General features: G+C 38.3%; 3 protein-coding genes across 3 annotated transcripts in view; all 3 read right to left on the bottom strand.

The window, feature by feature from the left end:
* Positions 1 to 21,685: 21,685 nt before the first annotated feature.
* LOC127104146 (serine carboxypeptidase-like) lies at positions 21,686 to 24,522 on the bottom strand. The gene is made up of 9 exons (XM_051041349.1): positions 24,201 to 24,522; positions 23,843 to 24,014; positions 23,619 to 23,738; positions 23,386 to 23,529; positions 22,931 to 23,081; positions 22,592 to 22,683; positions 22,240 to 22,498; positions 22,006 to 22,139; positions 21,686 to 21,915 (listed from the first exon to the last, which is right to left on the bottom strand). Exons 1-9 carry the CDS (start codon positions 24,494 to 24,496, stop codon positions 21,814 to 21,816), a joined length of 1,470 nt encoding a protein of 489 aa, XP_050897306.1. The 5' UTR covers positions 24,497 to 24,522; the 3' UTR covers positions 21,686 to 21,813.
* A 3,231-nt stretch (positions 24,523 to 27,753) lies between these two features.
* LOC127103620 (uncharacterized) lies at positions 27,754 to 56,570 on the bottom strand. The gene is made up of 2 exons (XM_051040869.1): positions 56,503 to 56,570; positions 27,754 to 28,480 (listed from the first exon to the last, which is right to left on the bottom strand). Exons 1-2 carry the CDS (start codon positions 56,568 to 56,570, stop codon positions 27,754 to 27,756), a joined length of 795 nt encoding a protein of 264 aa, XP_050896826.1.
* Positions 56,571 to 70,444: 13,874 nt separating this feature from the next.
* The window catches only part of LOC127101727 (serine carboxypeptidase-like), a 2,720-nt gene continuing 1,075 nt past the window's right edge, over positions 70,445 to 72,089 (bottom strand). Inside the window, exons 4-9 of the mRNA XM_051039177.1 lie at positions 71,907 to 72,050; positions 71,627 to 71,777; positions 71,315 to 71,403; positions 70,968 to 71,226; positions 70,729 to 70,862; positions 70,445 to 70,645 (exon numbers count right to left, since the gene is read on the bottom strand). Coding sequence (XP_050895134.1) covers positions 70,544 to 70,645; positions 70,729 to 70,862; positions 70,968 to 71,226; positions 71,315 to 71,403; positions 71,627 to 71,777; positions 71,907 to 72,050 — 879 coding nt within the window. The 3' untranslated portion in view covers positions 70,445 to 70,543. The remainder of the gene's footprint in view (positions 70,646 to 70,728; positions 70,863 to 70,967; positions 71,227 to 71,314; positions 71,404 to 71,626; positions 71,778 to 71,906; positions 72,051 to 72,089) is intronic.

Genomic DNA, 72,089 nt, shown 5'->3' with positions numbered 1-72,089 from the left:
TGGCTTCTATGTTGGCAACCAGAGGTGAAAGATGGAGTGCAGTGTTAATGTCCGGACAAGTATTTAGTGAGTGTTGCATGAAGGTCATGAAAGAGGAGAGCATCAAAGCTATGACACACGCTGTAACAGTCTTTGACCGTCATAGACAAAATTTCAGCGTCCAGGAAACAATGGGCAACAACGAGGGGAGACCAAATTTAGCCTACGCTGTTAGACTACACAGAAGTTGGTGCGATTGTGGAAAATTGCAGGCCTTCCGCATACCTTGCTCCCATGTCATTGCAGCATGCGCTTATACTCGTCAAGACGCTTACACCCATTTATCTGATGTGTACAAGGCCAACACCATCATGAATGTATATAGTCAAAGCTTTTCAGTACTACCAATGGAGGATTACTGGCCTCCATATGAAGGAGATATTGTTTGGCACAATGAAGAGATGCGTAGAAAGAAGAAAGAAAGGCCAAACAGCACACGTATCAGAACAGAGATGGATTCCACAGATAAAATGATAAGATTATGTAGTATCTGTCGTCAACCAGGACACAACAAAAACAACTGTCCCGATCAAGGAGCATCATCTAGATCTTAAGCTTTTTGTAAAATTGTATCTAGATCTTAAGCTTTTTGTAACATTGTATTTCTGTAACAATCAATCATTATATATCATTAAGTTCTTGTTACAACGAGTTTCATAACAAACATCAGTACAAAACATCTGAAAACATAAATAATTCTAACTGATTACAACAATCAAATTAATGTCGTCTCGACCGAACATCATTTCCCTAGCATCCTTATCAGTCTTCATTCGCACCCAACCAAAGATACTGTCAAGTCTCTCAATACTTCTGATTTTTTCCCCGTCTGGTATTTTCCCGTCTAACCATCGAACCAGCTCCCTCTTCAGTTGATCTAACGTGGTGATGTTCCAAAACAACATCAGCAATTGAGGTTTGTCTCTCGCATAAATCACCTTACCGTATTGGTGACGAACACCAAACATGATAGCCAAATGATTATATGAGTTGTGAAACAATTGGTCACACAACGCATCTATTTATAAGACAAAAAAAGCATTTTATGAGGGAGTCGCCAATTGAGTTGGCGCCTCCTCTTAAAACCTACACATAGGCGCCAGTTGGATTGGCTAGGGCACCTGCCCTAGCCAATACAATTGGCGCCTCCATTCAAGTTTTAACAATAGTCGCCATATGAACAACTTTCATGTTCATCAAAAATCCATTTGAAACTTGGAAGCTCATCATTCATTTCAAAACATTATAGGTCATTTTGACAGAAACCCTAATTTTGGGTCAAGTTCGCAGGGACCTAACTCACTCATTTTTAATTATTTTGAGGTGGGACAAAGTGCATTGCAAAATTTGAGATGTCTACTTCAAATGTTATGTTGGACAAAATTTCATATTTCTAAAAGAAACACATGCGATAATGCAAGACATTATAGGTCAGATAATAGTTGAAAAACTCAGAAGTCCAACTTCAACTGCCCATAACTTTCTCATAAAAATTCCAAATGATGCAAAATTTATGTCCAAATTAAATTTTCTTGAAAAGATATACAACTTTCATGTTGGAGGTTTTGCCATTTGAGCCTTTTTTAAGGGTGTCGCCAATTGAATTGGCGACTCCTCTTAAAAATTACACATAGGCGCCAATTGGATTGGCTAGGGCACCTGCCCTAGCCAATCCAATTGGCGCCTCCTTGCAATTTTTAAGAGGAGTCGCCAATTCAATTGGCGACACCTCCTAAATGTGGGGTAGATTGGGAATTTTGCTGAAAACTGGGTTATTTTGGGAATTTTTTCGAAAAACTGGGTTATCTCGGTAAAAAAACCCATTTTGGTCGCTATATTTTACATCGAAATTACACAAAAATCTTTTAAATATTTTTTATCGTTGATCCTTTAAGTTTTTCTTTCTTACAAGTTTGTCTTTTATATTTATAGTCTATTTTTTAAAGATTTGATTTCAAAAATGATTATGTGGTATTAATGTAGGTGAGGTTGTATTAAGGGTGGTGACATGAAGTGAAACAGTTAATCCAAAATGGTCTCTCTCTAATAAAATTGTGACACATAATTTTTGAAAAGAGAGAAAAAATAGGTAAATTCTAAATTTCCACTTATGTTTGATTATTCTTTTTTCTCATTGTTCTTCCACAATGACTTTAGAACTTTACAAATCATATGAAACATTTCATTACATCCTTCATCAATCTATAACTTATACACCACCTTAATCGCACTTCAATTCCAATTAGATCTAGGGTTTCGGTTTCAATTCAAATTGATCCACGAAGATGCAAATCAAACCAATGCAGTCCTCATTTCAAGAGATTGAAAAAAATTAGTATCATCAGCCTCTAATGGAACCACCACTAGCACTCTATCTCTAATGAAATCAATACTAGCACTGGTGAGCAAAGAGAGGTTGTCACGACGGATCTGGCGAGTAAGGGGGTTCTGCGTTTGTGATTTTGAATAACTGGTGAAGATATTAACTTATTATAGCTATTGTTAATTACAACGAAGAACTTTGCATTTTTTTAAGTTGCAACGATGAATAGATCAAAACATACTCAAAAAAGATTTGGAGGAACATAAACGCTAAAAAAAACTTAAATTTGTTAGGTGTTAATCACCTCGCAAACGTCAAAATCACTTCGCAAACGTCAAAATCACCCCGCAACGTATGAAATCCATGAGTTTCTCTCACTTCGCTAAAACGTTAGTCGTAACTTTTTTGCTGAGAGAAAATCACATTGCGCATTGCTAGGGGAAAATCATTTCGCAAGTTGCTATGTGAATATCACTTCGCAACTTACTTTCCCAAGCAGACAACGCATGCGTGTAGAGAACAGGGGGACATAATATGTGGGCAAAGCAGTGTGCATAGCGCAGGTTTTGCTATGTGCAATTCACCTCACAAATCATTAGTTTGCTGGATGAAAATCACTTGGCAACGTTTCATGCAATTGCTAGATGAAATCACTTGGCAGATTTTAAATGTATTTAATAAAAAAATATTCTTATATATTTATATTATACAAATTGAATTATATAATAATATAATATAATATAATAGTTTTCATTAAATAATAAAATATTCTTATATATTTATATTTTACAAATTTAATTATAATAAATTTGTAATAATATAGTATAATATAATATTTTTATTAAATAATATTTAAATTCAGAATTTATTAAAAATTAAAATTTGGTAAATACTTAAAAATAATTTAAAATATTACAATTTTTTGTTTGCATGATTTAGCCGAGTGAAAATTACCTCGCAAATCATGCATTTGTCAAATGTAAATCACCTAGCAATAATATTCCTAGTTGTAAAATTCTAAAATTAAAATTCATTCATCCTCATTTTCGTATCACCTAGGAACAATTAAAATTCTTCACCATCTTTTTCTTCTTCCTCATTTTCGTTTACGACTTCAGCATCTTCTTGTTATTCCTCATTCTCATTTACCACTTGGCCACCAACCGATCCAAATCCACCAACCCCTCCATATCCACTGAAATCTTGAGTTTCACTCATAGAACCATAAGTTGGATTCCTTTGTGAGAGCAACATAAATTCTTGCATTTGTTGTTGTGTAGCTCTTATTTGCTCTTGTGAAACTCTCAAGGATTCTTGCAACTTCAATTGTGTTCTTCTCATTTCTTCCATTTCAGTCTTTTATGCAATTTTGAGTGTTATTGCTTCACGTGTTGCTGCTGCTTCACGTGCTGCCTCACCTTGAGCTAATTGTCTTATGGTTTTTGCCATTTCATAGGTTAATGTCGGGGGACATGACGATCATTCACCATTTGTAATTCTTGTGAATAAACTTTTATTTTCGATTGTATAGTTGGCGGCTAAAGATCTAACACCATAAAGTTTCCCATTTCTTCTCTTTCCGCCAACTGTATCTATCCAAACATAAACATCAAGAGCTTGATCAATAGGATGTGGACCCCTAGGAACAACTACTGAGGATGTTGAGATTGAATTGTTTCTACTCGTCTACGATACTCCTTCTACACATAAGTAGAAACTTAAATTAAATAATATAGTTTATACAATTTAGTTAAATGAAAGAATTAAATAAAATATTTAAATATTGATATCAATTTACCTGAGTATTTCTAGCACACTCGTTGTTATACTCCCCATCTCTTCCTGTATAAGCCCTTTCATGAACCTTGCTCAATAATAGGGTTATTCCCTTCTGAATAGCCTAAAAAATATAATTAACTTTAATTAAATAAATACAATAAATAAGAATATAATTAAAAAAAGTAGTTGAAATAAAAATATAATTATCATATTTTGAGCAAGTTAGGTGATACTAATACTTCCAGCTCTATGATCGGGGGCTCCATTTTCCGATACTCTACGTTGTTTTACTTTTGTAGATTTCGCCTTAAACTCATCTGAATTTCAATAAGCAAGCATTTCATTAAAGACATCATGGTCTATCCATGGAGGGCAGATTTCTTTTTATTCCCAACCAACTCTAGCACGCCTAAGCATGTCAGAAAGTCGGGTTGATGTTCTCTCCCTAAAATTACGTTCAATCTTTGGCTCATCAATTATTTCCCATGTGCACTTCTCCTGCAATATTGGGGAAAAAATAACAATTAAAACAACATAGAAAATTAAAAAATAATTACTTAAGATGAACGGTTACTTAAAAAACATACTCGAAATTTATCAAACCAAGTTTTATACAAGTTACTATCCTTCTGATAAAGTTGTCCAAAAGTATTCCAAGCATGTTTATATAACTCATGAATGACCTCTCTTATGCTTACTACATCACGCCTACTCGGCAAGAAACTAAATAACAATAACTTGAATAAGTATTAAATTTAAAAAATGATAACATGTAAATATACTTAAAATATAAGAAAGAAACTTATGAGCTTCCTTTAGGCACAATAAGCCATCTATCATCAATCTTCGTATAATGAACTTCTATCACAGACACATCCACCTCATCAATGTCCTCTAACTCCACCTCTTCCTCTTTCTCCTCCTCCTCAGGCTGATGGAACATTGGTACATGTGAGGGATGAGGGGTGCGGGGGTACGGGTTCCCCCGGGCTGATGGGACGTGGATACATGTGAGGGATGGGGGTGCGAGATCCCCCAAGCTGAAGGGGCATGGGTACATGTGAGGGAAATGGAAAACTAGATCCATCTGGATGCATGTATGATGGGGGTACATGTGACAGAAATGGAAAATTAGATCCATCTAGCTGCATATATGGTGTGGTGCATATGAGGGAAATGGAATACTAGATCCGCCTAGCTGCATGTATGGTGGGGTAGCATGTGATTGTATGTATGGTGGGGGTACTTGATGGAATGATGCAGTTGGTATAAAACTTGGTGGATAATCTTGTGTGGTGAATAATAAAGTTAAAGATGTGGGAGAAGTGCTCGTAGCCGGCTGAGCCCCCTGACTAGACTGAGGGAAAGAACAATACGTAGAAGAAGGAGGCATCTCACGTACAGTAACCCTCGTGTGGCGGGCCTTATCCCTACCTTTATCAGAATGGGATGGGATTATGTCTAATTAAAAGAAAATAATATAAAATATTTGATAAATCAACACAATAATATATATTATAAGTAAAAATATCATTTTATTTGAGCATACTAATGGTATGATATACACAATAAATTTAAAAAATGATCTACTCAGATTTTGTATCCTCGTAATCTGATTCAACATTCTCTTCGATTTAAAACTCTTGGTTATCATAATCCACATTATTTGCTGACAACAAAACAAACGGATCTACTTGTTGACCCTCAACCACGTTATCACACAAACTTGTAACTTGAAAACATGGCAATCATGACTTTTTATTCCGTGCAACTTCCTAGTGTTGGTGTCAGCACACCTTGCCAAGTTAGAAGCATAACCATCAGGTATTCTCAATTCATTAAACCATCGGCGCACCGCTTTAGCTTCTTGGGGAGTTAGACTATAATTAGCCTTGGGTTTAAAAAATTTCCATTTGGTTGAATCTTCAACTCCAAGTCTTTTCGGTTACACAAAATTTCCATATCCATTATAGTATTCTCGTTATCTTTTGTGTTTCCATTTACATCCATCACTGTGTTAAAAATATTATCAAAAAAATTCTTCTCAATGTGCATAACATCAAGATTATGCCGCAACAAATTATCTTTCCAATATGGGAGGTCCCCAAAAATGCTTCTTATTTCTCCAAGTAAGAGAGAGTGATTTTACTTAAATAACAACAAAAAATAAATAATAAAATAACATCAGAAAGAAAAAGAAAAAAAAGGGTTGTAGCAAAAGTTGGAAGTTGATCCAGGACCGCACCGACCAAGAAAGAGAGATCTAAAAGAGATGAGTAAAGCGCACAAGCACGTATTGAAAAAGGGCAATTCCTCTTTGAATTCATCTTCATAAAAAAATTGAGTATGTTCCTCCAATAACATGTCTTTATTTCTAGGGATTTGATGGAGAAGAAAGTGACTTTGTTTAATTACTTACAGTTAAATAAAAAATAATTACATGTCATCAATGATATAGCCAACCCAACAACGTTAATACCACATAATCATTTTTGGAATGGAATCTTTAAAAAAGGGCAACAGTGTAGACCTTACGTAACTTAAAGGACTTACTTGTAGCAAAAAATACTTAAAGGACCAACCTGTTACAATTAAATAACTTAAAGGATCCATGGTGTAATTTTGCCCTATTTTAAATTCAAAGAGTTTTATTCTCCTCTCACATTTTTTCATTGAAAATCTAAGAGATATTCGTTTTTTTACTTATATTTTTATCTATAAATTTCAACAATATTTTTATATACGATGATTTGTCATGTTTCACTAGTAACTTGTCATCTAAAAAATAAAACATCGTTAATTTTAAATGAAAAATTATGAGAGGGGGCTAAAACTGTTTAAATTTAAAATAAGAGGACCAAAACTGTTTAAATTTAAATAGGGGGACCAATTTCGTGAATTAGATAAAATAGAAAATCAAAATTGTAATTAAACCTAATTATAATTAATATATTACATATTGAAACCAAAAAATAATTTATTACAATTTATTTATATAAAAAAAATTATAATTTATAAACTCATATCGAGAAAATAGGTTTGTTTTATCATTTCAACAAAATAATTATTATTTTTTGATAATTTTTTCATCTATTTATAGTTTACTTTTATTAGTTTTATAGTTTTTTTAATAAACTATAATTGTTAAACTGGAAGGTTGTTCAATTCATCAGCTAATAGTTTGATTTTATTTTTATTGTGATTACGTTGAAAAAAGAAATTTGTCTCTCAATCGTGAATTATTTAACTACTATAGAGTGTTAAGGATTAGGAATGGACAATAGGCGGATTCAAGCGGTTTCGGGTTCAAAATACTGAACCGGACGAAACTGTGGTTGACATATAGGAGTCTGATTCCATCCATTTTCTTTATTCAGTTTAGATGGGTTAACGATTTTGCGGACGAAATGTTTCGGGTAACAATCAGTATCATTGAATCTTAAGAATTTCTTCTCAACACAATAATCAAATACTAAAATCAGATTTTCATACAACAAATCATGATAAGGAGGATAGAAAGAAGAAAAGATGACAAAGAAAAAGAAAGCAGCAGAGGAGGAATGTACAGTTTCATCATGCTTCATTATCTTATTTCACTACACAAAAGAAAATAAGAAAAAATCATAGTTTTATTTCCCAACTTCGCAGAAGAAAGAAGGAGAGAGATTAAATATAATGCTAGTGCAACAAGAAATATGCCGAAAGATACGAAGGTGTGAAAAACACAAGAAATTGGGGGGAGGGGGGTTAAATTGGATTTTAAAAACAATAGCTTTTTACCAACTCAAAAACTGCAACAATCAAAAGAACAAAGAGAGAAAGGCACAAGGATTTTTATCCTGGTTCACTTGAGATCAAAGTACTCCAGTCCATCCACCAAAGTAATTTTGCCTTATACACAAGGACTTAATCCATTATAATCAAACAGATTACAAAAATCACAAATAATAACTTTCTTTATCTTCTCAAGGATCTGACTACAACTTAGTCTCCTTAAGGAAATCACAAAGAACATTTTTTTTGTCTTCTCAAGGATCTGACTATAACTTAGTCTCCATAAGGAAATCACAAAGAACAACTTTCTTTGTCTTCTAAAGGATCCGACTACAACTTAGTCTCCTTAAGGAAATCACAAAGAACAACTTTCTTTGTCTTCTCAAGGATCCAACTATAACTTAGTCTCCTTAAGTAAATCAAATAAACAAGTTTGAATACATATTTTGTGTTACAAGTTGCTTCTACACAAGCAGATTTTACACAAATGAAATACAATCACTTAAAGAAAAGTATGCATACCTTTAAGAGCTTTTCACGTAGAAATAATCTTGTAAAATATTGTAGCAGCCACTACGCCAAAAACTGGAATAGACAGCGCCCCTTAGAGGGCGCTTTATTACAAAAGCGCACTCTAAAGTGAAGAGAAAAAATAAGGAGCATACTACTAGAATAGACAGCGCACTTTAGAGGGCGCTTTTGTAACAAAGCGCACTCTAAAGTGAAGCGAAAAAATAATGAGGAAATGAAGGGACACCAATAGAGGACGCTTTATTGAAAGCGCCCTCTAAGGGTAACCTTAGAGGGCGCTTCTAAAAAAGCGCTCTCTATGTCCATGTACATTTCCAGTTTATAAGGCGCTTTTGGAAAGCCTTAGAGAGTGCTTTTATAAGCGCCCTCTTAGACCCCCTTTAGAGGGCGCTTTTGTAACAAAGCGCCCTCTAAAGTGAAGCCAAAAAAAAAATGGAGGGACAACAATAGAGGGCGCTTTTGTGAAAGCGCCCTCTAAGGTTACCCTTAGAGGGCGCTTTTGAAAAAGCGCTCTCTAAGTCCATGTACATTTCCAGTTTAGAAGGCGCTTTTGGAAAGCCTTAGAGAGCGCTTTCAGAAGCGCCCTCTTAGGTCCCCTTTAGTAAACATTAAAATTATAACATATACTGCATGTCTCTTTATTTTCCCTCTCCATAAGCTATTTCGTTTACGTAACTGGGTTTTCTCTCTACTGCGTCCACCGTCTACTGCGATTACTCTCGTCATCCGTTCGTTCTCCCTCCCTCACCGTCATCGTCGCCGTTCGTTCTCCCTCCCTCACCGTTCACGTTCACTGCGTTATCCTCTTCCACCGTCACTGTTCACTTTCTTCTCCATCGTTACCGTCACCTTTAAGGTATTTCTCTTCTCTATCGTTACCGTTCACTTTCTTCATGTGTTTGATTAGGGCATTTTCTAAACTTAGTTTTTCATTTTGTGCATTATGTTGATTAATGTTGTTTAGGGCAAACTGAGTTTTTTATTTCTGATTGAAAACTGATATATTTGAAGTGTGTTTGAGCTTGTGCTTGGAAGAGTTTAGATTGTTGAAGTGTGTTTGAGCTTGTGCTTGGAAGAGTTTAGATTGTTGAAGTGTGTTTGAGCTTGTGCTTGGAAGAGTTTAGATTGTTGAAGTGTGTTTGAGCTTGTGCTTGGAAGAGTTTAGTTTGCATTGGTCTTTTGCATGCAGTAGGTGTGTGTGAGTTTGTATTCAATAATGATAAAAAAAAAGAGTTTAGATTGTTGCATGCATTGGTATATGAATGTGTTCACGTATTGAATCATTGTCTTACTTGGGTCTTATTGAATCATTTCTATATTACAGATAAAATGGCTAACCAAGACGATACCAATGCCGCGAATGAATCACGTAATAATGTTGAAAAAGAAATCAAACGAGGATTGACTGTTATGAAGTCAATCATTCGTGCAAGAGACAAGGGTGTAAAATTTGAAGTACATTGGAGTGCTGAAGACCAACTAATTGAGGCTAACGGTTCAATGTTGGCAAGTTACATTGGTTTCCTTGTTCGCCAACATATTCCGATTACATGTGATAATTGGAGAAGTCCGGACTTGAAGGTTGGCAAGGAAAAAATATGGTCGGAGATAAAGGTACTTACCATATATTGTTATATGTTTTTTTTGTTGACTATTTGTTAACCATATATTGTTATAATATTACTTTATAATAACACACTCCATTTGTATGTTTTTTAGAGATCCTTTCACATCGATGAAAGCCGGCAAAAATATTGTATTCAATTGGCCGGAAAAAGACTCCGAGGATTTCGATCCTTTTTGTGCAACAAATTTCTCAAGGATGAGGAAGGAAAATTTGTTGAAGGAGAACGGCCAATGAAGTATGCCGCGATTATTTCAGCCGATGAATGGGATAACTTTGTCGCCAAACGAAGAAACGAAAAATTCCATGTAATGTCTATTAATTATGCTATTATACAATTGTTAAGTTACTTGGTTCTAATATGCCTTAAACTTTTTTATCCAGGAAGTAAGCGACATAAATAGGAAAAGGGCATCAAACCCGCGTATCCGTACAAAAAAGGGCGTACGGGTTATGCACGGTTACAACAAAGAATTGTGAGTATATTCAAATGCTATGAGCTTATACATTGTCACAATATGTTATAATTGATGATCTTATAATCTAATTCAATGTGTAGCTAGCCGAGGAGAAAAGTGACGCAACATCTCTTCCGGAGCACGTATTATGGAAGGCTGCTCGGGTTGGGAAGGATGGGGCTGTCGTTGAAGCGGTCCAAAATGTTTATGACGAATGTGTAAGTATATGAAACATTATTTCTTTAATTATATCGAAAATTTTGTTAGACATATAATTCATTTTTAATCTCCTCTAATAATATTTCAGGAGACTTTATCCCAAACCGTACCTTCAACCGAGGTCCAGGATTGCAGGAGCGTACTTAGTCGAGTACTAAATGTTCCTGAGTATTCCGGTCGTGTGAGGGGTAAGGGTTTTGGTGTGACTCCGTCGTCATTTTATAAAAAAACAAAAACAAAAAATCCTACCAACAAAGAGGTGATGGAGACCTTGGCGGAGTTAAGGGCACAAGTACTCCAACTGCAAAACGAGAATGCAAGGTATAGAGAGGAAAGATGCGCTTCCGAGGCAAAAGATACTAGTGACCGAGCTAGTATCAATCATCAACCGAAATTTCCCGAGGTAATTATATATGTTATTATGAAATTAAAATAGCACTTTTTTACTTGACACATATACAAGTTAACAATAACATTTATTATTGGTTTAGGGCATTTCACCTTGTCAGCTGTATCTATCGTCACCAACTTATCGCATGGTTGGCAAGGGAAAAGTGCACAATACTTCGGGTGAATTACTTCACCATAATCCCCTCCCGGTGGGATTTATGAAAGTTTCGGTTGACCTCGTATTCGATACGGACGCCCGTCTACCATTACCTGACGTTGTTTCAGAGACAACGTTGATGCAAGATGCAGTCGGATCCTTTATTGGTTGGCCGTCAGATCTAATTTTCCCTGATGCCGAGGTATATATGTTCTAAATGATTATGAATATTTAGTATTCACATTTCAATTCAGCTACAATTATGATATTTAATCAATCCTTATTACATGGTAATGTTAGACTCCTACAAGACCCACCCCTAAAGCTGGTAAAGGGATTTCAAGACGCATCGAGTCGGTTGCATCTCAAAAAGAGGTACAAATATATATACCCATTGAATTATATACACAACGATTTTGTTGCATCACAAAAAGTCATGATTTAATTTATATGAATTTTTAGGTTCCCGGTCGAAAGTTGAAAAAAGCTGGTAAGGATATTCCAACGAAGGATATTCCTACGAAGGATATTCCAACGAAGGATATTCCAACGACGTCCGGGACAAAATCTCAAATTTTGATGCGTCTTGAGAAAATGGTGGAGGAGTCCGATATTATGCATGAGGGGGCCATTCGTACTATAAATTTTGATGAAGGTGTTTTCGGAGCTGCTCATTTCGAAATAATTGGAAAGGAGGACTTCCAACAACTTTTTGAACACACCGAATTGGGCATCGCTGTCATTCATACATACATATGGTACTCCGATCAATCTATAATTTACTTAGTTGAACAATTTATTTACACATTTCAATGAGTAGTCTAATGTTTATTATGTTTCTATTTAAGGTATATGTATGTAACATTGATGCGGGGAACTGAATTGTGTAACCGTTTCAAGTTTATTGCTGCTTCCCGTTTCAATGCAACGTTAATAACGAATAATCCAACATCCGTAAAGAATGATCTAGTCGAGAGATTCATGGCGGCCGATGATAATACACCCAATTTGTATTTTATACCGTTTAATTCTGGCAACGGGTTAGATTTTCTTCCTAATAATTTCATTCTAATCTATGTATATCTTTTACGTAGAAAATTTTCAATTATCTAAATTTTTGTTTTATTTTACAGTGGTCACTGGGTGTTGGTTGCTATGGATCTTTCGAGACTAATAGTGTATTATCTCGATTCTTTATCGGGTGATTGGACGAAATATCCGAATATGAAGAAGACGGTTGACGCGTAAGTGAAATTCCCTTAAATATTCGTGTGTATTTGTATATTTAATTATGTCTGTCAGATTGATCTCAATATACGTTTTTATTTTGTTAGGGCAATACTAAAATTTAGATTGAAAAAGAAATACCGCAATAGGAAGGACATTACCTGGATCAGAGTTCAGGTATATATTAAGTATCTTATTTTTGCTTATAATAGTGTTTGTTTTTTTGCTTATAATAGTGTTTGTAAGAAATTAACTATATATTATATATTGTTTGTTTTTCTGTGTAGTGTCCTCAGCAAAATAATTCGGTCGATTGCAGATTTTTTGTAATGAGATTTATGAGAGACATCATTGCGTTGAATCGTATAGACATCCCAAAAATGGTATGGAATAATAACTTAGGGTTTATTTTAATACTATCGGATATTTCATCTAATTTGTTACTAAATCATGAATTTTTTTATTCTCTTAATTGTAGTACTTTGAGGAATACAAGACATACTCAAGAGCTCATTTGGATGAAATCAAGGATGAATTGTGTCAATTCATTGTTGATCAAAGAATCATATAGCTAGGTTGTATATTGTTGTACATATATGTATGGAATGTTGTTGTTGTATGTTGTTGTTGTATATATGTTGTATATTGTTGTTGTAATTTTACTAAATCATGATGTTGTTGTATATTGTTGATCAAAGAATCATATATTAATGTTGTATATATGGAGGATTAATGTTGTATATAAATGGATTCATGTTGTATATATCAATGGATTAATGGTGTATAACATTGGATTAAAGGATGAAATCAATATGAATTTTACACTTTTGCAGCATGCGCTTTACAGGTTACAGGTTACCAATATGAATTACAACACTTTTGCGCTTTACAGGTTACCAATTAAATATCCACTGTTTTTCAAACAATTTTTTTAAAATAACTAACACTTTAGAGGGCGCTTTGTCCAGAAAGCGCCCTCTAAACACTTTACATTGACAACTTTAGAGGGCGCTTTTCCTGAAAGCGCCCTCTAAACACTTTACATTGTCAACTTTAGATGGCGCTTTGTCCAGAAAGCGCCCTCTAAACACTTTACATTGACAACTTTAGAGGGCGCTTTTTCCTGAAAGCGCCCTCTAAACACTTTACATTGAAAACTTTAGAGGGCGCTTTTTCCTGAAAGCGCCCTCTAAACACTTTACATTGACAACTTTAGAGGGCGCTTTTTCCAGAAAGCGCCCTCTAAGGTGTCCCTTTATGGACCACTCCAGAGGGCGCTTTTTTCTGGAAGCGCACTATAATGTGGCCACTTTAGACAGCGCTTTCTCCAAGAAAACAAAGCGCTGTCTTTACCTATGCCAGCGCCAGATTAGAGGGCGCTTAAAAGCGCTGTTATAGGCCAAAAAAAGCGCCCTCTTTTCCCTTATTTGGCGTAGTGAGCATTAAAATTTTCTTCAAGTCTCTAAGTCCTACTTATATAGCATAATAAAGAGACCATTGGAAGGAAAGTCAGCGATACCGAAAGAGCAGTTGTCCACTAACGGATTAGTGACAGGTGTGATGAATAGTAATGTCCTTCACCCATGTCTTCAGGAGTGGGAGAAATATTTTTTATTTGAATTATATATTATTTGATCACGTATCCACTTTGATCTTATCTTCAAATTCGTTGGCTTTTGATGAAAAGTTGATGAAGCATGAAGAGAAGAAACACAAAACTAAAATCAGAATCTTCAGTCAGAACCTTGACCACGTCAGCGCATGGCTTGAGATCTTCAGAGTCTTCAGCTAAGTAACAAAACTTCAAAATCTTCAGTCAGAACCTTGACAACGTCTGTGTCTGGCTTGAGATCTTCAAAGTCTTCATCTAAGTAACAAAACTTCATAAGCTTGCCATTCTTCAGAAGATTGATAATCAGAGCCACATACAGAAGCAGAAGCAGAGAGATCATTGCAGCAACAACATAACGTCTTTCCAGAACTTCTCAGGAGTGAATCAGCGTATAGAAGTTCACAAGGCCAATAGAAGTTCACAAGGTTAAACAAATTAAAAATGCAATTAAATGAAATAAAAATGCATTAAAGGTATTTTTACAATGGAAAATCCACAAAGTCCTAAAAAACACCAAATAAATGGCCAAGAAAATTATGGAAGGTTGGAAATAAAATGAGAAACATATAATAAAATTTTCAGAATTTTAAAATGAAGAAAAGTATTTTTAAACCAATTAAAACAAAGGAGAAAAGAGAAAATTCATGAAAAATAGAAAATCAATGAAATAAAATGCTAAAAAATAAAATTCAGATGAAGAAAAATGAAAGGGAATTTTAGAAATTATTTTGAGATTTTTTGGATAAAAAATGAAATCACTACGATTTTTTTAAAGAAAAAGAAACTTAAAATAATAAAAGAAAAAGAATTAAAATCAGAAAAAACCAGGAGCGTTGGTTCACACCTCATTAATTGACGTGGCAGATCCAACACTCCAAATGATGAGAGACACGATGGAATGCGCTGCAAGCCAAACACAGGATCTAATTTGCATTTGACCAATCAAAACATTTCAAAATGCCAACGTGTCTAGTTCAAACTCAGACCACCTGAGAAATACTCCAGTCATCTTCTCCGGTGAGCTATCACCGGAGTTTCATTGTTTGGTAACTTCAAGAAACGAGACCACCACCATTGTGATCATCTCCTCATCCCGAATTCAACCTTATGCTTCAAACTCATTTATGTGAACTTAGCAAAGAGAATTTTAAAGAAGTTTCAGAAACAAGCAAAACACGAAAAGTAAAATTAAATGATGAACACAATCAATCAAAACCAGATAAGTTAGGGGAAAGCATTAGAGAGTGAATGACTACATTGTGGTAACTTGTTTGAGTTCAAATGATGCTTAAAACTACATTGTCCAGATGGTGATCAGAAGTTGATGAAGCTCGATTTGGTTGGAGCAATTCAGAAGGTCTTAGGGCTAGGGAATTGTGGCAAAAGCTTTAGAGGATGCCCGATGGAGCCAATAGAATCAAGAAAATGAATTGAAACAAGCTAAAACTCAAAACACGATAGTTGAATTTTCTGGAGAAACTTCAAGTTGTAGCAGGGGTTTCTTAGCTCTCCAAAGTTTGCAAATGAAGGCAAAAGCTTCCTCTATTTATAGGCAATGTAATTGGATCCAAATACATGTGGAATAATGTTAAATTCGTGCAAAAAGAATTTGATCAAAGTGTATGAAAAGTGTGACTTGAAACTCATCAAAACCCAACCAAATGATGCATTTTAATTGTCAATGAACTTCTAGAGGTTTTATTAAACATGTTTAGGACCAAAACACTTGCTAATTTGGCTTGGAATTGAGTTTAGTCATGATCATGTTTCGGGAAATGGTGATTTCTTCAGTTTCAAGTCACCATGTTCAACTCAATGGGGCATCTTACTCAAGAGGCTTTTTGATCCCATTCTTTTTGCAATGTGTTAGCATCATGGTCAAGATTACAATGAGCAAAGAAAGGTTTCATTTGTATGCTTGAGCACAAAGTTATGATATGTTGAAGTTGGCATAAAATACTAGTTCCGTAACTTAGAAAATTTTGAGTGTTTCATGGCTGAAAATGACCTATAATGTCCCAATGGATTCCATGGCTTTCCAAGCATAATTTGAGCTTGGTCCTTGAAGACAACTTGTAGAGGGTATCACCAATGACATTATACAAAAAGAATCAGCTTCATATGTTGAAAATTGAAGAAGTTATAATGTTTTAAAGTTGGCGAAAAGTCACTTGAAAATAGGTCAAATTTCACTAAGTCCACAAATGATCTATAATGTATCCAAACTTTTGATGATCCTCCAAGAATAATTGGATCTTGTCATGTAAAGAGAAGTTATAGAGGATGTTGAGAAGAATAATATGCAAAAAGGGACATTCAAAAATGTGGAAAATTGAAGTAGTTGTGATCCTTGGACCTTTGACTTCAAATATTGACTTTTAGGTCAAACCACTTGGAACAAGCTTGTGCACTTGAACTTTCCTTGCACTTAAAAGCACACGGGTGATCATATGAACTCATGATAATATGTCCTTTATTGACTCTTAATTAAATATCTCAAATCTTGGAGTTGCTTCTTGAAGAAGACATGTAAATAAACACATGAACCTTTGACTTTCTTGAGAAGTAAGCCAATAAACTTTGGGATGATTTTGACTTGAGAAGCCCTATATTGCACAATAAACTTAAGAGAAACAAGACATATTTTTGATATTTTGATTAATAGTTAGATAAGTAATGAATTAAATAAACACAAAGGTAAAACAAAGAGGTGCTTGGTGATTCCTGCAAGAAGCAAACCCAAAGATGAATAGGGGAAAGGCCAAAATGTGACTTTGCTTATATGCAAAAGAGAAAATGAAATGTGGAATCTTAGGGTTAAAAGTTAGGGTATGACAGATGCCCGTATTTAAGTTTCTCCAATTTGGAGATATGAAGGTTGGAATCTTCGTCTTGACAAGATTGGAGAGACTTAAATATTAAAGACCAAATTTTTGTCCCTAAGATACCACAAGATGTTTATGATATGATATGAATGCAAACAAGAATATTTGTGGGGAAAAGACAAAGAACTGTTAGAGAAAAGAGGAGACTGAAATCCCGAAGGGGAAAGACAGATTCCAAAAGGGGGAACTCCGCTGGGAACACACAAAGTTTCGTAGGGGGAAATGGAGAGTTCAAAAATAACTGATGCATAGTTTAGAAAACAAACTAAAGACCCTATGGGGAAGACTTAACAAGGTAAGACTTTGTCGGGAAGATTATCTTAAACATAGGTACAATATCCAGAGGTTGATCTTCTATCTGTGATTGAACCTGCCTAATCAGCATCGATGAAGATAGACATATTTTCTTCACAACTCTTCTTAAAAAATAATCCTTTTCCAGGATTTCCCTTCAAATATCTCAGTATCCTATAGACCGCCTCAAGATGTTCCTCGAAAGGAGAATGCATAAACTGACTCACTACACTAACTGAGAAAGCAATATCAGGTTAGGTGTGTGACAAATAAATAGGTTTCCCAACCAATCTCTAATATATTCCAGTATCAACAGAAACATTACCTTCTCCCCAAAGTTTAGCATTAGGATCCATAAGGGTATCTGTAGGACAACCTCTACTCATTCCTGTTTCTTTCAACAAGTCTAGAATGTATTTCTGCTGTGAAACCACAATACCATTCTTTAACCGAGCAACCTCCATACCTAGAAAATATCTCATGAATCCCAGATCCTTGATTTCAAATCCTACTCTTTTACTCTTTCCATTTCCACTGTATCGTCTCTAGTAAGGATAATATCATCAATATAAACAATAAGGACAACAACTTTCCCATTGTGGGGGAACTTTGTGAACAAGGTGTGGTCATCCTGTCCTTGGATGTACCCTTGTTTCTTCATGGACTGAGTGAATTTTTCAAACCAAGCTCTAGGGGATTGCTTTAATCCACACAAAGACTTATTTAGTTTGCACACATTTGATCCAAATTTATTTTCAAAGCCAGGAGGAATGTCCATATATACTTCTTCTTTTAGATCTCCATTAAGAAAGGCATTCTTAACATCTAACTGATGCAAAGACCAATCCATGTTAGTAGTAAGAACAAAAGAATTATGATAGCGTTCAATTTTGCAACAGGAGCAAATGTCTATGAGTAATCTATATCATAAGTCTGAGTAAAACTTTTAGCTCCCAAGCGAGCCTTGTACCTTTTAGTCGACCCATCTGAATTATACTTCATAGTAAACACTCATTTTCATCCAACTGTCTTCTTGCCATCTGGTAGTGACGTAACACTCCAAGTTTTGTTCTTTTCAAGAGCTTTCATCTCCTCAAGTACAACTTCCCTCCACTTTGTAATTTCTAGAGCAACCTGTACACTTTTTGGAATTTCTACACTAGAAAGTTTTGAGGTGAAGGCAGACATAAATGAAGACAAATTTGAATATGATATAACATTGGACATGGGATGTTTAGTGAAAGATCTGACAGGTTTTCTAATGGAAATATGATCATCTATATAAGGATACAAAATACGACTCTCAGAAACATAGATATACTTACCTTTCCTTTTGTTATGAATTTGATCATTCCCCGATTCAGATTCCTAGAAGTGTTGAGATGTGGACGGGTCTTTTCCTTTATGGTGTTTTTTTCCACAAAAAACCTTTCCTTTCCAAGTCCTGTTTCCTAATTCAAAATTATTTTGTTGAAGTGACTCATTATTTTGTGGAATTTCAATTAGATCATCATTATCATCATTTTCAGGATTCTTATTGTTTTCTACAAGAGAAAATGTAGGCTCGGATTCACAAGGTTCTTTACTCATAACAGGAGTAGGATCAGATAAAAAATCATGATCATTTTCTGTTGGTGCATGTGTAAAAATCTCATAATTTTGTGATACTGGCAAATATAAGTTATTTAAAAAACTCACGTCCTCAATTTGAAATGAGTCTTCGTTTATCTCCCCATTTGAAGATGAGTGTCATAAAAAAAGGTTCATTTTCAAAGAATGTAACATCCATAGTGACAAACATTTTCTTATTTTTTGGATCAAAATATTTATATCCTTTTTTCGGTTGGGGAGTATCCAACAAAGACACATTTTATAGCACGTGGCTCAAGTTTTATAACATTTTTATGTTCATGAACAAAGGCTGTACAACCAAAGATTTTTAATGTCAAATAAGTTACAACACGAGTACTAAGAAGACATTCTTTGAAGACATTAATTGGAGTTTGAAAATTGAGGATTTTGGAGGGCATTTTGTTAATTAAATACGCAGCTGTTAAAATAGCTTTGTCTCACAAATAATTTGATGCTTTATTCGAAAAAGTAGAGCTCTAGCAACCTCTAGTAAATGTTTATTTTTCCTTTCGGCCACTCCATTTTGTTAAGGAGTATTAGGACATGAACTTTGATGTACAATCCCATTTTTTAGAAAAAAATCGTCTAGAATAGTGTTAAAATATTCTTTGCCATCATAACTTCTAAAGACTTGAATATTTGTTTGAAATTGGTTCTGCACCATTGGAAAAAAAATCTTTATAGCCTGTCAAACATCTTATTTCCCCTTAACAAGTACACACAACATACTCTTGTATGGTCATCTATAAATGCGATAAACCATTTTTTGAGAGAGTGTACTTGTACGGTTAGGGACCCAAACATCACTGTGAATAATAAAAAAAGTGTTGATGGTTTATAAGACTGTATTGAAAACTAGGAACGATGATGCTTTGCAAACTCACATGCTTCACATTTAAACGAAGAAAAGTTCTTATTGTGAAATATCTTAGGAAAAAAAGTGTTTTAAGTAACGAAAACTAGGATAACCTAATATTAAATGCCATACAATAATGTTGTCATCTTTATTATTCAAAATAGAAAAAGACTCAAAGCATAAACTTATTGTTTTTTAAGGTAGTTGTGATGCATATCCAATGTCAAGGTAGTAGAGTCCTCCACTCTCCTTAGAATTGTCAATGATCTTCCCCGAGTTCAAATCCTGAAAGACACAGTGAGATCGGAAAAAATTAGTTTGACAATTTATATCTTGGGCTAATTTACTTACGAACATAAAAGTACAAGATAAATTTGGAACATGAAGGACAATTTTAAGAGTTAACATTGGAGACAACAAAACTAACCCTTTACCTGCAATGGCTGAAAAAGAGCCATATGCGATTTTTATTTTCTGATTACTTGCACATGGACTATACGAAAAGAACAAAGTAGATGCACCTGTCATGTGATCGGAGACACCTGAATCTACTTTCCAAGTATGACTGGGACTAACACTAAGAAATGCAGAATTACCTTTTGTTGCTATAGAGCAAGAAGAGGTTGGAGACTAGAGGATTTTGTACAGTATGTCTAGTTGCTCCGTAGTGAGTGGAAACTGAGACGGAGGGGATTGCTGCCCTTGATCAGAATTACTAGCCTGAAATTCATGACCACTTTTCTTCTTTCAGTTAGGAGATTTGCATTTAAGCTTCCAACAAGTTTCACGTGTATGTCATTTGCGCTTGCAATGATCACAACAAGGAACTTTGTCTGACCTTCTTCCTTCGTCAAGGTTCCTAGTAGGCAGAACTGAGCCTTCAGATTCAGAGCTCGTGGTGTCTTGCCCATCATAATTCCTTGTCGTGCCTCCTCCCTTCTTATTTATGCAAAAGTTTCACGAAGAGTTGGCAATGGTACTTTTCCTAAAACTCTACCTCTTATCTCATCAAGGTCTTTATTGAGCCAAGCGAGAAACATGAATACACGATCATTTTCTTGCCTTTTGAGAAACAAAATATATCTTTTGTACACCTCTAATTATCATCATAAAAGAGATCTAACTCTTGCCACAATGTCAACAACTCATTGTAATAAGCAGTTACACTCCTGTCACCTTGTTTCGCATGCCATAACTTTGATTTTTAAGCAAAAATTTGAGAGGAGTTTTGAATATTAGAGTATGTTTCCTTAACGGCTTCTCGCACATCCTTTGCGGAAGGTAAAAACATGTAAGGCTTACGTATTCCGGTTTCCTTAGAGCTTATCAGCCACGCAATAATCAAGAAGTTTTCCGACTTCCATTGTTTGTAACAAGGGACTCCTGTTGCCGGTTCAGCTACTGCTCCTGTTAAGAAATCAAATTTCCCTTTGCTATCCAATACCAACCGAACGGTTTGAGCTCATTCATTATAGTTATTCCCATCATTTTAAGGATAAGCTTTTAAGGATAAGTTGAAAGTTGTGAAAAAGACTACTCTCACCAAAAAGAATCCTCCCATGTTTAAAATTTTTAAACTTTTAGAGTAACACACACATATATATATATATATATATATATATATTATATATATATAATATATTATATATATATATATATATATATATATATATATATATATATTATATATAATTGTTATGCTATTAGCAAAATAAATTTACAATTAGGAAGAAGATTAGTTTGTTAGAACTATCTAAAAGGTTGTTATAACAACCATGCGTTAAGCTGTAACTCAGTTGTAACTAACTCAGTTCAGACACAAACTCCCTATAAATAGCAACTAGCTATTCATTGTATTGATAATTTCATTTTCTGATAATTTTCATAATAGACTTACAAAACAGAAGTGTCTCTTCTCTAAATTCTAATATCTTTAATATGAAGAAATCTTCATCCTGTCTACTTTTCTAATACATTCATTTAATATGAAGAAATCTTCACATGATTCTATGATTAAATGCTTGTTTCGTTAAGTTTCCCTTGCATCCATTTAACCAACATCTGAAGTGCAACTTTTGGTTGATCCATAGGAACCATATGTCCAGCTGCATTCACCTATTGCACAACACATAAATATAACTAACCAAAAATGACATCAACAATGTCACACTCAAGAAAACTACACTTATAGTTCTTAATATTAACCTTTAGAAAAGAAAGAGGTCCATAGCTTTTCAACAATCCTGCTTCTAGACCGTCAACCGAAAATTGAAGTGTTTTGGATGTCGCAAACTGGTTTTGACCTGACCACTCTATGGCATGAACCCAATTTGAATTCCCTGCCCGAATGATAATGAGTAATGAGTAAATCGCCGATTTTTTCTAATTGTAAAACAATTTGGTTACAAAAGAATCAAGTAGACTGACTCACTCACTCACCAAGCCAATTGCAAATAAGATCAAATTCTCCAGCATATATAAGAACCTTGATTCCATCCTCAAGAAGTGAAGGAATATCTACTTCAAGGTTTCTCATCCAATCTTGATGCATAGCCTCATATACTACTTTGCTGCATATATCAAACTTCAACTCCCCGACACCTAAAGCATCTCGAACTATCTTCTCATTTAGAAGTGTCTCGACGTTTGAGAAGTCATAACACAATGATCCCTCGCATGTCTTTCTGATGTCAAAGAACTGTCGTTTACAATTTATCATTTAATTAAACACTAACTGAAATATTATAAAAATAAAATACAAAATAAGCTTCATTTAGTCTTGGTTACTAACGTTAATGTTGCCAGCAATGACTAGGATACGATTGACTATGTCTTCACAATGATCAAAGGCTAACGAGCAACTTTCTCTATCTCCTCCACTCTCTGAGAAATCATACACAAATTAACGAACATCACAAAGAGAAACAATATAGAGATGTAAGTAACCAGTGCGATAAATAAATTAGGAGAAAGTAGCATCATCAATCACTTATTGTAGAAAATAACAGTTTGTTCAAATTCAACTAAATAGCGTACAACAAAACAATTTCTTCAAATTCTGCTAAGCTATAGCCGCTATTGACTGTAATAGTAAAAAGACGATAATAAGAGTCTAAAAGAGATCTTGTACCACAAATTTTTGTAGCATCCTCACAGGGCCGGAGCAACTTGTTGATATTGTCTTGATCTTCCTTTGTAATCAATTTCATATCAAATGCATACTGCGTGTATGCTGAGTACTGAATTATCGGGTTGGTCATTCCATTCCCAATAGCAAAACCCTAGTATTGTATTGGGATCAAGTCAAACAAAACATGTAATACAACACAACTAACAAACCTTTCAAAATCATAAACAAGGGTTTAAATTAAATTGGCTCCCCAATCTGGTTCACATTACGATCCTCCATTTTGCCAAGAATCTTAGTTACATACTAAAACTTCGTATTGAAGTCATGTATGATGTTCGATTTTCTAACTTACTATCGGTGCCTACATGTCAATATCACTGTTGTATAATGTGTTATGCGTTGATTCCGTGCTTCATATATTCATGATATAAAGTTAACAGAAAATAGTCTAAGACCTTGAGGTTTATAATAATTCCTTTGTTGTCTTTATTTCCTTTGTGAACTCGGGATGCAAGAGCTGGAACATAGTGTCCAGCATACGATTCTCCAGTAATGTAAAAGTCGTTCTTAACGAACTCAGGATGGTCACTGAAAAATTGCTGTGATTAATTATAAACGTTATTTAATCGCATATAAAATATAATTCAAGCACAAAACGTGCTTCATCTGGATGCAATTCTAGATATACCTGCAAGAAGTCGTACAAATCATTGCTAACACCGCTTTCATCGTGTGGAATATCACTATCATCAGAAGTGTAGCTGAACCCTGTCCCAATGGGTTGGTCAACAAAAATAATATTTGATGCCTACAAAATGAGAAACCATAAAGGTTTGCATAATAACCACAACTGTGACCGCAATCGCTATTTCGAACCATCGAACACATTTCATATGAATTTACTTCTATTACCTTATCCCATCCGTATTCACTCCATACAATAGACAAGTTATTGGCAATTTGAAAAGGACCATTCTCATAAAATATAGCTAGCTCACTGCTGCAACCTGGACCTCCAGCCAACCATATCACAACTGGGTCATCATTAGTACTATTTCGCGATTTAAAGAAAAAATAGAACATCCTACAATTCAATAAAGGAGCAAAAAAAATCTAAAGTCACCGCGCGGAAACAATAAGGTTATTAATTTGGGGAAGGTATCGCTTAATACAACTGCAATATTGTGGATGCGATAGTGTCAACAAACACACCAGCATTAAAAAAATCTATGTCGCAGCGTGGATACAATAAGGATATTAATTTAATTACCTTGCAGCTTTGGAACGAGGAAGCGAATAGTATCCAACATGGTGACCGAGATTTTCACCAAAAAAGGAGAACTTCTTCTCGACGATCTTTCCCGGGACAAAATCAAAAGAGTGATTGTGTATTATATTCACTGTATCCTTTGGAAATAAATTAAGGCTTCTTATGAGCCTTTCTGCTCGTTGGTTTGGCGGAAAGGTTGTTGTTCGTTGAAGATGTGTCATGCGAGAAGTTAAATATGAGGAAGAAAATAAAATGAACAAAAACAAAAGAGACATGGAGGTTTTGGAGAATTCCATGATGTTATTTGGTTTTGTTTGTTAAAGAAGTGAGGCAATGGCAAAGTTTGTATAGCATTGGTTATGCAAAGTAGCTCTTAGAGAGTATTGAAAGGTTTAAGAATAACTTAATTTGGTTTTATAATTATATACTTTGATCAATAATATTTAAACTTAATTTAATATTCATCACTAAGATGATCCCTGAACTCAAAGGCTAAAAAATAGATTCAGTTAAAGCCCAAGAATCAAATAATAATGGAAATCCTTGAGGATTGAAAAACCTTGAGAGCACAACATTTGCAATGCATTAACATTTTCATAGCAGTAGAAATAATCATTAAATTAGCGCATGAAGATGAAATAAGAAATGACATAATCCATATGAAAAAAATCAATAAAAAAGAAAGGAAAATAGCGTACCTTATTAGGAATAAGAAGAATCATGGAAGAAGAAGAAGCGTATCAAATAATGATGATTTATAACATTGCAAAACCTGCAACTAATTTTCCTATGGGTTTTGGTTTTAATGCTCAAAAGAGAGAGGGGCAAGAAAAACTGGGCACATACATTTGTAGTGGAAGAAGGGGATGAGTTTTAGCTGACAATTTTGGCGGAACTTTGTAGGACTTAGGAGTAAGAGTGGAGGGAGAAACGTTTGTCAACATCATTTTAATCACAATAGAGATGATCTAATCTCTAAGATATATAGTCACTGCAGTCAGTAAATTTTTTTTATCTCCATCTTTTCCTATATTCACTCATTTTGAACTTTGTAATTCACTTAAACATTGGAATACTAATTTTGCATGTCCATCCAACGTCATCATATCAAAGATCAACTTTATCGATTCTATAGTTCTACGTTATCAATCAACACCAACTTTGATTACAATACAGAACATTTGTGTCGTTTGTAGAAATTGATTTTTAACTCTGGCGAAATTTCACAGATACATCATCCTTGATTCAAAGTCAAATCTCTACCAAAACTATTGAGAGATGGAGATACTAACCTCCGATGCCGCACCAAAGAATTTTGTTGAACTCTTCGATACTATTCCACCTCAATCATCGATCATCGATGAGATCCATGTGAAAGCAACATTTGGTGGAGATCTACCACCAGAGAACCTTATCCAAGCAACCAATTACACTAGAACACATAGTAAAGACATATCGATGCTAAGATATCAAGATCGAGAAAAAGGTAATTTACACGGAAGTTACTCATAGTGATTGTTGGTGTAACAGTCATTGTAGCGGATCACATGATACTAGGAACCTTCATATACAACAGAAGTTCGTGTAATGTCCTCTACAGTGACACACTCAAGTAATTAGGGCTCCATCAGTTAGATTTAAGTCCAGATAGAGGTAGAGATCTTTTGTCCTTCAACGATTCAGTAATTCGCCCATGTGGAATGATAGGTCTGACACTTTCGTTTGGAGAAGGAAAAATCATAAAAAAATGTAACCCTTAGCTTCCTGGTAGTTTCGTGTAACGGTGTCGTAAGTGGTATCTGTTGGAAATAAACCCCTTTTTGTGTTTAGGGAAAGTGTGTGGGAATATTAGAGGCTTGAATAGAAACTTGATAGGTAGGAGAATTATTTATGGAAGAGAGAACTTTATATTTTTACTTGATACAAAAGTGTAGGATTATATCTCTATTTATAGTACTCTAAGGAGAACTCTAGACACACTAATTCTAGAGAGTTCTCAACTCTAGACATTCAAAGAGTATTCTAAAAAATATTACAATCCTAAGAAATATCTAGACACTCCAAATACTACAAGACTTTTCTAGAAACATTACCCAAAATAAACTAAGCCCAAAATAACTAAGCCCAAAAATCAAATAATAAGGTTAGGCCCAAATCTAGTTTAATATTTCAACCCCCCCGCCCCCTAAACTTGATTTGTGACTCCAAGCACATTCCTTAGCTTCACGAAAGTTTCCAACTTAAGTGGCTTGGTAAAAATGTCGGTAGATTGATCTTGAGACAATACATACTTCAACTTCACCTTGTACACTCATCTTACTCCGATTTCTTTATGTCCTCGTAGAAGTGTAGTAAGCTCCCATGTTTCATTCTTTGTGATTGACTTGATTTCTTCTTCCATGGCGTCTCTCCATTTTACGTTTTCAACTGCTTCTTGACAGCTTAGAGGCTCACAATTACCCAAAAGACAAAAAAGATTAATGTCCTTTATATTTTCGGTTACCTCATAAAGCTCTTCAATACTCCTTAGTCGTGGTGTCCTCTCACTTGAGCTTGTTTCATCCAACCTTGGTATCGGTGATGCCGGTGGTGTAATATGTTCCTCTATCATTGGTTGTTCCATTTCGTCTTCTTCTTCAAAGTAAGGAAGAAACTCGTACATGTCTTCTTGAACACTTCAATCCCAACAATCTTCTTCTTCGAACTCCACGTCACGGCTTATGACTATCTTTCCACTATTTGGATTATAGAGCTTGTATCCTTTGGAGCTTGAGTCATACCCCACGAATACATACTTCTCACTTTTATCATCGAGCTTTGTTCTCCTTTCATCTGGAATATGGGTATACGCAATGCTTCCAAACACTTTGAGGTGAGAGATCCCAGACTTCCTTCCACTCTATGCTTCTTGTGGTGTCTTCTCATGCACGCTTCTTGTTGGGGAACGATTTTTCAGGTAAACCGCACATGCCACTGCTTCGGCTCAAAACTCTTTAGGCATCTTCTTCCTCTTAAGCATGCTTCGCACCATGTTAAGTATGGTCCGGTTCTTTCTCTCTGTTACACCATTTTATTGTGGTGATCTTGGTACTGTTAGTGGGCGGCGTATTCCATGGTCTTCACAATATTTTTGGAACTCATTTGAAATGAACTCTCCTCCTCAGTCAGATCTCATGGCCTTAATGGAAAGACCACTTTCTTTCTCCACAAGGGCTTTGAACTTCTTAAAGTTTTCAAACACTTCTGACTTCTCCTTCAAGAAATAAACCCATGTTTTTCTAGAATAATCATCATCAAAGAGGAGAAAGTATTTACTCTTACCAAGGGAGTTTGGATTGATTGGTCCACAGACATCGGTGTGTATGAGCTCTAGCGGTTTTGTCGCTCTTGACATTAATTCCTTTGGAAAGCTTTTCCGGAATTGCTTCCCAACTAGACATCCTTCACATAGTTGGTCTAGATGGTTTATACTAGTCAAGCCTCTCACCATCTCATTCTTTGACAAACATTTTAGAATGTCAAAGTTGAGATGTCTGAATCGTAGATGCCAAAGTCACGAAGAGTCGGTATAGCAAGTCTTGAGACACTTTGCAACATCATTTTGAATATTCAAGAGGAACATTCTATTCTTTGACATAAGCACCTTAACAATCAAGTTATGTCTACAATCTCTTAAGAAAAGACTATGTTCTTTCAAGTGGATGTCATAGCCTTTCTCTAATAATTCTCCCAAGCTCAAAATATTATTCTTCATGTTAGAAACATAATAGACATTGGATATGAATCGGTGACTCCCATTCTTTAAGCGTATAAGAATTTTAACTTTTCCTTTGACAGGTATCTTTGAGTCATCTCCAAATGAGACATTTCCAGTTGTCGCTTCATTGGTTTCTACGAACATGCTTCGATCGCCGCACATGTGATTGCTTGCGCCGGTGTCAAGGTACCATTTGTTTCTTTTCTCTTCAACTTGGTTTTGGCATGCGAGTAACAAAGTTTCTTCTTCTCCGTCTTTTTCTTCTACAAAGTTAGCTTTCTCCGCAACCTTCTTCGAGAATCTACACTCAGATGCATAGTGACTGATCTTGTTGCAGTTGAAGCACTTGATTTGTGATTTGTCACACCTTGACCATGAATTTCCTCTTCCACAACCTCTTGTTGCTTGTGGAATCCAACTTCTTTCTTCATTGTTAGAGTATTTGTTGTAACTGCCTCTTCCTTCTCCTCCATGTCCTCGTCCATGCCCACGATCTTGGCCACGAACTCGTCCTCTTTGTTTCCTTTACATTGAGTTATAATAGTTGCTCCATAGCCTCATTTTGTTTAATTTTTCTCTCTTTTTTTTCTTTCGTATGCTTGTAAGGAACCCATGAGTTTCTCAATAGTCATGGTCTTTAAATCCCTGTTTTCTTCAATGTTGGTAACAATGTAGTCAAAACTTAGATTTAAAATGCAAAGTATTTTCTCCATGACTTTCACCTCATCAACATCTTCGCCATTTCTTTTAAGTTGATTAACTACGACCAATACTCGAGAAAAATAATTAAAAATTGACTCGACCTCTTCCATAAATAAACATTCAAAATCACCTCTAAGAGTTTGAAGACAGATCTTTTTCACCTGTTCCACTCCTTTGTCGCAAGTTTGAAGTTTGTCTCATGCTTCTTTGGCCGTCGTTGCGTTAGAGATCTTCTCAAATGTATCTTCATCCACCGATTGATAAATAAGGAAGAGATCATTCTTGTCTCTTTTTCTTGACTCCTTCAATGTCTCCTTTACACCTTGGCTTAGCAAGGGTGTATCTTTCTCCTTGAAGCCTTTCTCAATAATATCCCACACATCTTAAGCTCCTAGTAGCGCCTTCATCTTGATACTCCAATTGTCATAGTTGTTCTTTGTGAGCATCAACATTTGGAAAGGGAAACCTCCATTCGTCATTTTTTAGGACCTTGAAGCTCCGATGCCACTTTGTTGGAAATAAACCCTTTTTGTGTTTAGGGAAAGTGTGTGGTAATATTAGAGGCTTGAATATAAACTTGATAGGTAGGAGAATTATTTATGGAAGAGAGAACTTTGTATTTTTGCTTGATACAAAAGTGTAAAATTACATCTCTATTTATAGTACTCTAAGGAGAACTCTAGACACACTAATTCTAGAGAGTTCTCAACTCTAGACATTCAAAGAGTATTCTAAAAAATATTACAATCCTAAGAAATATCTAGACACTCCAAATACTACAAGACTTTTCTAAAAGCACTACCCAAAATAAACTAAGCCCAAAATAACTAAGCCCAAAAATCAAATAATAAGGTTAGGCCCAAATCTAGTTTAATATTTCAACTGCATCTTGGGTAGATTCTTTTTTGAAAAAGTTAGATATCGTGACTTCTTCAATCCACCTTAAAATATTATATCGTAGTAACAATGGGAAACTAGTTGTGACAAACACTGACTTGAAAGCAGAAAGGCTTAACATGTCCGACCTAGACGAGCATGAAGAAGAAGTTAGATCAATTTCAAACGGTGACTCCAAAATGGTTCAACTTGAGCATGATCTAACCAAATCCTTAAAGATAGGACATGAGTTCCCTTCCGAAGTAAATAGCACACTGATTAGATGACTTTGGGTAAACACATATCTCTTTGCCATTTATCCATATAAAAAGCACGACATTGACTCTAACATATTATGCATTCAGTAGAATATCATTTTCCGGAGATGTTTCAGCTTACATTCCTACTAATGTCATTTCCATTACAGATGGTCAAATATTCTTATCTGCCAATTTATTCAATGCTGGAATCAGAATGTTCGACGCGGACTACGACAGAGAAGTAATCTCCAAAAAAGTCGTAGTTTCCACCAACATGTTAGAAATACTATTAGACGCCTACTTCATTTCCAATGTGAAACACACAGGAGGGATCTTCGATGTTATACTAGGCAAGCGGATAAACAAATTAATCGACCGCGTGTCGTTGCTGGTTATGAGCATTTATTCTCGAGGAGACCAAGCATATTTTCCTATACCGTATAGAGAGAAATATAATCCATGGTCGGGTAAACAAATCACAAATAGTCTGACGGCAGGGTTATACCCTTCAAATGAGGGTATGCGAACGAGGCATACCAAAAGATGATAGAAGAGGGCAGTGACATACCAAGACTCACATTGTTTCGAAGATAAACCAGTCATCAGTCGGTCAAACATGAGCTTCCAAGATTTTGGGAGTCAATTGGTCGGGGAGACACACATTTGTAATCTTGGATTACATAGTTGACGTGGGAAGAAGTTGAAAAGAAGTTTCTCATGCCTTACTTGTAGTTCCTTCAATTAGATAAGTAATTCTCGAAGCTCTTCGTAATTTGAATTAATTAATCTTTTAACTATAAAAAGTACTATATGAAAAAAATACTATTATAATATTTGGAAATACAACATATATTGTGTTCATGAAGAATCCCTCCTCCCCCCACTTGGCGAAACACACATAAAGCAGAATTAGTGCACCCCTCTTAGTAACTAACCACTCATGAGCATTGGCGGCGGAGTCTTGGAGATATTCACCTTGAACCAGGAAAAAACTTACTGCAGGGACATGAACACCACCTTTGGTCGGGAATAGTTCCTAGTGACGCCGAAAAATAGTATATATTTTTCTCGATTAGAACTAGTAAGGATTAAACTTAGTTGTTATACTGACTCGCACCTATCAGGACTATCGAATTCAGCAAGCACGCTGAATCTAATTAGTAGAAGAGCTGATATATGCTTTTTAAAACCAAGAGAAGATGGCACCATTGGGATAAACCCCACTTACAAAGTGGTCAGTTTTGGTCATAACAAGAGCAGGGACCAACAAGTTGGTTCCAAGCTTAGAAACCAAGTCGGCTACGACCTAGTTGATAAAGCGACATTACCGGGAGAAAAAATTAAATAAGTCATGTCATAGATGAAAAACCTCAAATAAAAAGGTAAATAAATAAATATCATTATTCGTGTAGGTAAAAAGGAAACATAAGGGTACAACACCCTGTTAACGACCTTGAACATGTCAAGTTGTGAGCAAGGAACAAATATATTCGAACAGAGGGATGCCACCTGGTCGACCTCCTGATTGAAGGGTCTATACACAGTCTTAAGAGTTTGTTAAAGGGATTTATCAAACTTTTTCCTTAGTCGAACCACCCAATCACAATGGACATTGCGGTCCTTAGATTATGATTCCTTCTCATATTGTAAAGATCTCAAAGCCTCGCTGGCACAAGACTTTATCTCTGCGGAAGAAGTGGATGTGTCCATATTGGACTTCTTATCCGTCTCTAGGGAGGATTCAATCTCAGAGATCTTAGAAGCTAAGGAAGAAGGAGACCCATGAGTTTTTGCCTCCTTCTAAAGAGCCTCCGCATAACTAGCCTTCTCTTGAAGCACTGCCATTTTGCCCTGAAGCTTGGACCATTTTAGTTCCATAGATTCATACTTTATCTTCTAGGTATCCCTATCTTTTTAAGTATTACCCATGTCCAAAACATCCCCAACCAACAATAACCAGGGAGAACAAAGAAGCAGTCCAATAAGAGTATACTGTGGCTTCAAAGAAAAGTTATATCTTTTCTGCTTCAGGAAGATTCTAAAGGTAAGCGAGATCCTTCTTAGATATCACAACAACAACCTCTTGTGGAGTGCGATAAATCAGAGAAGACATAATAACCGATAACTTAAGAAGAGGGGTGTGTCGCATCACGCGAAAAACCGGCGGGAAAACAAGAACAACAGAGCCGCCACCGTGCGTTATTTATCCCAAAAGAGGGAAAGGAAACGCTCGAAGTAAACCTGGAAAGAACATGGTCTCGCGACCAAAGAGAATGGGATCGGGAGTCGGTTATGCGAAGGGAAGGTATTAGCACCCCTACGCATCCGTCGTACTCGACGGGATCCACGCACAATAGGAAGGAAAATGGTTGCTAAAACGCTGCTCACACACACACACACACACTGGCTGAAGGAGACACAAGAAAACAGACAAGACTGACTCGGCAGGATGTCGCATCCTGGGCCTACTTAGTCTATCAGGCATAGACATCAGAGTCGAAGTAGTTCGGACTGGGGAAACGACACATGCTCGCTAGGATGTCGCATCCTATGCATACGTATCTTCTTGGACGAAGAAGAATCAGAGCATTCGTAGCTCGGCTGACACGCACGCAAACAAACAAAGGCAAAGGCAAACGTGGAGCCCGAATGCCAATCACTGGGCTTACATCAGCATCCGAACCAACAAACCCACACTGGAACCCAAATGCCACTCGATGGACTTACATCAGCTTCCAAGCACACAACAAGACAAAACAAAGACACAGGCGCCCGGAGAGATCTGCTCATCTCCTGCCTACGTACCTCATCTGGTATGAGGATCAGGGCGACGTAGTTCCCCTACGCAGGGATAAAGGACTAGCCTAACCAGATAACAGAGGGAGACACAACACTAGGGAGACTACGACTCGAGCCTAGATGTTGTCATGCAAATTCATCCCTAAGTTAAGGTTTCTAGCTAACTTGCACAGGAAGCAAGCCTATCCTAAACATGACTTGCACAGGAAGCAAGCCACACACACACTTAACTTGCACAGGAAGCAAGCCAAGCAAAACCTAACTTGCACAGGAAGCAAGTCTAAACTAACCCTAACTTGCACAGGAAGCAAGTCAAACAAACATACAAGCACAAGTAGCACACACTATATGCAAGCAAGGGGCTCAAACAAGGCTAGGTTTTAGTCGAGGGGTCATATCAACCTCAACAAACAAACCTCTGGAACTGGGTGAATGTTGCTCTTAACCTTGCCATTGAGGGACTAAGGTGAAGCAGATGAAAGGTGAGTGAAGATAAGACTTCACAGCTCTTATCCCTGGCCTGGGAGAGCTTAAGACAAGAATGTGTGGGTTCAGAAAGGGGAACCCTTCTACACATTTGACACTGACTCAACTGTACAATTGTACAAGATCTTGGGTTTGTATCTGCAATGCATCAACACAGTGGTGTGAGCAAAGCAGATGACACACAGAATAGCAGGGGATAGGTTGCTTATCCCTTGGGTTCTGCCAATTGCCTCTTCACTTAGGAGGTCTTTGACTATGTACAAGGACAAATTAAACAATCACAAACATTGCCTCTTAAGGAGGACTTCAGACAGTTGCCTGGCCAAGTAACAGGCCAGGTCTTCCAGACTACATGAAGATTAGAAATATACCTCAATGCAAATTGCTTATATAAGCAAAGCAAAGCAAAAGTTCACAAGGAACTAAGCAACTAAAAGCACCTGAAATAGTCAAGCAGATGTTAGTATGCAACTCAAATCAAAGCAAAAGGAAACAGACATTAACAGTTAGTCAGAAGCAAATGAATGTGCAAGGCACAAGGCTTAAGGCTTAAGAGCCAAGCCACCTACAAAACAAGAGGTTAGCTCATGATAATCAAATGAACTCAATCAAGTTGTAATGATCTCTTTGAAGCATTTGTAGCTTAACCTGAAAACATGAACTCAAACATAAGCCACAGGACCACTAGGACAAGCCTAGGGTCAAAAATGAATGAGAAAGTCAAAACAGCAAGCAATGTCCAATCAAGATCAAATTCAAACATTTAGGAAGCAAACCCAATTGGTTTCATGTTTATATCATGCATCATCATCATTTCATAAGCAAAAGAAGTCAAAGCATAGCAAATGAGAGCTCATAGAAGTCAACAGCAAGACTTAGCTCAAAAGCAATCTTAAACATTTCCAAAAATCACCAAATAAATCATGACCAATCACAACCCACAGCATGGTAAGCATGTCAAATTTCATCTCATTTGGACAAGTGGAAGGCAGTCAATAAAAATCAGAAAGGCAAAGCAATTTTGAACATGCTTAAGGAAGTCAACCAAACATGCATCAACTTGAAAAATTCATAAATCAGTGATGGTGTATGATAAATGAATGGGACTAAAACCATGGCAAAGATGAGGATGTCTAGTTATCTCATGTAAAATTTCAAGTCCATCTAATAAAGTATGAGAATTTCACAAATGAAATGGCAACATGTATCACACAAAGTCAACATTTGGGTCAAACAGGGGAGAAAACCTCAAACAATTAGGAAATGCCTCAAATAATTCCAGGAAAATTCACATGTAAACTAGACATACAAGAGTACATTCATGCAAAAATTCAAACCAATTTGAGTTCAAGAAGCATGGTAATGAAAATCATGAAGTTGGACATCAATGGTGTGACACAAATTGTCACACCCTAATTCAAAAAATCATAACTCACAAACCAGCAATGATAAATTCACAAACTCTACACCAAAATCACCATGAATGTGTCTAGTTTAAGCACAAAAATTTGGGAGCCATTGGATAAAGTATCACAATTTCACAAATGTTTTGGCAAAGTGTACAAAATATGAGCACATGTCACAAACCCTAATACCAATTAAAATCCATTGATCACAAAATTCTGGGAAAATCATGATAAAAAAGTAGAGATCATGATGAAGATAATGCAAAAATTCCCACTAAATTTGGATTTGAAATGAATGAAATATGAATTTTGCAAGATTGATGATCAAATGAAATGAAAATAAGAAAAATAAATGATTTAATTTGGATTAATTAATGACCGGATGGCAAAGTTGTAATATTGAACTTCATTAAACCAAACGATGTCGTTTAGGCGTGGCCAGGGAAATGTTTTAATTGGTGCATGCATCTACAGTGAACATGCACACGTATAATTCCAAATTTCTGGGCATGGATGAAGATTAATTAGGGTTTGCAAGAACAGTATGAATGTTCATCACTTCCAAATCGAGTTTTCGAGAATTTTCCCAGAAATCCAAATTGAGTACACACAAATGATCAGCGCGGCATGGTAAACACGAATTCATCATCAATTTTCAGTAAAACATCACACACATCATGAATCGAGCACAAACAAGTTTTATCACCAAACTTCAAAACGACATAACTTCAGAAATAAGCAGCCATTTTCAAAAATAAAACATCACGAAGCTCAGCATGGAGAGATCTTTCTAAAGCATGTATCTATTTTAAGAAACAAGGAGGTCGAAATTTTACCAAAGTGGAAGAACAGCTGTGGTGCAGTTGTTGTCTGGTGGTAAATGCTTGAAACAGATGTGCCAATAGCTTCCAAAAGATGAATGGTTGAAGGATTTTGGTTCAACAACCCTTGAAATGGCTTAACTCAAAATCTGCCATTGATGGAGCTTAGCAAAACAGTGCTACTTTCCTTGCTTCCAGTTGTGATTTAAAGCTTCCAATGAGCTCAAGAATGATGGTATGTGATGTAGCAGCAAAAGCCAGATCGAGTGCTTTGAGTTTTTTGACAGAAAGTTCACAAATGGAAGAATGAGCAAAATGAGAGAAATGGATTTTTCTGTCTTGAATGTGTGGCTGCTGCTAGGGTTTTTCTCAGCAGAAAAAAGATGAATATATACTATGTTTAATGGTACTGAGCAAGCTTCATGAAAATATGGAATGGAGTTGGTAAAAGTGTACTTTTGTCCAATTTTCAAGCAAGTTGGCATGGGTGTATGTACTGCACGAATTTGGGCTTTCAAACATGACACAAACCACATTTCTGAACTATTTCAATTGGCCAAATGGTTTAAAAATGATTATTCTGAAAAGTCAAAATTCAACTCACTTGAAATTAATTAAGGCAAGTTCAAAAAGGCCATTTTGCATGGTGATGTTTTGGTGAATGATGATGACATATTTGGAAAGAGAGGATCAAATGTGACTTGTAGGAAAAAACCCCACCCAAATTGGCCAAATGGTTTGAGAGATATGGCCTTTTGAAGTTCAAGAATTTTTGAAAATGAATTGATCATAACTTGCCAACCATGCATGGGAATTGAGTGTTCTTGGACTTTTTGGAAATGGGAGAACAAGATCTTCAACTTTCATGTTGGGCAAAAATTCATTTGAAGCTTGTATCATGATGTAAGTTTGAGGATCAAGACTTTCCATTTTGGGCAGGTTTCAATTACAGGTCCAATTTCCATTTTTGGAAATTTCTGATCTGGCTTCAAATTCTTCCATGATGGTGTTTGACATGATATATGAGGCCTATATGGACATGAATAAGCTCTCTCAAACCAAATCCAACCCTCAAAACCATAAAATCAGACACAGTTGACTAAGTTTGACTTTTTAGGGTTTCTGACTGACTGTGCATTGACTGATGACTTCTGAACATCCAATCTTTGACCTAAACACTTCAAATGGATCCCCAAGTCATGTGAACATGTTGGACCAACCCTAGGGCCTTGGCTCCTTGAGAATTGTGCTTGCTTGCTTGACTGACTGATCTCCTGACCAGTTTGACCTAATTTCTTGATTGGCTTGCACTTGAGGCAAATGGGACAATGCAATGCTATGCAGTGGACCATGTTATGCTATGACCTAATATGAGAATGTATGTACAATGATAGGTGAAAATTTGAGGTGCTACAGCTGCCCCTATTCAATCAGCTGGGAACCCGAATGGATGAGAGCAACGGCTGTCAGACTTTCAGGGTAAACAGGGATTGAATACCAAGAACCGTAGAAATTTGCACTCTGCCGGATATGATACGAGAAGAACCACGTCATTTACTGATGACGCCTGCCATTGACAACTTCAGAAAGGCGAAACCATTTACCGATGGTTAGAAACTGGTAACTTGATATTTACCGATATCAACTTCAGCAAGACCATTTACCGATGGCTGCTGGGAAACAATTTCTAAAGTAAAAGGAAGCAAAACCATTTGCCGATGGTGGCTTCAAAGAAACTTGACATTTACCGATATCAACTTCAACTCGACCCTTTACCGATGGCTACTGCAACTGGGGATCCGATATTTACCGATATCGAAGAAAACGGGGCCATTTACCGATGGCGGATAAAACTGGGCATTCAATATTTACCGATATCGAAGCATACGGGGCCATTTACCGATGGCGTCTCCACTTGAGGAGGAACAAAATCTTTGTGGTGTAATCAGACAAGACGTTTACCGACGACTTCTGGGGATCTTGATTTTATCAACAAGGAAACAAAGCATGACCAGACATTTACCGATGACTGGGATGAGACTCGACGTTTACCGACATCGAAAGATGATGTTTACCGACATCCAAAAACGACCAGACATTTACCGATGACTGGGATGAGACTCGACGTTTACCGACATCGAAAGATGATGTTTACCGACACCCAAAAACGACCAGACATTTACCGATGACTGGGATGAGACTCGATGTTTACCGACATCGAAAGATGATGTTTACCGACATCCAAAACAAACGACCAGACATTTACCGATGACTGGGGAACACTTCACTAAGGGAAAAAACAATATTGCAACGGAAACCAGATAGGACATTTACCGATGACTCTACTGGGATCTCTAGCTGGGGATTATCAGACATTTACCGATGACTGCAGAAAAGACTCGATGTTTACCGACATCGAAAGATGATGCTTGCCGACATCAAAAAATGACCAGACATTTACCGATGACTGGGGAGAAAACCCGATGTTTACAGACACCGAAACAATGGTGTTTACCGACACCAAAAATGATGACCAGACATTTACTGATGACTGGGGAGAATACCCGATGTTTACAGACACCGAAACAATGGTGTTTACCGACACCAAACAAAGAAACACACGCGGGTGCTAGTATGACACTTACTGGTATCACAAGAACGACTTTTTAGATATGTCAGGGCAAGGTTGACCACTTGCTGGGGGTCTCACTGGGGAGAAACAAACTTTCTGTCACCAACGGGTGAGGTAATAAACCTCTGTGGGGATATCAATCCTGAATGCTGTCAAGAGCAACTGTAGCAGACTTGCTGTGCTGATGTTGAATGAAATGATCCGCCTCTGCCGGGGATACGGTCTGGTGAGGTTAACACATGAATGCATATGTTTGAATTTTTCTATGGCGTAATGCTCCATATTGAATGGGAATGCTACGCAGTTTGAGGATGCAATGATCACTAAAATGCAAAAATGCAAAAATGATGAAAAACTCCGGCTGGGGAGCCAAAACTGATCGGGTACTCCAACTCTGCGGGGAGACTCTGTAGGGAGAGCAACGACTTCTCACTCATGTTGGAGAATAGCACTGCTGCTGGGGAAGGTAAACTCCGCTGGGGATATCCTTCAGTCCACAGATAGGATAAATGTTGGAGATAAATTTCAATGAACCTGCCTCACTCGGGGAGGAAATCGGCAAATACAGGCCTGCTGGGGATAGGCAATCCTTAGATCTGTTGGGGAATAGAAGGCACTATCCACAGACGTCTCCGCAGGGGAACATAGCTCTGATAGCTTCCAAACTTGCTTGGGGAAAATATCTGCTGAGGAAACGTCCTCACAGATGCCAATCTGAAAAACAGCACAACAAAATGCCCCCAGGGGATACATGGACAAGATACGCTCAAGTGTCCTCAACATTCAAAATGATTTTCAAATGTTTTCTTTCTGCACATTATTGTGTAGCCTTCATGTTCTTATATGCAATGCTTATCAAAAATTCGGACATTTTTGCAAACAAAACAGTAAAAGTAAAAACCAAAGAGCTATTTATCTGAATAACGACTTTTATTGATTGAAAATGTGCCTGAAAAGGCAAATACATTGGGAAGCAATTCCTAGAAGAGGTAATTGCGCACAAAAGGAAAAATCTATCCTAATGGCAATGTGAACACGGCATCCACTATTTCCCAATTCTGTTATAACTCACAGATCATCAGTTTTCCTCCCAACTCCTCGCTTTCTGAGAAGAATGACTGGACGGATCACATCTTTCGAGATGGCAGACGACAAAGCTTGATGAAGTACAGACAACTCAGACTGTAGTCTTCGCTTTAATCCCTCTTTTGCCTGGATCGCCCTTTCGGGTTTTCAATCCACCGGGATACCCATTTTTGCCTAAGCCGCCCTTGCGGGTTTTCGACTTACCGGGTGTACAAATTCTTTTCATTTTATCTCTAATTTTTGCCCGAACCTTTTCTTTCTTTTTTTGGTTCGCCGGGATGCCCATTTTTGCCTGGACTCTTTTTTTTTTCTTGTCCAGCGGGTCAATTTATGCGAAGTATTTTTTGACTACATCTGAGTTAACAGGAGACGGAAAGTCTTCACCATCCATAGTTGTAAGCATCAAGGCTCCACCGGAGAATACCTTTTTCACAACATATGGACCTTCATAATTAGGAGGCCACTTGCCCCTGTTATCTGCACCGGGAGGGAGGATCCTCTTCAAAACTAGATCACCTATCTGATAGCTTCGAGGACGCACTTTCTGATCAAAGGCTCGCTTCATCCTTCGCTGATACAACTGTCCATGGCATACAGCTGCTAGCCGTCTCTCTTCGATAAGGCTCAACTCGTTAAACCTTGTTCGAATCCACTCGGCTTCGTCCAGCTTGACATCCAATAAAACTCTCAGAGAAGGAATCTCCACTTCAACAGGTAGGACAGCTTCCATACCATACACAAGGGAGTAAGGGGTTGCCCCGGTCGACGTACGTACTGAGGTACGGTACCCATGCAAAGCGAAAGGCAGCATCTCATGCCAATCCTTGTACGTAACGACCATCTTCTGCACAATCTTCTTGATATTCTTGTTCGCCGCTTCTACAGCACCATTCATCTTCGGTCTGTAAGGAGAAGAATTGTGATGTTCAATCTTGAAATCTTTACAAAGCTCTTTCATCATCTTGTTATTGAGATTCGAACCATTGTCAGTGATGATTCTCTCCGGAACTCCATAACGACAGATGATTTCTTTCTTGATGAACCGGGTAACCACTTGTTTGGTAACGTTAGCATAGGAAGCTGCTTCCACCCATTTGGTGAAATAGTCAATCGCTACCAAAATGAAGCGATGTCCATTCGAAGCAGTAGGCTCAATCTTCCCAATCATATCAATGCCCCACATGGCAAACGGCCAAGGCGAATTCATGACATTCAGAGGGCTTGGTGGTACATGCACCTTATCAGCATAATTTGACACTTATGGCACTTCCGAGCATACTTGAAACAATCGGATTCCATAGTCATCCAGTAATAACCCGCTCTCAACAATTTCTTAGCCATTGCATGTCCGCCGGCATGAGTACCGAAGGAACCTTCATGAACTTCCTGCATTAACATGTCCGCCTCGGGTCTGTCCACGCATCTGAGCAAGACCATGTCAAAGTTTCTCTTATACAGCACATCATCCTGATTCAAATAGAAGCTTCCAGCTAGCCTTCTCAGGGTTTTCTTGTCATTCTTCGACGCACCTTCAGGATACTCCTGAGTCTTGAGGAAGTTCTTGATGTCATAATACCACGGCTTCTCATCAATCACAACAGACTCGGCTGCAAACACATACGCAGGCCTCTCGAGTCGATTCACCGCAACATGTGGCACATGATTCCACCAATGAACTTTGATCATAGACGACAAAGTAGCCAAGGCATCAGCCATTTGATTCTCATCCCGGGGGACATGATACAACTTCACCTTCTTGAAGAACGTCAGTATTCTTCTGGTGTAATCTCTATACGGAATCAAATGCGGCTGATTCGTATTCCAATCTCCATTGACTTGATTGACCACTAGAGCGGAATCTCCAAATATATCAAGAGTTTTGATCCTCAGATCAATGGCTTCTTCTATCCCCATGATACAAGCCTCATACTCAGCTTCGTTGTTGGTGACGTCAAACGTCAATCTGGCAGAAAAAGGTATATGAGCACCTTTAGGATTGATCAATACTGCCCCAACACCGTTACCATTCATATTCACAGCCCCATCAAACATCAGTGTCCATTTGTCATCCGGATCCGGTCCTTCCTCGACAAGAGGCTCTTCGCAATCTTTCATCTTAAGATACATGATGTCTTCATCAGGGAATTCAAACATCATAGGCTGATAATCTTCAATCGGTTGCTCGGCGAGGTAGTCTGACAGAATACTACCTTTGATGGCCTTTTGTGACGTGTACTGAATATCATATTCTGTTAGAATCATCTGCCAACGAGCAACGCGTCCGGTGAGAGCCGGTTTCTCAAAGATGTACTTCACTGGATCCATCTTAGAAATCAATAAGGTAGTATGGTTCAACATATACTGCCTCAGTCGGCGAGCAGCCCAGGCCAAAGCACAGCAAGTTTTCTCGAGCAGTGAATATCTTGTTTCACAGTCGGTAAACTTTTTGCTAAGGTAGTATATGGCATGCTCTTTTCGACCAGACTCGTCATGCTGTCCCAATACACACCCCATCGAGTTCTCAGTCACTGACAGGTACATTATCAGAGGTCTCCCTGGAACTGGAGGTATAAGGATTGGAGGTTTCTGTAAATACTCTTTAATCTTGTCAAAAGCTTTCTGACAATCATCATTCCACTTGATCGCCTGATTCTTTCTGAGCAGTTTGAAAATTGGTTCACACGTGGCAGTTAGGTGAGATATGAACCTTGCAATGTAGTTCAATCTCCCTAAAAACCCACGGACTTGCTTCTCCGTTTTCGGTTCAGGCATCTCTTGAATAGCTTTGACTTTTGCTGGATCAACCTCAATCCCTTTCTCACTGACAATGAAGCCTAAAAGCTTCCCTGATCTCACCCCAAACGTACACTTGTTCGGATTCAACCTCAGCTTGAACTTTCTCAACCGGTCAAACAGCTTCTGCAAATTAACCAGGTGCTCCTCTTCTGTCTGCGACTTCGCAATCATATCATCTACGTACACTTCAATTTCTTTGTGCATCATGTCATGAAAAAGAGTCGTCATTGCCCTCTGATAGGTAGCACCAGCATTCTTTAGCCCAAATGGCATCACCTTATAGCAGAACGTGCCCCAAGGTGTAATGAATGTCGTCTTTTCCATGTCCTCTGGCGCCATCTTGATCTGATTATATCCAGAGAAACCATCCATGAAAGAGAATACCGAGGATTGAGCCGTATTATCAACCAATACATCAATGTGAGGTAATGGGAAATCATCTTTCGGACTCGCTCTATTCAAATCCCGGTAATCGACACACATTCTGACTTTGCCATCCTTCTTCGGCACAGGAACGATGTTGGCCACCCATGGGGGATAACTTGTAACAGCCAAAAAACCCGCATCCCACTGCTTCTGAACCTCTTCCTTGATCTTAGTTGCCATGTCAGGACTCGTTCTACGAAGCTTCTGCTTGACCGAAGGACATCCTTCTCTAAGAGGTAATCGATGCACCACAATGTCTGTATCTAACCCAGGCATATCTTGATATGACCAGGCGAATATCTCCACATATTCTCTCAGCATCTCAATCAGCCTCCTCTTGACAGAGTCCTCTAAAGCAGCCCCAATCTTGATTTCTCTTTTGGCGTCCTCAGTACCCAAATTAACAACCTCCAACTCCTCCTGATGAGGTTGGATGACCCTTTCCTCCTGCCTCAGCAATCTGACCAATTCTGCAGGGAGTTCACAGTCTTCCTCACTCTCCTCTTCAGCTTGGTAGATGGGATTGTCGAAATCATACTGAGCCATAACAGAACTGTTCATAGTGAATGCCATAAGATCGCTTCTGCATGTTTAATGCTTTGTTTTAGAAAAAGAGTTCAATAAAGTCACAAAAAAAAAAACATTGCCATTTTTATTGTTTTTGAAAAAGGATGAAAACAAAAATAGAAAGACAGGGATCACAAAGTTTGATTTCAAAAAATGTCCTTCATTAATGATAATCATTAAAACATGATGAGGCCCTACAATGAATCACTACGCCTTGGGCAGATCGTAGGATTTTCATGCAAAATGAAAAAACAACAGAAAATTACTCTGTCAGAAGAGTAACTTGAACCACTTCTTCAGCCGTCCAGTTGTTGATAGACCCCCCTGGTGCACACGGGCGAACCCAGTTGTCCAAATCACAATCACTGTCACAGTCTTCACTACCGGTTGCAGAGACGTCGCCATGATTCATCAGCCCAGCGCTGGTAAAGGTACTCGGACCCGCTTGACCATTCTGCTCTGCTTGGAGAGGCTCATAACCAACGCCAAATTTGTCTTCTTTGACAGGCAAGTCCACCATCTTGCCCCAGCCTTCAGCTTTGCCAGAATCAACAACCTCCTTAGCCTGCTTGTAAGAAGTAATTGAAGCACCTGGCTTCCTCTGCTCAGCGTACGCCACTTTCTCAAGAGCCACAGTCTCAAACGCCTGGCATAAGGTTTCGTGGATCTCGCCATCCACCTCAACATACTTGAACGAGGATAGATGACTCACCAGAATCTCTTCTTCACCGCACACAGTCACAATCTGACCGTTCCAGACATACTTGAGCTTTTGATGGAGAGTCGACGAGACTGCCCCTGCTGCATGAATCCATGGACGCCCCAATAAACAACTATAGGCGGGCTGGATGTCCATAACATAGAAGATGATATCGAATACCTCAGGACCTATCTTCACAGGCAAGGTAACTTCCCCACACACAGAACGTTTGGAGCCGTCGAAAGCACGAACGATCAGGTCACTGGGAGTAAGCACAAACCCTTCCACATCAATCTTCTTCAGAATCTGCTTAGGCAGCACATTCAGCGACGACCCGGTGTCTACCAATACGTGAGACAACACTGCCCCCTTGCACTCCATGGTGATGTGCAAGGCTTTGTTATGGTTTCGCCCTTCAGGCGGTAAGTCCAGGTTGGTGAATCCTACACCATGCCTGGTGCTCACATTGGCCATCACACCCTCCAGTTGATTGACAGAAATCTCCTGAGGCACGTAAGCCAGATTCAACATCTTCAGCAAGGCATTACGGTGTGCCTCAGAGCACAACAACAGTGAAAGTATAGAAATCTTGGACGGAGTTTGATTCAACTGATCTACAATCTTGTAGTCACTCTTCTTGATTATCTTCATAAACTCCTCCACGTCCTTCTCAAATGACCCCTCGGGCGCTTCCTTCTGGACAGGTTCTTCCTCAACCACAGCTTGCTTACCCTTTGCTTTGGCGAGAGCCTCAGCATTATTGTCCCTCAAAGGCTGCGGTGCGAACAGACGACCGCTTCTGGTAAAACCTCCTGGACCCCCTACATTATCCACAGCCGGACCAACAGTTGCAGGAACTCTATTCGGTAAACCAATTGTCACTGGAGTTTGATTCACTGGTCTCGTCTGACTTTCAGCCCTTCTGTTACTGCGGTGAGCATTATCATACTTCCACGGCACGGCTCTACTATTCTCAACAGCCCTTCTTCCAGACGCGGCGATAGTAGTTGGAGCACTGATGGTTACAGGCACGGAAATGGTAACTGGGGTACCATTTGTTGCAGGTGCACTAACGACCCTTTGTCCACGTCCTTCAGACGGTTTAAAGTAAATGGTGATAGTTGACACTGTTCCACGATCTTTTACAGCCCTACTGAATTGCAAACAACCCTCATCCATCATACCCTGGATACCGGCCCTTAACTGGTCGCAACCATTCTCAGATTCTGCACAGCCCAAACAATCCTCATCACAGCCCGAGTAGACACCCCCATTCAGCAGACGGCCCTTCACAACTAGCAGAGAAGTCTGAACATCATCAACATTAACAACCAGATCTTCAGCTTCTTTCCCCTCAATATTGTTCACTCTATGCCCACCATGCTGAGGCATAGGGTTGTTTACGACGTTAGGCACTGGAGCGAAGTTGATCGCCTTGGCATCGATCAAATCTTGGACCTTGTGCTGGAGAGCCCGACACTTCTCAGTATGATGCCCTGGTGCCCCAGAGTGAAAGTCACAACGGACGTTGGCGTCGTACCCAGGAGGCAATACTGTAGGCGGAGCCATTGTACGCAACTCAACCATCCCCAACCTGAGTAGTTCGGGCAGCAGTTCGGCGTACGACATGGGTAGCGAATCAAAACGTCGATCAGGCATCCTTTGTCTGGGCTGATACGGACGTTGCTGTTGTTGTTGTTGTTGCGGTTGTTGAACTCTTTGTTGTTGTTGTTGACGAGGTTGAGGTGCCGGAATGGTCACTGCAGCAACCTGACAGCGTTGACTTCTGTTCTGATCTCTGCGGTGTTGAACAGCATTAGTTTCACCCTCTCTTCGACGAGGTGCCCCAGCAAACGGCTTCTTAGAAGAAGAGGAACCAGCATCTTGGATCTTCCCAGTTTTAATCAAGCTCTCAGTCCTCTCTCCACAAATGACAACATCAGAAAAACTACCGAATGGGCAGCTCCCCATCCGGTCCATAAACACACCCTGAAGAGTACCGATAAACATATCTGTCAACTCCCTCTCCAGCATAGGGGGTTGAACTCTAGCAGCCAGTTCACGCCACCTCTGGGCGTACTCCTTGAAGCTCTTTCCGGATTTCTGACATAGACTCTGCAGCTGAGTCCGGCTAGGCGCCATGTCCATGTTATGTTTATATTGCCTCAAGAAGGCCTCACCCAGATCCCTCCAGCATCGGATCGAATCTCTCTTTAATTCCATGTACCAGTCCAAAGAAGCCCCAGATAGACTATCTTGGAAAAAATACATCCACATCTTTTCATCATCGGTATACGCAGAGATTTTTCGATAATAAGCCTGCACATGGGTGCGAGGGCAAGAAGTACCGTTGTATTTATCGAAGGACGGTGCTTTGAACTTGTAAGGGATTCTCAAACCTTCCACCAACCCCATATTGGTAACATCAAAACCGAGAGAATTCTGACATTCCATAGCTCTAATTTTCTCAGCAAGGGCATCAACTTTACGATCCCTCTCATCAACCCTTCCCAGAACGTCTTCGTCTTCACTGAGCAGAGTGAACATATCCTCTTGTCTGTCAACAATCGGAGCAGGATTACGGGCCGGGGCACGGACTGCTCTGGCATTAGCGGCATCTGGAGCAATAGGTTGACCGTTGATTCGAATTCCCCCAACTCATCACCTACAGCATAGTTGTTGATGGGTACAGCAGCAGCAACATTATTATCATTGACCGGGCCTCCCTCTGGCGGAGCATGGTTGACCGGTGGAATTGCAGCCTCTTGTCTCTGAACCATGGCTCGAAGTTCTTCTTGACCTTGTGCAACCCCTTGCATCATATTCATAAACTGGGCCATGTTAGCCTTCATCTCAGCCAACTCAGCTTGAACTTGATCCATACCTCTCTGTTGATTCAGTCTTGTTGAGTAGCGGTGCGGACGTTGATCAGCTATCCTGCCTGAACAGGAACCAAGAGTGAGAAGTCACGACCAAGAACACCTGTTATGCAAAATGATATGAGTATGGTGCTAATGATGCGTATGATGCACATGATATGTTCATTTCTCAGGCATTCAAAGAGCCTGAGTCATCCTCAAAAGATGGCAACCTGCAGCAAGAACAACACAGAAGCACAGAAACAACATACACAAGAGTGATGAGTACAAGGTGAAACCAACAACCCATCTATATGAGTAACAGGATCATACAACAAAGTCGACAAAGAAAATCCAAACAATCGGAGTACAACAATGAATCCCATCCAACAAGCCTGGAGGTGATTCTCAACATACATATCAAAGATACAAGCTAAGACAAACGGCCTCCCGGAATGAGAGTCTTCAAGTACTGACACTGGTCTATCAACAGGTCACATTCTGAACATTCTGGCAAAAGAGTGATCTTCTCCTTCAGTTGTCGTCTAAGCTCTACCACTTCTCCTCCAAGGTGGTTCTCTGATGCCTGTCTCAAGTCTACTTCCTTCTTCAACTGGATGTCTTTATCTCTGAGTTGCTTCTCCAAGTCTCTGATCTTCTTCTGATAGCTGGCCTCAACCCTCTGCAGCCTCAAGCACTCCCGGTGTTCTGCATCTAACATGCTCTCCATCTCCTCGTAGGATCTCTTCTTGCTTCTCAGTCTGCTAGCATCTTCTTCTCGCACTCCTCTGAGTTGATGAGCCAAATTCAACCTATCAGCTTTGGCTTTGTACAGCTCCATCTGGGTATCTTGCTCCTTCTCTCTCAAACGGCGATTCTCCATCAAGGCTTGCTTGTAGTGCTCCGCAGGCACACTCTCAGCAAGGATCAAAGGTGGTTGCTCCTGCAACGGCTCCATCCTATCGTAGGGTAACAACAAAATTTCTACTCTCTCCTTGACCCAATCAGTGTAATCAGGCATAGCAACGGCAAACTTCTTCCCTAAGACAGATCCATCCTTCACACCAATAGACTTCCAAGCTCTCCCTATCTGCTCCAATCTAGCCGGGTCACTCTGCTTCTCAAAATACACACTTTCTGCTACCTCAGCCTCAAGTGGTCTTCCCTTCATCACAAACCCCAACTGGCGGAGAGAAAGAACCGGGTTGTAATTGATGCAACCCCTAGTCCCTACGAGTGGCACATTACGGAATCCTCCACAGCTCATAATGACGTTACGCACATCCATCCGGTAAGATTGCCACCTGATATCATAGGAGGTAAGAGACATAACCCTCTGAGTCCACTTATGCGTGCTCTGAGCATCCACAAAAGGTCCACTGACTGGCAGGAGAGACAAGAACCATCTGAGCAAAAGCGGGAGACAACACCTGATAGCCCCACCCTTACCATGCCTACTGTGAATAGCATAGTAAGTGTCAGCCAACAGAGTAGGAACTGGATTTCCTCCAATGAAAATACTGACTGCAGCATAGTCAACAAAATTGGCATACTCGGAAACAGGACGATCCCATAGATCATGACGGCCAACTGAGCATGAAAGGCTTCCCAACTTCCCTTCTCTGCTTCTTCTCTAGCTACCCTCAACAGAAACTTCAAAGGCAATCCTACAACATCCCCACTGGACTTCCAACTATCACTGACTTCCTTGATACCCAAATGGAGAGCTCTGGCAACAACTCTGAAATCAACCTCCTTGGGCACATCCAAGAAAGGAACCTGATACCGGACCGGGACACTCAGCAGAATGGAGTACTCCTCAAGAGTAGGCGCCAACTGATAATCTTGAAAGGTGAAACAATGAAGCTCTGGGTCGTAGAACTGTAGAAGAGTCTGCAACAGCACCGGATCGACTACCATCTTCAACAGTGTCAGAATATCTCCATACTGGTCAACAAACCCCTTCTGGTTACCACTGGTCATAAGGTTGCTCAACTCAATCAGAGACGTCAAAGGTTCACGGTGAAAGCTGTAGGAACAAGTCTTCCGCTTCAACTCTGGGACTGTTGCCATCTCTATCAGTGAACAAGCTCTGGAATGTACCTGAGAAATGATATGCATGCAGGGATTAGTTTTTTTTTCTTTTCTTTTTTTTTCTCTTTTTTTTTGTATCTTTTTTATTGCGTTTCTTTTGAAAAATAAATATGCTATGATGCAAATGATGCAGACTGGACTGGTTGGCTGTGTCTCTCAGAACACAGGATCAAAGCTTCGGCTTGAACTCGGAACCACAAATTCATCTGAAACCCAAAGTCATCTGAGTCCCCAAAATTCTGAACCAATAGTCACCAACAGGATCACAAGTCACCAACAAGTCACCAACAAGTCACCAACTGGTACCTGTAATAATGATCATTCCCTCCCCACTCACGGGTGTCATCTAGGCCAGGGTAAGGTCGAGAGAAACGCAGAACATCATCATATACACACCCGAAGTATGTAACGATAATATCCCACCAGGGTCTGAACTGCTCGTGATATCAATGTTCCGCTAAGTGGCGCAATACCACCCGCTTCCCATGAATCACTCTATTCCTAAGTATCCTAGATTTCACTCATGGCCTGGGTATTGGGCCTTTTACCTCATGTAACTCCCACCCCAACAGAGAGAAACAGACAACCAGCCAGGTGAACAGATGAATATGAATGCAAACATTAATGCAAACAATAAATGCAAACAGTAAATGCAAATATATACAAATGAATGCAATAAATAACAGCACAAAGCAACCAAAGCCCTAACCTAGAGAGCGCTAGGAGAGACTCGCTTAGGGAAGATGGACCAGCATAGGTCAACTTCTATTAATTCCCCAGCAGAGTCGCCAGCTGTCGCATCACGCGAAAAACCGGCGGGAAAACAAGAACAACAGAGCCGCCACCGTGCGTTATTTATCCCAAAAGAGGGAAAGGAAACGCTCGAAGTAAACCTGGAAAGAACATGGTCTCGCGACCAAAGAGAATGGGATCGGGAGTCGGTTATGCGAAGGGAAGGTATTAGCACCCCTACGCATCCGTCGTACTCGACGGGATCCACGCACAATAGGAAGGAAAATGGTTGCTAAAACGCTGCTCACACACACACACACACTGGCTGAAGGAGACACAAGAAAACAGACAAGACTGACTCGGCAGGATGTCGCATCCTGGGCCTACTTAGTCTATCAGGCATAGACATCAGAGTCGAAGTAGTTCGGACTGGGGAAACGACACATGCTCGCTAGGATGTCGCATCCTATGCATACATATCTTCTTGGACGAAGAAGAATCAGAGCATTCGTAGCTCGGCTGACACGCACGCAAACAAACAAAGGCAAAGGCAAACGTGGAGCCCGAATGCCAATCACTGGGCTTACATCAGCATCCGAACCAACAAACCCACACTGGAACCCAAATGCCACTCGATGAACTTACATCAGCTTCCAAGCATACAACAAGACAAAACAAAGACACAGGCGCCCGGAGAGATCTGCTCATCTCCTGCCTACGTACCTCATCTGGTATGAGGATCAGGGCGACGTAGTTCCCCTACGCAGGGATAAAGGACTAGCCTAACCAGATAACAGAGGGAGACACAACACTAGGGAGACTACGACTCGAGCCTAGATGTTGTCATGCAAATTCATCCCTAAGTTAAGGTTTCTAGCTAACTTGCACAGGAAGCAAGCCTATCCTAAACATGACTTGCACAGGAAGCAAGCCACACACACACTTAACTTGCACAGGAAGCAAGCCAAGCAAAACCTAACTTGCACAGGAAGCAAGTCTAAACTAACCCTAACTTGCACAGGAAGCAAGTCAAACAAACATACAAGCACAAGTAGCACACACTATATGCAAGCAAGGGGCTCAAACAAGGCTAGGTTTTAGTCGAGGGGTCATATCAACCTCAACAAACAAACCTCTGGAACTGGGTGAATGTTGCTCTTAACCTTGCCATTGAGGGGCTAAGGTGAAGCAGATGAAAGGTGAGTGAAGATAAGACTTCACAGCTCTTATCCCTGGCCTGGGAGAGCTTAAGACAAGAATGTGTGGGTTCAGAAAGGGGGAACCCTTCTACACATTTGACACTGACTCAACTGTACAATTGTACAAGATCTTGGGTTTGTATCTGCAATGCATCAACACAGTGGTGTGAGCAAAGCAGATGACACACAGAATAGCAGGGGATAGGTTGCTTATCCCTTGGGTTCTGCCAATTGCCTCTTCACTTAGGAGGTCTTTGACTATGTACAAGGACAAATTAAACAATCACAAACATTGCCTCTTAAGGAGGACTTCAGACAGTTGCCTGGCCAAGTAACAGGCCAGGTCTTCCAGACTACATGAAGATTAGAAATATACCTCAATGCAAATTGCTTATATAAGCAAAGCAAAGCAAAAGTTCACAAGGAACTAAGCAACTAAAAGCACCTGAAATAGTCAAGCAGATGTTAGTATGCAACTCAAATCAAAGCAAAAGGAAACAGACATTAACAGTTAGTCAGAAGCAAATGAATGTGCAAGGCACAAGGCTTAAGGCTTAAGAGCCAAGCCACCTACAAAACAAAGAGGTTAGCTCATGATAATCAAATGAACTCAATCAAGTTGTAATGATCTCTTTGAAGCATTTGTAGCTTAACCTGAAAACATGAACTCAAACATAAGCCATAGGACCACTAGGACAAGCCTAGGGTCAAAAATGAATGAGAAAGTCAAAACAGCAAGCAATGTCCAATCAAGATCAAATTCAAACATTTAGGAAGCAAACCCAATTGGTTTCATGTTTATATCATGCATCATCATCATTTCATAAGCAAAAGAAGTCAAAGCATAGCAAATGAGAGCTCATAGAAGTCAACAGCAAGACTTAGCTCAAAAGCAATCTTAAACATTTCCAAAAATCACCAAATAAATCATGACCAATCACAACCCACAGCATGGTAAGCATGTCAAATTTCATCTCATTTGGACAAGTGGAAGGCAGTCAATAAAAATCAGAAAGGCAAAGCAATTTTGAACATGCTTAAGGAAGTCAACCAAACATGCATCAACTTGAAAAATTCATAAATCAGTGATGGTGTATGATAAATGAATGGGACTAAAACCATGGCAAAGATGAGGATGTCTAGTTATCTCATGTAAAATTTCAAGTCCATCTAATAAAGTATGAGAATTTCACAAATGAAATGGCAACATGTATCACACAAAGTCAACATTTTGGTCAAACAGGGGAGAAAACCTCAAACAATTAGGAAATGCCTCAAATAATTCCAGGAAAATTCACATGTAAACTAGACATACAAGAGTACATTCATGCAAAAATTCAAACCAATTTGAGTTCAAGAAGCATGGTAATGAAAATCATGAAGTTGGACATCAATGGTGTGACACAAATTGTCACACCCTAATTCAAAAAATCATAACTCACAAACCAGCAATGATAAATTCACAAACTCTACACCAAAATCACCATGAATGTGTCTAGTTTAAGCACAAAAAATTTGGGAGCCATTGGATAAAGTATCACAATTTCACAAATGTTTTGGCAAAGTGTACAAAATATGAGCACATGTCACAAACCCTAATACCAATTAAAATCCATTGATCACAAAATTCTGGGAAAATCATGATAAAAAAGTAGAGATCATGATGAAGATAATGCAAAAATTCCCACTAAATTTGGATTTGAAATGAATGAAATATGAATTTTGCAAGATTGATGATCAAATGAAATGAAAATAAGAAAAATAAATGAATTAATTTGGATTAATTAATGACCGGATGGCAAAGTTGTAATATTGAACTTCATTAAACCAAACGATGTCGTTTAGGCGCGGCCAGGGAAATGTTTTAATTGGTGCATGCATCTACAGTGAACATGCACACGTATAATTCCAAATTTCTGGGCATGGATGAAGATTAATTAGGGTTTGCAAGAACAGTATGAATGTTCATCACTTCCAAATCGAGTTTTCGAGAATTTTCCCAGAAATCCAAATTGAGTACACACAAATGATCAGCACGGCATGGTAAACACGAATTCATCATCAATTTTCAGTAAAACATCACACACATCATGAATCGAGCACAAACAAGTTTTATCACCAAACTTCAAAACGACATAACTTCAGAAATAAGCAGCCATTTTCAAAAATAAAAACATCACGAAGCTCAGCATGGAGAGATCTTTCTAAAGCATGTATCTATTTTAAGAAACAAGGAGGTCGAAATTTTACCAAAGTGGAAGAACAGCTGTGGTGCAGTTGTTGTCTGGTGGTAAATGCTTGAAACAGATGTGCCAATAGCTTCCAAAAGATGAATGGTTGAAGGATTTTGGTTCAACAACCCTTGAAATGGCTTAACTCAAAATCTGCCATTGATGGAGCTTAGCAAAACAGTGCTACTTTCCTTGCTTCCAGTTGTGATTTAAAGCTTCCAATGAGCTCAAGAATGATGGTATGTGATGTAGCAGCAAAAGCCAGATCGAGTGCTTTGAGTTTTTTGACAGAAAGTTCACAAATGGAAGAATGAGCAAAATGAGAGAAATGGATTTTTCTGTCTTGAATGTGTGGCTGCTGCTAGGGTTTTTCTCAGCAGAAAAAAGATGAATATATACTATGTTTAATGGTACTGAGCAAGCTTCATGAAAATATGGAATGGAGTTGGTAAAAGTGTACTTTTGTCCAATTTTCAAGCAAGTTGGCATGGGTGTATGTACTGCACGAATTTGGGCTTTCAAACATGACACAAACCACATTTCTGAACTATTTCAATTGGCCAAATGGTTTAAAAATGATTATTCTGAAAAGTCAAAATTCAACTCACTTGAAATTAATTAAGGCAAGTTCAAAAAGGCCATTTTGCATGGTGATGTTTTGGTGAATGATGATGACATATTTGGAAAGAGAGGATCAAATGTGACTTGTAGGAAAAAACCCCACCCAAATTGGCCAAATGGTTTGAGAGATATGGCCTTTTGAAGTTCAAGAATTTTTGAAAATGAATTGATCATAACTTGCCAACCATGCATGGGAATTGAGTGTTCTTGGACTTTTTGGAAATGGGAGAACAAGATCTTCAACTTTCATGTTGGGCAAAAATTCATTTGAAGCTTGTATCATGATGTAAGTTTGAGGATCAAGACTTTCCATTTTGGGCAGGTTTCAATTACAGGTCTAGTTTCCATTTTTGGAAATTTCTGATCTGGCTTCAAATTCTTCCATGATGGTGTTTGACATGATATATGAGGCCTATATGGACATGAATAAGCTCTCTCAAACCAAATCCAACCCTCAAAACCATAAAATCAGACACAGTTGACTAAGTTTGACTTTTTAGGGTTTCTGACTGACTGTGCATTGACTGATGACTTCTGAACATCCAATCTTTGACCTAAACACTTCAAATGGATCCCCAAGTCATGTGAACATGTTGGACCAACCCTAGGGCCTTGGCTCCTTGAGAATTGTGCTTGCTTGCTTGACTGACTGATCTCCTGACCAGTTTGACCTAATTTCTTGATTGGCTTGCACTTGAGGCAAATGGGACAATGCAATGCTATGCAGTGGACCATGTTATGCTATGACCTAATATGAGAATGTATGTACAATGATAGGTGCAAATTTGAGGTGCTACAGGGTGGTCGACCCTGAAGTAGTACCCCGAGATAACATGGTCCCTTTTTTTTTACTCTTCCTCCAGAAGAGGACTTTGATCTTGGTCCATGTCCTTTTTTGTTTTGGTAGTAAGGTATCGAGAATGATCCTAAAAAATCATGGGAGCATCCCGAAAAGGCTGGCCAAGTCCAGGAGTGATCGAGGAAGCCTCAACGGTAATATGCATTGTAGGACCAACGAGAGGAGGAATGACGACCCGGGTCGGAGGAGCAAATTTAACACCCTGAACCTCCCGATGTTTGGAAATAAAATAAAACTTATGTAGAGCATCAATTATATTTAAAAATATTAAATACCCATGTTAAAAAAGATGGAATGACTCCACCTTCACCAAAAGTCTCTTTCCTATCTAGGCTACTGACTACCTCCACAATGATGTAGGTATCAATATTCTGCTTTCTCTAAAGGGAAGACTTCACTTCAGTAGGGAAAACCCCCTTCTCATAGCCAAGACCCTAGGAATGAGTCTCCAAATCTCTCTTCATCATAACGTCTTCAGGGATAAGGGAATCCAATTGGACGACAGAAAAATAAGGTTTACGATGGAAATAGACCCAAGCCTAATATTCCTCCCCAATGTATCTCCTTATCCACGTATGCCCTAGGGATTCAACTGGTTCTTCATTTTATTCCTTATCTGAATTCATTTTTGTTTCAGGTTGAACTCCCAGATTATGTGCTCAATTGTCTAGCCTCAGCGCGCTCATCAGAATATTTACTTAAAAATAAGCAACAAACACATCAAAACTACAAGAGAGAGCACATATTGTGTTATAAGCTGAAACTTGGAGAAACATATATAATACAATAAAACATAAATAAAATGATAAATCTACTAGATTTAAATAAGAGATTAGGCTGTATAATAACTCACAAAATGTGGGTTATCACACTCCCAACTTGAATCATTACTTGTCCTCAGGTGATGCGATAGATAACGACATAAATACTAAACCATCCAACAACCACCCTTACTAATAGTCTTAACTCATAATTAACTCAGATTTCAACTCAGAGGGTTGTTTTCAAAAATTGGCACAACTCATCGTTGTTGCCAATCTAGAGTGTGTGTATGCTGTGTTGTACTGATGTTACCAGTCATGCCACTACTCTTCAATTAAGATAGCTAACCTAAATTAAACTTTGGTTTCCTGATCCTATGGTTCAAGAGTTTATCTTTCATCTTTAGAAGAGGGGGTTTTTAACTGCCCTATTCTAGACTTTTTTGTTCACTGAATATTTAGGATTACACATGCATTTATTTTTTATTCATAATTTTGCTAGATGCTCCACCTTTTTAGCTGGTGAAGACATCTATTGTTTCTCCAGTTTTGGCCACAAGAACTTGTTCCTCCAGTTTCTGGCACAAGAACTTATTTTGAAGTGCTCATTGGCTTACTCCATTTACACACTTTGGTGTGTTTATTGGAATATGTAGTGTATTCTATGTGCTAAGTCTTTAAACAACATTGTGAGCCCCCCCCCCCCTAAGTAAATCCTATAATGAGCTCTTATTCCATATTTTAAAGAAATTCAAATTTTTCAAAAGGCTATCTACTTTTTTGACTACTAGAGGTGTGACATGGGTTATTAGTAACACAAAGAGGTGCATTGATCAACAATCAAGACCTTATTTCCAACATTGTCACAGTCCAAATGATCTTATTCTAAGTCTTTACAATTCATTGTTATTTACAAGGGTTATGGTTAGTTATGTTTTTTTAACAACATAAAACAAGTTACTCTACTAAAAATAAACAAAACCATAATTTCATTAATTTCAAGGAAATGGGACTAACAAACTAATATACTGACAGAAAAAAGGAAAAAAACATAAACATAACTAAGACCTAAAGATGATTAGATGATAGTGAATTTTTGGTAAACAAAAGTCATGACAGTGGCTGCCAGACCGCAAAATATAGAGTAAGGACAGGGTCCTCACTGTCATTTGGTGAGCAATGGCATGCCACGACTTGTCAACCAGTAGGGACAAGAGAAAATACCCGCTAGGCTATAAGCCTATTGCTTTTCCCCACTGCTTGATCTTTCTTCTTCTTTTTCCTTGCCTCTTTCTTTTGGTCAACATCCTACATAATTGTTTTTACTATAGCTTTGGGTGCCTCTGTGACATCTTATGTCCTTACATATGTCATCACCTCGTTCTACTTTGCAGGGCTTCCTTTGAATATCGACTTGTGCTTTGCATGAGTCTTTTGCTACTGGGTTGATTTGGTTGGCACAAATGAGCACTTATATGGTTTCAATTTTTTCTAGAGCGACCACAGGGGTCATGTCAACACTTGCCTCAGTTTTAAATTCTGCATCAGACTCATATTTGTGTGAGTCTTTAGCAAAATCCTCAGCCTCATCAGCCAATACCTATTCTTGGATGCTTTTCTACTCGGTCTCTACCTCATTGTTGACATTTTCACTTTATCAGCATCTAGTTGATCTTCTTCAACAGCTTCCTTCTTGTCCATGGATGCTTGTTTTATCAACTCATTCAGGGTTCTTTCGTCCTCATCAGACATCTCTTCTTCAACTTTTTATTTGGGTCCACACTTTTATCAACATTGTCTTTTAGGGACACTTAGTAGTCATCACTTTCTTATGCTTTTTGTCCTTCCTAGTCTTCTCCTTGGGTTTTTCTTGGCTGTCATCTTTGGGCATGCCATAAGATGACGCTACATGCTTCCCAGATTCCATTGTCTTCTTTTTCTTTTTATACTTCTTTTTCTCACTCTTCTTCCCTTCATCATCCTTAATCTTTTCCTCATTTTCTACTTCTAATTCCCCTATAATGTGATATGGGAAACATGCATTTCCATCTCCTCTCCATAACTCCAGTCATTAATCTTCTTCTGCCATTCAAACTTGGCCTTAGACTTGTAAAAATCATGTTGATTCCTTTTCATTTGCAATAACACTCTCCATAATACTTGGTCTGTTTCAAAACTTTCTCCTTCTCCTGTCGACTCGTGTCTTGCCTCTGGTTTCATTTTCCTGCCTTTTGGTTTCATTAAAGTTTTTATGGCTACTTTGTCAAAAGAAACCCGAGGATGGAAGACCTCATCAGTAACCTTTTGAGGCACACAATGCCTCTTGCAGAGAGCGGTTATCAGACAAGGGAATTATACCACCCCTTCCTTCTTCTTAGAGAAAGCTTGTATCTCATGGACTATTATCTTAACCACATTTACTTCATTGAATGAACTGATGCAGTGGAGTAATACCAACCTAGCTTTTCTAAAAGTCTCATTATACACAGTAGGGCACATAAAGTGCTTGGCAAACTGATACACACCTTGCATTCAGAATGCATATCTATTCTCCTAATTATCTTCTCGCCACCAACTTCAACCCACTTAGTTCCAGAGTTACACAAAGACTCCATGTAAACATTGAAATCTTGGTCATCATACTTCTCCAATAGGTTATGGTAGGTGTGTTCAGCATTTCTTAATCCAAACACTAAACTTAGTGTCGCTTCAGAGTAAGACACCTTCACTCCATGCACCCTCACTTCTACTTTCTTGTTGGTTGTATCAGTTAGGTTGGCATGGAATTCCTTCATGAGTTGGATGTTACTGGGTTATGACTGCTTACAGAATTTCATCCACTTCATCTCCTTGATAAGGCGCCCTATGTCTCCTGGTAACCCTAAACACTCATCCTCCATATCAAACAAGAAACCCCTTTGTGGGTGCATACTCATTCCAGAAAAGTAATAAAAAAATCTTTGATGTGCATAACTATTGATGAAAACCTCCACATCAGAGTCTTCCTTATTAGAAAAGGCTACCACAGGCGTGGCATTCTTACGAGCATATATCTTGTATCTTCCACCGGTATTCGAGGGTTCCATTGTGAAATTAGGGTTAGGTTTGAGATGAAAGCTTTAATTTTTCTGAGGGAAAATGGTGAACGAATAAAATGATGGACGAAGGGCTTTGAGATGGTTTTGGAAGAGAGAGATTATGCTTTTTGAAATTGTAGAAAATGATGGGGGGAAGTTGGTGAGTTTGCATGTTTTTAAAGGAGAGAGAGTGGAACTAAAAGGATTAAAATTTCAAAATTTCTAAGTGAGGGAGAGGTAACCATTTAGGTTTTCAGAAGTGGTGGTTACTTATGGTAGTGGAGATAATCATGAACAGTGGCAGACAAGTCATTAATTGACCTGTCCACGCTGACGTCACGCACAAGGCTCCAAGCGCAGTCTGTGCGTGTGGTAGATTCTCTCTCATGCTTTTCCCCTTTTCTCTTTATTTTCATATTTTCCTTTTTCAGTATGCTGCCAATTTATATATCTCTCCATTATTTTGTGAAGTACCCATTGCTTCCTTCCACATGTAAGATTCCCATATGCTGGAATGACATCTCGTGACAGTAACGTTACCAAACTTTATCAATTCATCAATCATCATCTGAAAACACATTTATCTAAAAATAAATAAGAAAGTTAATCTGGGATGCCTCCCAATAATGCTATTTTATAATCTTATAGCCTGACTTCAACACCATTAAGATGATTCATTTAAATCCAAAGTGACCATTGTGTTGTGAAAGGGTTCACCTAAATAAGACTTCACTCTTTAGCCATTTAATTTAAATCCTTCTCTTGTTCTTTCATTCAACAAGCCTACTGCCCCATGAGGATAAACCTTTACTAACTTAAAGGGACCAGACCATTTAGACTTGAGTTTTCCTGGAAAAATTAAAGCCTAGAATTGAACAAAAGAACCTTTTGACCTTCAACTAACTCACTTTTCTGGAACTTCCTGTCGTGCCATCTTTTTGTCTTTTCCTTGTACAATTCAACATTTTCATAAGAGAACAACATATGTTCCTCAAGCTCATTGAGTTGGAGCACTCTAGCTTGACTAACAATAATCAAATTGAAATTCAAGTTTTTTATGGTCCAAAATGCTTTATGTTCCAACTCATTTGGTAAGTGACACGCCTTTTCATAGACAAGTCTATAGGGAGACATGCCTATAAGAGTTTCGTAAGCTATTCTGTAAGCCCACAAGGCATCATCCAAGTGCTTTGACCAATCCTTCCTAGATGGGTTGACTACTTTCTCTAATATTCTGTCTATTTGACACCTTAGATTTCCCACTACTTTGTGTATGATAGGTCGTAGAAACCTTATGTTTGACTCCATATTTTTCCATCAGATTTCAAACAATTTATTTCAAAAATGAGTGCCCTCATCACTAATGATGGCTTTAGGCGTGCCATGTCTAGAAAAAATATTTTTCATCTAGAATTTAGTCACAACCTTTGTATCATTAGTGCGAGTTTCTACTACCTCTATCCATTTAGACATAATCAACTGCAACCAGTATGTATAAATTTCCAAAAGGTTGAGGGAATGATCCCATGAAGTCTATGCCTTCCACATCAAATAATTATATTTCAAGGATGTTGGTGAGAGGCATTTCTTACCTCATGGAGATATTCCCCATCGTTTAATATCTATCAATACTCTTAACTAGATCACGAGCATCTTTAAAAAGAGATGGCAAAAAATAACCTGATTGAAGAACTTTTGCAGCAGTATCCGTACACCCGCATTTCTAATAAAAATAATCGACTAATTATAATTTTTCATATCATTTAAATTTTTTTTAAACAACATTAATACAATCAAGGATTTCATTGATTAGTTAATAAACAAATAAACATTTATATTAAAATGCGTATATGTTTAATAGCGAAGTATTCAATAAAATTGATTAATTAATATGTATAAATAATAATAAAAATAAAAATATAAAAATATATATTATGCGAGTATGAGACATGGTGGATATTAAGATACTTGTATCCGCGCTCGTACCGGCTTATTTAATGGATAATTGACGAGTTTTTATCCTATTTATTATGAGTATTTTTTTGCAGGTTTCCACCAGAAACATGTCTAATTTCCATCCCTAAGTATGAAGAATGTTTATATGCATAAAAATTAATAATCGAATGTATATAGACGGAGTAAATAATGTTAGGAAGTTTATTATTATTAAAATATTAGCTGTAATTTGTTTGCTTAGCAATTCCTAGTTTTTAGGAAAGACCTATTCTTTAGGAAGAATAAGGCCGGTTTCTTTTTTGATTATTACCACGTTTCAAGTTTGTTAGCAGTAGATTCTGTTTTGCTCGTAAGGCTATTTATAAGCCTTATTCTCTTAATGAATAATTATCCCTTCCAGCTATTTGTTATTCTAAAACTAACATTTGGTGTAGGTGTTTAATTGGCTGCATTATATGGTAAAACACTAGCTGGATTCTAATGTCTTGACTGATGTCATGACATGGTGTGTATGGGTGACTGCATTGTAGGTTAGAATATCTAACTGTACTCTAATGTCTTGACTGATGTCATGACACACTTGAGTAGTTACTGCAGGATTAGCTAATACAGGATTTATTGAATGTCAAACTGGAGACTGTGACATTCATCCCTGTCAGCAGCTACTGAGGAATAGAACAGTTGGTGTTCTGTTAGAGCTCAGTATTCATTTGCAGTCTGGTTATCAAGGAAGAACCAGACCTGGCATAAGGCCTACTGTATGAATGTCAAACTGGATGTTATGACATTCATCATGGACAGTATATACTGAATAATAGACAGAGTGGGGTTCTGCTACACTTCAGTATGTTTCTTAGTTTGTTCTCCAAGAGGATAACAGAACTGACTTAAGGCTAAATGTGTAAATGTCAAATTGGATGCGTTGACATGTATTAATGTAAGCTGTTACTATAGAATGGACAGTTTGGTCCTGTACAGTTCAGCAAACTTGTACAGTCTGTTTTCAGGAAAAACAGACTTAGCATATGGTCCTTGATGTCAAGCTGAATGTTGTAACATTCATTCCTGACAGCATATGCTAGATTGTAGGTTGTTTAGTTTTTCTGTTTCAGCATTTTTCTCAGGCTAAAATCCAGGAAACCAACAACCAAGCTACAATTAAGGAACCTAACAAATAGTCTATTTGTTAGCACACTAATATGTGGAAATTAGTTAGAATCCTATGTGGCATTATTTGTGGAGGTCTTGAGATATTTTAGGAACTAAATATGGAGATATTTTAGGAACTAAATATGGAGATATTTTAGGAACTAAATATGGAGATATTTTAGGAACTAAAAGATTGAAGACCTTGTTTGTAGCAGAAAGTTTCTGCTGATATTGTAACAGCAAAGGAGAAGTTTGCTGCGATTTCTGAAGGCCCAAATCCACTTGGGTGATTAGGTTATAAATAGCTGATTGTAATCTGGTCTTTGTAAGCCTCCTAGAATGAAAATTTAGGGGTGTGTGTAAGGTAAACCTCCCAACCTGTGGGATGGTTACCATGTGTTTCTCAGTGGTAAAAGCTGAGAGTTTTTGTAACTCAAGCCTGTAGGCAAGAGTGATTATGTGCTTGAACGAAGTTGTGAAGCAAGTTCAAGTTGGTTAGCATTACATTGTGATTGTAGTGATAGGAATGGAAACTGGAGGTTTCTATCTAGGAGTTCCTAGGTATAGATTGCATTGGGTAAGGATTAAGTGAAGAGTTGTAAACGGGTGAGTTTAACTCTGAATTAATACTGCTGATAGTGGATCTTCTTCCTGGCTTGGTATGCCCCCAGACGTAGGTGATGTTGCACCGAACTAGGTTAACAATTACTTGTGTTTTTACCTTTTGCATGTTATAATTTTGTCTGTTATAAAATAAGGTAAACCTGTAATGCTGTAACAGATGATGTTCAAATCAATGTTGAGACATCATGCTGATAACTGTGCAGGCTCAACAGAAGTAAGTGCTATGTTTGATCTCTGCTGTGCCTTTGTACCAGATGGACAGAACTGGGTGTTCTTCCATTCTATGGGGATATAGTAGCAGATGTCGTGACATCTGTGAATGTGTGCATATCAGTACTAGGTTGTAATTTGGATAACTATCTTGTTGTATTAGTTATAATGTTAGATCAGATGTCATTACTTGGAGTAGAACATCTAAACTCTGACTACACCAGAATTTCAATTGGTATCAGAGCAGGCATCATGTTCTGTTTCTGGATGAGATCCATGGGTGATACTTTCTGGTATCTTGCAAGGAGTTATGTTAGTATTGATGCTGGAACCTGTGGAAGGTTCTGTGATTACCCTGAATGGTCCCTTGAAGTAGGTGGATGGACTATTCATGACAGGAATGGTGTGTACCTGTCTCTGGAGGGTGGCAATTGGCCTGTGTGTGGGACAACTGTGCCAGTATTGAATCACATTCAAACTTGGTATGGTCTTGGAGGCTGATTTGGTGAAGTGTGTGTTCATAGGTTGAGTTGTATTATGATTTCCGCTGCATAATACCTGGCAAACTCAAACTCTGATGTTGTTTCCCCTCATGTGGATGAAAGGCTGCTGTATTCAAGATCTCATTATAATCTACTGAAGATGTCAAAGATACTTGAGTCCCCTCAAGTCCACTCATCATGACGTTCTCACTTCAGGATGGTAAGAATCACTTAATCACTGATTCTTTTACTCACTTGAGTAGGGTGTATGAAGACCTTGAAGACCTTCAAGGAAGGTTTGTTCCAAGGAGGTGGAACTAATGTTCTATGCGATGTTAGAACATGTTGTTCAACAAGTATGCAGCTACTGGTTGAAGAGCAGATGTTTTTAGGTATCAAACAAAGGGATACTTCTGTTTGGAACCTACTCCTGACCTGGAAGAGGAGACATCTGTGTGTGCTAAGTTGACAAGGGTAGGGTCAACTGTGTGTGTGCTCAAGAAGGTCACCTTTAGAAGTCTGATCTCTAGAAGTTGAGCTGGTTGAGATGTGACATTGTGCAATCTCCTGCTGTTTGGCATATTCCTGTTGATTGATCAGGGTTGGATAGCTGTTCCCTGAAGTACTATGTTGTGTTGGAAGACAAGTCCCCAGGTTGTTAGTAGTCAATAATGGGATAACCTGATTGCTATACCACTTAAGAAGATTGGAACCATGAATCTTGTTATTCAAACACCACGTTTCAGAAGTGGCAGTTCTTTCGAGGAGTGAGAATATGAAGATTCAGAGGTTAGTTGAGGTAGTATGCTCTAGCAATGCATATTTACCATTGACTGGTGCTGTTTTGTATCACTAGTACTTATGGTCAGCTGGAGTCTGATTGGTGTGATTGGAGTATGTATAGGTATAACTCATAGAGTTAGTTGCCACTGGTAGGGATGGTGTATGTCAGGTTGAGACATTTATATACAATGCATGGTTATTGGTGTGGAGTTTCCATGATTGTTAAGTTGAGGGGGAGTTTTGGTTAACCTCCTCAAGTCTGGTCAGCCTAGGGTCTGGTTGGCTGTTGACCTGTGTCACATGGGTTATGGTGGTTGTGTGACACATTTGCAAGGAAGAATTCATCTCTCTCATTCCTAAGGGTGAATTTAATCTGGGAAGACTTTCAAAATTGTCTGGGTGCTTGCAAGCAGAAGATGTTGACACAAGAAGAGTACTTTCAAAGTATTCTTATGGTGGAAGTATCTGAAAGGATAATTGGGAAAGGATTTAAGATCAATGTCTACTTGTGCCAAGTACAAGTGTTTAATTGATTATCCTTGGAGCTCAAGATAACTGATGTTCTTAAAGATGTTGGAACATCACTTCTTCAAGACCCTGTGCAGAATCACAGGAAGGATAGTACATTGGCTTATGATCTATCTCTTTGGTGGCAGCAAAAGCATATGATCTCTGAAAAGGTTTCCTGGCAAGAAACATGTTCAGCCTTGGTATGTACAAGAAGAAGAAGACATCATAGTCTTGATGGTGGTTACTTGGATCAGTTTATTTCTGATCTAGGTAAGAAAGTGCATTAGCTTATGCACACTGTGGAGTCAAGAACAAGTGGCAGCAGTCTTGACATCATGGAAACAGCCTTGCCTTAGGATGTGGAATCCTTGGTAGAGCTGAAGGGTTAGTTTCTAACTGGTCCTTCTGAAGACTCATACATCAGAGTGTCTGATGTCTTTGGAGAAGAAGCAGGGATTCATCAAGGTGTGAGCTTGGATGACTTAACTGCAAACCTGCAGGATGGAGGTTGTTTACTCAAACTTGGTTCCACAATCAAGTCTATGAGAACATTGAACTCTTGTTCTGTGAAGGGAGGAAGTTCTTTCAAGTGGCAGAAGAAGGAGCTGAATTCAACAACTAGATGTCAAAACACAATGCTGTGACATTTGGTTCAACATCAGATTCTTAGTTGGTGAAGTGGCACATCAACTCAAGATAGAAAGGTCTACAGGGTTGTAGATTGGATACTTCAAAAAGCTTGAAGTTCAAGTCTCACTTGGAAGGTCAGAATATCTTTGGGAGAAGTCTGATAAACTTGGGGAGGTCAAAAAGCAGCATTTGACCTTTTCATATGAGGATTCATGAAGGAGGTAATCAACCAGTGGCATTTGGTCTATCTCAGAAGTGAGTTCGAAGAATCAAGATAATCCACATATGGCAGCTGATTATTCTTGAGGAAAGTCTGAGACAAATTGCTTTTGGGCAGAAAAGTAGTAAGTTGAAGACAAAAGGAGGTGTTTTCTATTCATCTCTTGGAGCTTGTGGTAGAAGTTCTAAGCCATCTATGGAAGATTATCTCTTGTAATGGGATGAAAATGTATATGTCCCAAGGTATGTCTGGGTTCTTCTTGATCAACCCGGTGACTCAGTGATATCTGAAGACTATCAGATGGTGTGTCTTGTCTTGTTATGAAGGATGTCCCAGCTGATGTTAGAACATCTTGTGAAGTGGTCTTCTGTTCTGGTTAGAAGAGAGATTGACACAGAGTGTGAATGTGTTCAGCTAAGAGGGTTGAACAGAGGGTGTGCTCTTGAAGACATGAAGATGCGTCTTATGTTTTCCATTCATCAAGTGGTTTGGATTCTCTTTGAATCAGGAAGTATGTGAAGGTCCAATCTTGGGATGTTGGATATGATCATGTGTGATCTCCCAGTTTTAAGAGGAGAGTGGGGTGTTCATGACAGGGGGAGAAGAAGTACCCTTGTGCATTGTACATTTGTGTGTCTTACTAGTTGCATCCATAACTAGTAATTCTGATTGTTGCAAAGATTTAGGGGGAGGAGAAGTACCCTTGTGCACGTGTGTATTACTAGTAGCCATAACTAGTAATCATTTTTGCTTCTGTTGCTGATTAAACTACTATTATGTGGTTTAAACTGCTGATAGAACAAAAAGGACAGAGTATTCACAAGATGTCATATGAGATGTCTTAACATAAGATATCTTATGTGCCTGCTGGAGTTCAAGAAAGTGTTCATGCAGGAGTGGATCAAGATGTCAGACTCAAAGTCATGGAATCTGATATGGGTGTACCTACAGTAAAGCAAAAGTGGGTGATTACTTGATCAAAGCTGTGAAGCAAGATCAAGGGGGTGCTAACTTGGTTGAAACTGTGAAGTAAAACCAAGTCTGTAAGTCTGTCAGTTGTTTTCTGTTTATGTTGTTGTCTTTGGCAACATTTTTGACAAAAAGGGGGAGTAACAGGTGATACCCCAGACAACAGACAACAGATTGGTCTGTTAAAACAGACGTTCATGACATATTCGAAGATTCCCTCCCCTGCAGCTAATGTGTGTTGAAGTTTTGTATTTAACTTCTGCTCCTCTGTGAGTGTGCTGCCACTCTGAGTGTATTAGCTAGGTTTATTTCCTGCTAGATGTGTGATTCCGCTGCTATGAACTCTGTTATGGGGATCAAAGTGTTTTAGCCAAAAATTTGCCAAAGGGGGAGTTTGTAGGTGTTTAATTGGCTGCATTATATGGTAAAACACTAGCTGGATTCTAATGTCTTGACTGATGTCATGACATGGTGTGTATGGGTGACTGCATTGTAGGTTAGAATATCTAACTGTACTCTAATGTCTTGACTGATGTCATGACACACTTGAGTAGTTACTGCAGGATTAGCTAATACAGGATTTATTGAATGTCAAACTGGAGACTGTGACATTCATCCCTGTCAGCAGCTACTGAGGAATAGAACAGTTGGTGTTCTGTTAGAGCTCAGTATTCATTTGCAGTCTGGTTATCAAGGAAGAACCAGACCTGGCATAAGGCCTACTGTATGAATGTCAAACTGGATGTTATGACATTCATCATGGACAGTATATACTGAATAATAGACAGAGTGGGGTTCTGCTACACTTCAGTATGTTTCTTAGTTTGTTCTCCAAGAGGATAACAGAACTGACTTAAGGCTAAATGTGTAAATGTCAAATTGGATGCGTTGACATGTATTAATGTAAGCTGTTACTATAGAATGGACAGTTTGGTCCTGTACAGTTCAGCAAACTTGTACAGTCTGTTTTCAGGAAAAACAGACTTAGCATATGGTCCTTGATGTCAAGCTGAATGTTGTAACATTCATTCCTGACAGCATATGCTAGATTGTAGGTTGTTTAGTTTTTCTGTTTCAGCATTTTTCTCAGGCTAAAATCCAGGAAACCAACAACCAAGCTACAATTAAGGAACCTAACAAATAGCCTATTTGTTAGCACACTAATATGTGGAAATTAGTTAGAATCCTATGTGGCATTATTTGTGGAGGTCTTGAGATATTTTAGGAACTAAATATGGAGATATTTTAGGAACTAAATATGGAGATATTTTAGGAACTAAAAGATTGAAGACCTTGTTTGTAGCAGAAAGTTTCTGCTGATGTTGTAACAGCAAAGGAGAAGTTTGCTGCGATTTCTGAAGGCCCAAATCCACTTGGGTGATTAGGTTATAAATAGCTGATTGTAATATGGTCTTTGTAAGCCTCCTAGAATGAAAATTTAGGGGTGTGTGTAAGGTAAACCTCCCAACCTGTGGGATGGTTACCATGTGTTTCTCAGTGGTAAAAGCTGAGAGTTTTTGTAACTCAAGCCTGTAGGCAAGAGTGATTATGTGCTTGAACGAAGCTGTGAAGCAAGTTCAAGTTGGTTAGCATTACATTGTGATTGTAGTGATAGGAATGGAAACTGGAGGTTTCTATCTAGGAGTTCCTAGGTATAGATTGCATTGGGTAGGGATTAAGTGAAGAGTTGTAAACGGGTGAGTTTAACTCTGAATTAATACTGCTGATAGTGGATCTTCTTCCTGGCTTGGTATGCCCCCAGACGTAGGTGATGTTGCACCGAACTGGGTTAACAATTACTTGTGTTTTTACCTTTTGCATGTTATAATTTTGTCTGTTATAAAATAAGGTAAACCTGTAATGCTGTAACAGATGATGTTCAAATCAATGTTGAGACATCATGCTGATAACTGTGTAGGCTCAACAGAAGTAAGTGCTATGTTTGATCTCTGCTGTGCCTTTGTACCAGATGGACAGAACTGGGTGTTCTTCCATTCTATGGGGATATAGTAGCAGATGTCGTGACATCTGTGAATGTGTGCATATCAGTACTAGGTTGTAATTTGGATAACTATCTTGCTGTATTAGTTACAATGTTAGATCAGATGTCATTACTTGGAGTAGAACATCTAAACTCTGACTACACCAGAATTTCATTTGATATCAGAGTTGTGCAAGGGGCCAAATTAAAAGTGTGTGAGCAGAATGACAACTTCAGAAAAGTTTGTGCAATCGTCCATTCCCAAGTTCGATGGCCATTATGATTATTGGTCAATGATGATGGAGAACTTTCTAAGGAGTAAGGAAATGTGGAATCTTGTTGGTGAAGGAATCCCTGTAGCAGCAATTGGGACATCATCCGCAAGTGAGGCGCAGAGAAAGACGGTGGAAGAAGCCAAACTCAAAGATCTGAAGGTCAAGAATTTTCTGTTTCAGGCCATTGACAGAGAAGTTCTTGACATAATTCTTGACAAGGGAACCTCAAAAGCAATTTGGGACTCAATGAAGCGGAAATATCAAGGGTCTACAAAGGTGAAAAGAGCACAATTGCAGGCATTAAGGAGGGAGTTCGAGTTGCTGGCCATGAAAGAAGGAGAGAAAGTAAACACTTTCTTGGGGCGAACCTTGACCTTAGTGAACAAAATGAAGTCAAACGGTGAGACAATGGAGCAGAGTATGGTGGTGAGTAAGATACTTAGATCTTTAACTATCAAATTTAACTATGTTGTGTGTTCAATAGAGGAATCAAATGATCTAAGTACTTTGAGTATTGATGAATTACATGGAAGTTTACTAGTTCATGAACAAAGAATGCAAGGATACCAAGAGGAGGAACATGTGTTAAAAGTGGCTCATGATGATCGATCAAACAGAGGTAGAGGTTGAGGCATGTTCAGAGGAGGACATGACAGAGGTAGAGGGAGACAACCCATAAACAAAGCAGTCATTGAATGTTTCAAATGCCACAAATTAGGACATTTCCAATATGAATGTCCTGACTGGGAAAAGAAAGCTAACTATGCTGAATTAGAAGAAGAGGAACTTTTGTTGATGTCATAAGCAGAAGATGTGTTCTTCTAGGAGTGAGCGATGAATCAAAAGCATGGAGGCTTTATGATCCAATCTCAAAGAAAATTATTGTCAGCAAGGATGTTGTTTTTGAAGAAGAAAAAGGTTGGGATTGGGGCATATCTGTTGAAGAAATAAAGCAAGATATATTTGAGTGTGAAGATGAAGGAGATACGGTGGCGGATCAAAATGAAGAACTTGGTGAAACAAGCCCAAATAACTTGAGTGGCAGTCCTGGAATTTTCAGCAATTCCAACATCTCTAACAGCAGCTCCAACAAATCAAGTAGCCTGACAACTTCACCTTCAAATGAGCCAAATTCTGATGATAACGACCTAGTTGAAGGGAGGGGCATGCGAGTAAGAAGAGAACCAATATGGATGGAAGATTATGAAACAGGGGAAGGTCTCTCTGATGATGAAAATCTGAATGCAATGATGATGGTAACTGAGAATGACCCTACAACGTTTAAAGAAGCAGTACAATGCAAAAAATGGAGGGAAGCAATGTCATCGGAAATTGAATCCATTGAGAGGAACCAAACTTGGGAACTTACTGTGATTCCTAAAGATATCAAACCTATTGGAGTCAAGTGGGTATTTAAAACAAAGTTAAATGAAGATGGTACTGTGGAGAAGTTCAAAGCGAGGCTCGTAGCAAAAGGGTATGCACAACGCCATGGTATTGATTATACTGAGGTATTTGCTCCGGTGGCAAGACTCGACACTATCCGTGTAATTCTTGCAATAGCTGCACAATATAGTTGGGAGGTCTTTCAACTTGATGTAAAAAGCTCTTTTCTTCATGGTGAGTTGAAAGAAGAAGTCTATGTTGAGCAACCCGAGGGGTTTGTAAAGAAAGGAGAAGAAGAGAAAGTCTACAAACTAAAAAAGGCATTATATGGGCTCAAACAAGCACCGCGAGCTTGGTACAGCGGAATCGAATCTTATTTCTTACGAGAAGAATTCGAAAGATGTTCTAGCGAGCATACTCTATTTACAAAATCAAAAGGATGTAAACTCTTGATTGTAAGCCTTTATGTTGATGATTTAATTTTTACCGGGAATGATAGAAGCATGTGTGATGAGTTTAAAAATTCAATGATGTTGGAGTTTGATATGTCTAATTTGGGGAAAATGAAGCATTTTCTTGGAGTAGAAGTGAAGCAATGTGCAGGTGGAATATTCATTTGTCAAAGAAGATATGCAAAGGAGGTTTTAGCTAGATTTGGTATGGAGGACAGTAATGCTGTGAAAAATCCCATTGTATCGGGTACAAAATTACGCAAAGACGAGGGAGGTGTTACCGTTGATGAAACTCTGTATAAGCAAGTGGTTGGAAGCCTTATGTATTTGACTGTAACTAGACCTGACATGACGTTTGGTGTTAGTTTAATAAGCAGGTTCATGGCTAGGCCTACTATGGCACATTGGTTGGCAGCAAAGAGGATTTTAAGGTACCTAAAAGGTACAATTAATCTGGGTATCTTTTACAGGAAGCAAGAATACAATCTAAAACTGGTGGCCTTCACTGATAGTGATTATGCCGATGACTTAGACGATCGAAGAAGCACTTCCGGATTTGTGTTTAAATTGGGAGCGGGAGCTATTTCTTGGGCCTCAAAGAAACAGCCAGTTGTCGCTCTCTCCATCACGGAGGCGGAATACATGGCAGCAGCTTTATGTGCGTGTCAATGTGTTTGGCTTAGAAGAGTGTTGGAAAAGATTGAAGTCGAGGAAAAAACAGCAACTATGATTGTGCGACAATAGTTCTACTATACAACTATCCAAAAATCCTGTGTTTCACGGAAAAAAATTAAATTTCTTGCATACAAGTAAATACAAAACAAGAATTTGTGACCAAAAATATATAAAATTTCACCCTTCAAATATTAAACATAAAGTCATGCATACAACATAGTTATTTCTAATCACTGTCTATGTCAAAGGATGCTTTAATTTTGATCTAGAAATGATATAATCAATTAAAAAAAAATTAAATTTTTGTTCCGTTAAGTTTCCCTTCTATCCAGTTAACCAACATCTGAAGTGAAGCTTTTGGTTGATCCATAGGAACCATATGTCCAGCACCATTCACCTGTTACACAACACATACATATAACTAACCAAAAATGACATCAACAATGTCAATACCAAGTAAAATACAAACTATAAACTAACCTTTAGAAAAGAGAGAGCTCCATAGCTATTCAATGATCCCGCGTTTTTACCATCAACCATAAAAGGAACTGATTTGGAGGCCCCAAACTGTTTTTGACCCGACCACTTCATGGCATGAACCCATTGTGAATTCCCTGCCCCATGAAAACGTAATAGAAAAGTCCCGTTAGAAATCGAGCTTGAAATTTAGGCTATTCACAATTTCAAAATGGTTAAATGGCTAGGATAGGATCCCTCACCAAGCCAATTGCAAATAAGATCGAATTCTCCCGCATATATAAGAACTTTGATTCCATCCTCAAGAAGTGCTGGAATATCTTTTTCATAGTTTAACATCCAATCTTGAACCAAAGCAGCATGCACTTCACTGCTGCATGAAACAAACTCTATTTTCCCAACACCCAACGCATCCTTAACTTTATTGTTATTTAAAAATTTCTCCAAATTTGAGAAGTCATAACACAATTCTCCTTCACATTTCTTTCTGATGTCATAGTACTGCAGTTTTCAATATATCAATTTCGTTAAAATATAACTAGAAATTTATTTAAAATAAAATGAGTTTTGTTCAGTTACGATTACTTACATTAATGTTGCCAGCAATGGCTAAGATATTAGTAAATATCAGTTGACATTGTTGTAAGGCTGTTTCGCAACTTTCTCCACCTTTACTCACTACAATTCAAACATATACTATAACAAATTAATATCATTGAGAAAATATATTAATTCAGTAGTAAAGTTATTTGTAATTTCAAAAGACAATTTCACATGTAACACTTTGTACTAAATAGTATATTTCATAAAGATAGAGAATTGTTTTTCTTCAAATTCCACTCTGCTACTTGACAATGCTAGTAAAATGGATTGTGATTAGAGAGTGTAAGGGATTTTGTACCACAATTTTTTGCGGCACCTACACAAAATGGGATCAACTTGTTGATATCTGCTTGATCTTCCTTTGTGATCAGTTTGTTATCAACTGCAAACTGAGTATATGCTGGGTACTGAATTTCCGGGTTGGTCAATCCATTACCAATAGCAAAACCCTATAATTTTAATGAAATCAAAAGAATCAAAACATAAAAAAAAATACAACATATATTAAAGGTTGCATTAAGATCTTTCATTTGGGAGAGAATCACTGTCAAATGCAACATTAGGATATTGTAAGAGACCTTGAAATTTATAATAATTCCTTCTTTGTTTTTGTTTCCTTTGTGAACCCGGGATGCGAGAGCTGGAATATAGTGTCCAGCATATGATTCTCCGGTAATATAAAAGTCATTCTTAACCAATTGAGGGTGTTCCTTGAAAAATACCTGTAATAATTTAAAAAAAAAACTAAAGTTAATGTCATA

Source organism: Lathyrus oleraceus, chromosome 7, assembly GCF_024323335.1.
Source record: "Lathyrus oleraceus cultivar Zhongwan6 chromosome 7, CAAS_Psat_ZW6_1.0, whole genome shotgun sequence".
Classification (NCBI taxonomy): domain Eukaryota; kingdom Viridiplantae; phylum Streptophyta; class Magnoliopsida; order Fabales; family Fabaceae; genus Lathyrus; species Lathyrus oleraceus.
The sequence above is the reverse complement of the archived record's forward strand: the minus strand, read 5'-3'. Positions and strand labels throughout refer to the sequence as shown.

What these genes read in the sequence shown, in the direction of transcription:
- LOC127104146 (XM_051041349.1), bottom strand. Translation starts at nt 24,496, where the DNA reads ATGGAATTCTCCAAAACCTCCATGTCTCTTTTGTTTTTGTTCATTTTA. An exon ending in CCTCGTTCCAAAGCTGCAAG is followed by an intron (nt 24,015 to 24,200) that starts GTAATTAAATTA and finishes ATTGAATTGTAG; the next exon opens with GATGTTCTATTTTTTCTTTA. An exon ending in ATTTGTACGACTTCTTGCAG is followed by an intron (nt 23,530 to 23,618) that starts GTATATCTAGAA and finishes AATTAATCACAG; the next exon opens with CAATTTTTCAGTGACCATCC.
- LOC127103620 (XM_051040869.1), bottom strand. Translation starts at nt 56,570, where the DNA reads ATGGACAAGAAGGAAGCTGTTGAAGAAGATCAACTAGATGCTGATAAA. An exon ending in GTGAAAATGTCAACAATGAG is followed by an intron (nt 28,481 to 56,502) that starts GTAGAGACCGAG and finishes CTCAATGTAAAG; the next exon opens with GAAACAAAGAGGACGAGTTC.